Here is a 72,089-nt window from a genome sequence, read left to right as displayed (position 1 = left end):
TTAAACATCCATAATTATGATATATAATCAAATATTCTAAATTAAATAAAAAGCAATTACAATAATTTAACATTTGCCTTGATTATATTCTGACATTTTCAATAAAATCGATATAAATAGTTAACTTCCATAGTAAATACTATAATTGAGATGAACATGATTACATTATAATCCTATTTATTGTCTTATATTAGTAGTCTATGACTGACATCTGTATATAATAGATAACAATGCAAGAATCATATCGCAATACTACTGATTTGCAAAGGGATTGATAAATGCTTTCCACACCATGTGATCCTCCTCTAGTCGAGCTCAAATATTTTCTGATGAATTTCAAAATAATTTTATTTGTTCAGTGGACAAATAACTGCAACATTTTTGCTAATGAAATAATTTCATAATATTCTTTTACCTTTATCATTATTATTATCATATGTATTCCTCTTACTTTTATTATTGTTACATTATCATTTTTATGAACAAAATCATCCTCATCCTATTTGGATAATCTAACCCCATATAGTATCCCATACACATGCTTAAGCAATGTCCTGGGGCTGGGCTTTTGGGGTCATGGGTGAGCATCAGTAGACAATAGGGCATGTTAGGGTTTCTCCATGCAGACTGAAGAGCAGGGCATTTGTATTTGTATTTGCTGCCAAGGCAGCAGCTACTCCTTCTGGGATCCAGCAAAATTAAGGCAGTTCTACAATTTCAAAAACATTACAATACATTCACAGATTTCACAGCACACCGTGTGCCCTCATGCCCCTACTCCACCACTACAATACAAAATCCATGTGTACGTGTGTGTATAGTGAGTATGTTATCGTGTGTGTATGCATGTGACTGTGCCTATGGGTGTGTTGCTTCACAGTCCCCGCTGTTCCATAAGGTTAATTGTTATCCGTTTTTTAAATCAAATTTTACCGCTTGCATCAGTTACTTGATGTGGAATGGCGTTCCATGTAGTCATGGCTCTATGTAGTACTGTGCGCCTCCCATAGTCTGTTCTGGACTCGGGGACTGTGAAGAGACCTCTTGTGGCATGTCTTGTGGGGTATGCATGAGTGTCCGAGCTGTGCGCCCGTAGTTCAAACAGACAGCTCAGTGCTTTCAACATGTCAATACCTCTCACAAACACAAGTAGTTATGAAGTCAATCTCCCGTCCACTTTGAGCCAGGAGAGGTTGACATGCATATTATTAACGTTAGCTCTCTGTGTACATCCAAGCGCCATCCATGCTGCTCTGTTCTGAGCCAATTGCAATTTTCCTAAATCCCTTTTTATGGCACCTGACCACACGACTGAACAGTAGTTCAGATGCGACATAACTAGGGCAGTGATGAGGTCACTATTGAGGGATAGGAGTGCACTGTGTCTACTACACAGTATCCTACACATCTCATTCACACCTAACATATGGAGAAACCTGGCCAGCCAAAGTTCATAATCGTACAAAACATATAGCTATCGATGGCAATCGCACACAAAACATTTGGTTCTGGAAGCTGATATTAAGAAATGTCAAACGATGTCTCAAGCAGTGCCCCACCTGTTTTGAGCCACAGATCTTTAGCAAAAACGGGATCTTGCCTATTTTGCATGTTATTTTGGCATTAATACGTGTCACATATCAGTTTGCAAACAATGTAAAGATTTTTTTTTATCATTGAGTTAATAAAGCCACATGCAAACATGCAGCTACAAAATGCAACTGTTTCAGCCTAGCTCAGTGCTTACTGTGGTGGTGGGGCAAGCCAGCAGAAAATATTGAGCGTAGCGTAGCGTCGTGATTGGCTCAGTGTTCTGTCACTCATGGGGACACTTCATCATCGCCAAGTCTAAGGGTAGACCTTGAAAATTTGAGCCCTATCACGTGTCAGGTATGACCCAGATGCAGACAGTGTCGAAGAAACAATACAGGTACAGGCAAACGACAGGTCAAAGGCAGGCAGTGGTCAGTAATCCAGAGAGGGTGCAAAGAGTCCAGAACGGCAGGCAGTCTCGGGGTCAGGGCAGGCAGAAGGCTCAATAATCCAGTGAGTTGGGGCAAGGTATAGAACGGCAGGCAGGCTCAGGGCAGGCAAAACCGGGAATAACTAGGAAACAGGCGCAAGAAACAGACAGGAGCAGAGGAACAAACGCTGGTAGGTTTCACAAGAAAAATGAACTGGCAACAGACAAACAGAGAACACAGGTATAAATACGCAGGGGATAATGGGGAAGATGGGTGACACCTGGAGGGGGGTGGAGAAAAGCAGAGACAGGTGAAACAGATCTGGGTGTGACAAGCCCTTTGGGTGCTGCCATGGAGTTACATTAGAAATGCCCATCCAAGAAGGCTCAAGGCCATTGGCCACAGATACATTTACGTCAAATCACGTTATACGTACAGTAGCTTTGATTGGACTGATGACGTCAACATCATACTTTCAAAATCTTAGCTAGCAGTCATCATCATGAATCAAGTTGACAATCTACTGGCAAATCCTTTTTAATCCTTGTCATATGAAGATAAATATTGAAGAGAAATGATAGATAAAACGTATTGGTGCTCATCGGCCATAACAAGTTGGAAATTGCAAATTCAACAATGAGTGGTTTGGAAGGAATCGGTGACAGTGGTTGTTTGGTCCCAAATCTGGGTTTAAGGGGCTCTTTTCCAGGTTTAAAATGATAAACATTCAACATTGGCCATGCGGTCAATAAAGCATGATTTGTGCCGCGCCCAAAACAACTGTTAACTCGGAACTGCGAAAACTTGACTTCAGTGAGTTCAAGACAACTTGGAAGTCTTTTTTTAGAGCTACGACCTGAAGATCAATGACGTCATCATGATTCAACCTTGCTTTTTTCAGAGTTCCCAGTTGTTTTGAAAGCACCATAAATCCAGATAATGCCAGACTTTGATGACAACATTTGCCCACGAAGGACCACAGTAAATGAGGCTGAATGAACTGTTTCGCTGCCAGACAAGGCATGTTGGCCCTAACAGTTTATGGGCACCGTTTGTCACCGTTATAGTGCAATTCATGTATTGCTTAGTGTTGTATTGTGTTGTGTAGTGGCTTTCCTGGCATGCATCTGACTTTTTTTTTGTTTTTGCCCCATCAAGATTTATATGCTAAAATCGCCACTGGTGTCAAGAGAAAATAAAATATATTTTGAATGCCTGGCTTTGACTAAACTCCCACCAGTGAGAAGGGCCAAGTGGGAGACGGACTTCTCATGACCAACCATTACAGGCAGGAAATGCATCACTACTGTAGCAAGCTCAACCCTTGAAAGGAGGGTCAAGGCAGGCGGGGAGGTACTCTACACCACAATACAAGAAACGCAAAAAACTTCTTTACTACGTGTATGCACTTTTGCACTGAGACATTTTTAGGCTTTTTTTGGCAGAAATAATTTATTTTTTGAACCAGTGATCCAGCCGGTGAATGATGATGGCTTTTCTAATTCTTCATTTCAATGAAATCAATTTAGGAGGTGCCTGAAAAATGGGAAGGGCAGCGGGGTCTGCTCCTGGAAGTGTTCCTTTGGCGACCAGAAAATGTTTAATTGAAGTCTAAAAGCACTGAACGCCTTCAAGGTCTCTAGGTCTGCACATACTGTATTACTCAGCACCTCAAAGAGTTAAACATGTCACTATTTCAATTAGCTTAATAATGGAACTAGGGTTCCCTACCATATTCTCGAGTTGTCAGAAGATGACTTGACTATATACTGTCTCTTGATCACATTGACTGCGAGTATGTGTGAGTGTGCATGTATACAGTATGTGTTTGCAGTGGTGGAAAAAGTACCCAAAAGCTATACTTGATTAAAATGACTCAAGTAAAAGTGAATGTCACCGATTAGAATAATACTTGAGTAAGTCTTAAAGCACCTGATATTAAATGTACTTAAGTATCAAAAGTAATAGCTGTAAGGTAAATGTACTTGAGTATCAAAAGTAAAATTACAGATGCAAGAAGTGCTCAGATAAACAAAAAAGGTGGATTCTCAATTAGGCAACACTTCAAAATAAATATCTTACAGACAAAATATAATTATGGTTTAATTAAGGAATATAGCCAGTAAACGTAAGAATTAACCTCCTACAATAGAACCCTATATATTGAAAAATATTATGTAGATGATGAGCTCATCAAAAGTACATGTACAGATCTGCACACAACCTCACTGTAGGAATATGAGGACATCACCACAGTCATGACTTTACTATAGGGGGCAGTATTCGGGAGTTCAGATGACTGAGGTGCCCAAAGTAAACAGCCTGTTACTCAGGCCCAGAAGCTAGGATATGCATATAATAGATAGAAAACACTCTGAAGTTTCTAGAACTGTTACAATAATGTCTGTGAGTATAACAGAACTGATAAGGCAGGCGAAAACCTGAGGATCATTTTTTTGAGGTCACCACCCATTGAAATGGCTGTCTATGGGAACATCAAAGGAAATCTTCCAAGATTGCAGTTCCTATGGCTTCCACTAGATGTCAACAGTCTTTAGAAAGGGTTTCAGGCTTTTTAAATTTTTTAATGAGCTAGAATTCGTATTTTTTCGAGGTGGCTCTCATTTTTACTGTAGTCTTGTGGCGAGCGTGGGTGAGGGCGCGCACTTCGTTATTTATCTCCGGCAATGAACATACTATTCTCCATCTTAAATGTTATTGTTTATTTACATATTAGGGTACCTGAGGATTGATTAGAAAAGTTGTTTGACTTGTTTGGACAAAGTTTATTGGTAACTTTTGGGATTCCTTTGTATGCATTTTGAACGAGGGGAACAGGTGGATTACTGAATCAAGCGCGCCAACTAAACAGAGTTTTTTGGGATATATAGAAGGACTTTATCGAACAAAACAACCATTTGTTATGTAGCTGGGACCCTTGGGATTGCAAACATAGGTAGATCTTGAAAGTTAAGTGATTTATTTTATAACTATTTCTGACTTTCATGACGCCTCTGCTGGTTTGGAAAATGTTTTTAATCCTTTTGTACGCGGGGCGCTGTCCTCAGATAATCGCATGGTATGCTTTCGCCGTAAAGCCTTTTTGAAATCTGACAAAGCAGCTGGATTAAAAAGAAGTTAAGATTTTAAACGATGTGAAACACTTGTATTTTCATGAATGTTTAATATTACGATTTTTGAATTTTGAGCTCTGCAATTTCACCGGATGTTGTCGAGGTGTGCCGCTAGCGGCACGTCTAGCCCAAAGAGGTTAATTTGCTGACTGTTATTTATTTAATCCACTAACTATGTTTAAATGTTACCCAATTTAATGAATCATGTAACAACTAACTCATTAGGAATTTGGGGCACCATGGAAGAGGTTGTTTAAAGAGTTACCATCTCCCGAATTAAACTCTATAAGTTATATATCAATAAACAGTCATACATCGATAAACAGTCATCTTATTAATCATTACCTCTTATCATATCATCATTCTGAACAGTCGTAACCCAAGCACTACTCATGATTCTGTACTACACAAATTGGTTTAATTATTTTTTCACTAGCTAAATAAATAATAACAGGATAACATACACACTTAATACATGAGACAAAGGTCCCTAGCAGACTGTTACAATATGGTGGCTTTCTACACAACAACAAGGAGAGGGAGAGAGAGAGAGGGAAAAAGACACTTATCGTTGATACATTTCCGAACTATTCTTATAGTAATCATATAGTTTGCACACTAATCAGCTGTCTCAGTGATTGTCTGAGAGGGGAGTTTGTTTTCCCCATTGCGTTGGTATTCAGGATTTGGAACACGATGGACATGAGCTGCAACTTACTGTCTCTCTGGTCAAAAAGAAGGTGAGTTTATTTCTCCACTCGTGTTGAGGTTCAAAGTTCCAACCATTTCAAATGTGTAGCCCACGCTTCAAGTTTCCTGGTCTATGAGATTCAGCGTTTAAACCACTTTAGACATGGGCTGCAACTTTAATGTTAAGCTCTGTTGGTAATCCTTTTATGCACCCTGGCCAAAAAGGGACGGTTCCGTCAGTCTGACACGCTCTCTGACCTCATTCGGGGCGTGGCTACTTACTATGCACAAAGTTATGTAAAACTATTATCTCTTATGGCTCGTAAAATCATGTCCCTATCTTAACAAAAATACTTTAATCATTTTCCATATTATATGTGTAAGAGTATTTCAAAATTAAATACACAACGCAGAAGTCGAGAGGTTAATAGAGTACTAAAGGCCAAGAGGACTAAAAGTCAATAGAGTACTAACGATCAATGGAAACAGTGTTTTTTCTGTTTTTTTCTGTTTTTCTGTAGTAGGGGATTAATGATCAATGGGTCAGAGACATGGGAGGAATTTGTCTATATATTGAGCCTGAAATAGGATACTGGTTATTTGGCCATTGGCCCAGTTTTATTGCAAGGAATTCTAATTGCTCAACCACAGGCAAGAGCTGGGTTATAAAACTGCATCCTGTCCCTTTGTTCTGTGGAGAGAATCACAGGAGAGAATCACTGAGGACAGGGGAGAATGAACATCTACCTCTCAGGATAACATCTCTTTGAATAAACCTATTTTCCTCCCCCTGATTTGCTTTGGGGTCTGTGTTATTGAAGAGTAACATCAACTGCTAACACTTTGTGCCGTGATCCGGAGGAATTGGTCTTGAAAATCTCAACTGTGTGTTGATCCAGGGAAAAGAGAGGACTGAGCGCAACCCACAGGATTCAACTCTTAATCTCCTGACTGACTGCTAACATATTTCTGGGTGAGTCTAGACCGATATCCTTTAAAAGAACCAAATCAGGTAAAAATTAGTGCATGCAATGAGTGATACGTATCTGTGAAGTATAAGGTTCAAGTCCTTTGTTCTGTTATAAGGTTAAAGTCCTTTGCTTTGTTGCATGTTTGTTAAATCTCTATTATATGGGTTCAAGTCCTATATTAAAAGGTTTGAGGCCTCTGTTTTGTGAAACCTTCTTGTTGCATAGAAGTGAGTTGCTAGTTGAGTAGCAATTTTTACATGTGTGGGTAATGTAAGCCTTCAACAAGCTTTTGAAGTTGTATGGGTAACCAGGCCGTACAGAGACAAATTGTGTTCAATAGGAGGTTTGCGTCCTCAAGGGGTTATATATATATACACACACACACACACTACCGTTCAAAAATTTGGGGTCACTTAGAAATCTCCTTGTTTTTGAAAGAAAATAACATTTTTGTCCATTAAAATAACATCAAATTGATCAGAAACACAGTGTAGACATTGTTACTGTTGTAAATGACTATTGTAGCTGAAAACGGCAGATTTTTTTATGGAATATAGGCGTACAGAGGCCCATTATCAGCAACCATCACTCCTGTGTTCCAATGGCACGTTGTGTTAGCTAATCCAAGTTTAGCAGGCTAATTGATCATTAGAAAACCCTTTTGCAATTATGTTTGCACAGCTGAAAACTGTTGTTCTGATTATAGAAGCAATAAAACTGCTTACAGACAAAATATGATTATGCTTTAATGAAGGATGCTGGCCTTCATGGAAGAGTTGCAAAGAAAAAGCCATATCCCAGACTGGCCAATAAAAAGAAAAGATTAAGATGGGCAAAAGAACAGACACTGGACAGAGGAACTCTGCCTAGAAGGTCAGCATTCCGGGGTCGCCTCTTCACTGTTGACATTGAGACTGGTGTTTTGCGTGTACTATTTAATAAAGCTGCCAGTTGAGGACTTGTTATGTGTTTCTCAAACTAGACACTCCCACTCCTCTTTCTATTCTGGTTAGAGCCAGTTTGCGCTGTACTGTGAAGGGAGTAGTACACAGCATTGTACGAGATCTTCAGTTTCTTGCCAATTTCTCGCATGGAGTAGCCTTCATTTCTCAGAACAAGAATAGACCGACGAGTTTCAGAAGAAAGTGATTTGTTTCTGGCCATTTTGAGCCTGTAATCGAACACAGGAGTGATGGTTGCTGATAATGGGCCTCTGTATGTAGATATTCCATTAAAAATCAGCCGTTTCCAGCTTTCGTGTCGTCTGAGATTCCCAAAGATTGGAAAGCAGCTGCGGTCATCCCCTTCTTCAAAGGGGGGGACACTCTTGACCCAAACTGCTACAGACCTATATCTATCCTACCCTGCCTTTCTAAGGTCTTCGAAAGCAAAGACAACAAACAGATTACCGACCATTTCGAATCCCACCATACCTTCTCCGCAATGCAATCTGGTTTCAGAGCTGGTCATGGGTGCACCTCAGCCACACTCAAGGTCCTAAACGATATACTAACCGCCATCGATAAGAAATAATACTGTGCAGCCGTATTCATTGACCTGGCCAAGCCTTTCGACTCTGTCAATCACCACATCCTCATCGGCAGACTCGATAGCCTTGGTTTCTCAAATGACTGCCTCGCTTGGTTCACCAACTACTTCTCTGATAGAGTTCAGTGTGTCAAATCGGAGGGCCTGTTGTCCGGGCCGCTGGCAGTTTCTATGGGGGTGCCACAGGGTTCAATTCTTGGACCGACTCTCTTCTCAGTATACATCAATGATGTCGCTCTTGCTGCTGGTGAGTCTCTGATCCACCTCTACGCAGACGACACCATTCTGTATACTTCTGGCCCTTCTTTGGACACTGTTAACCCTCCAGACGAGCTTCAATGCCATACAACTCTCCTTCTGTGGCCTCCAATTGCTCTTAAATACAAGTAAAACTAAATGCATGCTCTTCAACCGATCGCTGCCTGCACCTGCCCGCCTGTCCAACATCACTACTCTGGACGGTTCTGACTTAGAATATGTGGACAACTACAAATACCTAGGTGTCTGGTTAGACTGTAAACTCTCCTTCCAGACTCACATCAAACATCTCCAATCCAAAGTTAAATCTAGAATTGACTTCCTATTTCGCAACAAAGCATCCTTCACTCATGCTGCCAAACATACCCTTGTAAAACTGACCATCCTACCGATCCTCGACTTCGGTGATGTCATTTACAAAATAGCCTCCAATACCCTACTCAATAAATTGGATGCAGTCTATCACAGTGCCATCCGTTTTGTCACCAAAGCCCCATATACTACCCACCACTGCGACCTGTACGCTCTCGTTGGCTGGCCCTCGCTTCATACTTGTCGCCAAACCAACTGGCTCCAGGTTATCTACAAGACCCTGCTAGGTAAAGTCTCCCCTTATCTCAGCTTGCTGGTCACCATAGCAGCACCCACCTGTAGCACGCGCTTCAGCAGGTATATCTCTCTGGTCACCCCCAAAACCAATTCTTCCTTTGGCCGCCTCTCCTTCCAGTTCTCTGCTGCCAATGACTGGAATGAACTACAAAAATCTCTGAAACTGGAAACACTTAACTCCCTCACTAGCTTTAAGCACCAGCTGTCAGAGCAGCTCACAGATTACTGCACCTGTACATAGCCCATCTATAATTTAGCCCAAACAACTACCTCTCCCCCTACTGTATTTCATTATTTTGCTCCTTTGCACCCATTATTTCTATCTCTACTTTGCACATTCTTCCACTGCAAATCTACCATTCCAGTGTTTTACTTGCTATATTGTATTTACTTCGCCACCATGGCCTTTACTTCCCTTATCTCACCTCATTTGCTCACATTGTATATAGATGTATTTTTCTACTGTATTATTGACTGTATGTTTGTTTTACTCCATGTGTAACTCTGTGTTGTTGTATATGTCGAACTGCTTTGCTTTATCTTGGCCAGGTCGCAATTGTAAATGAGAACTTGTTCTCAACTTGCCTACCTGGTTAAATAAAGGTGAAAATAAATACATAAATAAAACAATAGTAATTTACAACATTAACAATGTCTACACTGTATTTCCGATCAATTTGATGTTATTTTAAATGGACAAAAAAAGTGCTTTTCTTTCAAAAACAAGGACATTTCTAAGTGACCCCAAACTTTTGAACGGTAGTGTAAATGACAAATTATGATCATCTAACCATCAATATTTGTGCTTGATTGTAGTTAGCCACCTCTCCAAAAACTTGGCTGATGTTCCCTCAAAAAACAGCAGCACAAAATCCTGTTCAATCTGAAACAAATAAGAAAGAACAAAACATTTGTTTTTTGCAAGTCCATTTCTTTCTCATAAAACATTCAGTTTTAACCTCCAAAACAGAGTTTGAGTAAATCACCAGCCTACACATTAACTCAACTACTATTACGGAAGTGTTGTTTTTGTTTAAATTTACTGGCAAACCTCAATTGTATTCAACTTAAAAGTGTTTTTTTAAAGTCTTACCAAGCCCCTCACATCCATAAAGCGTGGAAATTTGGTGAGGATGGTGGAGCATTTACTCAGGTCGTGGGTCATCTTCTTCCTGTACTCAAAGGTCAATTTCATCTTCTGTTTGACTGTTTCTTCATCAGAAGAATGCTTCATAAGAGAAATGGCCTCTCTGCACTGGTCTTCACTCAGGGTAGCCAAAGTGGATGGACTGGATTCCCTCTCAGCAGTTGGCCCGCCATAGTATAGTTGAGTGGGCCGTTTCTCAGATGAAGCCAAATTCCTCTGAACGGTTGAGATTCTATAAGAGAGGTACACTTCTCCACTATTAGGGTCGTAATAATGTTCCTTAAGAAAATGAACATGGTTACTAATCTTGAAAGAAAAAACAAATAACCAAGTCCCATTTGCTTAGATACCATACCAGACAAATTAAACGCAGATGCCCTTTATCAGTTGTAATGTATACTTACATATTAATTTGCGGTGTAGGTATCCTTCAGGTATGGGATGCCTTGTGCAAACGTTTCTCTCACACTGCGCGATGGTAATGTCCTGACAATAATATAATGTTATGTTTAGGTGGCAATCAGAATATCCACGAGCAGCTTTGGTCCCCAGTCAGCTAAATATCAGGAGTGATTTTTTTAATCATTATCATGCCCATCGAGTTTGATATAAGAGAAATCTTCTACCAATAGCAATGTAGCTATTAGCAGTAGCCTAACCAATTATGTGACTGAGATACTGATACAGAAATCATTTTTAACATTCAGCAGATATGGGAGCAAGTAATGCTCAACAATTGTCATGATGAATCTTTCCTTTAAACTTACCGTGAGTCTGTCATCTCCAAAACAAGAATGTTGATCATCTTTCGTCTGGTGCAGTCAGTCAGGCTGTTAGTTTTGGAGTATTACTTGATGACAACCTCTCCACCAGGCTTTTTCTTCAGTATGCTCGCTATTAGCTGTATAAAAAAAACAGCAGTGAAAAATCCATTTGATGGCAAGTGAATTGAAGAATGAATTACAAACTTCCATTTTTTGCTTCGTCATCAGATCTTTGATGCTTGCGTGAGGGGCTTCCATCCTCCCTCAAAATTATTGTATCATCTGAACCACCGATCACAGAACTGGCAGAGGCAGGACTCATCAGGGAAGATGCTTAAATACACGATGACAATACAATACATGTCAAATGTATGGTTATATTGAAAGTGATGCCACAAGTAACCAAGATTTGAAAACCAGCACATACCTTTAGCATCATTGTTCAGTGTGAGATTGAAAACACCAAGATCTGGCTGTTTCACCACCTCTTCAAACACATCCCCATCAACTTCAGTTCCAGACCCATCATACAGCTTTTCCTCTGATAAACTAGTAAGTGGGGTCTCAAATTTCAGGAAAGCTGTGACAAACATTAAAACAACAACCTACAATTAGAATTGTAATCGTAATGGTAAGAGTAATCAGACAGACTTGCAAATCTATGAACACAATACATTTATTTCCAATCACAAATTAAATGTTTACCTCCAATCAAAATATTTTCAAGTGTCAGGTCATTGATCTTGACATATTTTTGTTCACCATTGAATTTCACTCTGATCAGCATGATGACTAGGTCTGAAAGCAGTTAATGGTACGAGATAAGGCCACGTTTTCACCAATACTCCTTTACTTAGAAATGCTCATTTTAAAGTATATTATGAAAATATTGGATCATGACCACAACTTGTCTGATATTACTTAAAGCAGGTCCAAAACTACAGCAAACAGACTACTCAACTCACATTCACTGTCCCGAAATATGGATGGCCTAATTAGTCCAGTAACTGGCATGAGGCTAAAAAACCTTGGTGCTGAAATGACATGCGCGCCCATGGAACCACCACGTGGAGCAGACTAACTGCACAGGACAGGGGCGAAATATGGACGGCCTAATTAGTCCAGTAAAATACACTCGTAATTCCAGCTAGTCACTATATTATGTTGTCATGTTCTAGGAGCAGTCTTACAAGACCGACAAAAGGAACTGGTGATAAAGAGAGTAGGAAACGAAGTTATCTAGACTAGCTAGCTGCCGATGCAATGGCCACAATGTTTATAAGCATCACCCACAAGTCGAAAATGCAGTTATAATTTGGCTAAATAAACAACTCACCTTAAATCAGATTAGTCCTAAACATATAGTAAGCAGCTAAAATAAAGAGAACAAACTAGCATGAGGCTAAAAAAGCTTGGTGCTGAAATGAGACACGCGCCCATGGAACCACCATGTGGAGCAGACTAACTGCACAGGACAGGGGCGAGCTAGTTAGTTAGCATGCTAGCTATCTAGCAAAGACGTGCAAAAAGTGAAACGCAAGTAACTAACATTAGCTGCACACACACAATCAAAACTGTTCCTTTTTATGTTACACTGCAGTCTGACAACCAAGTATCAAGTATTTAAATTAAAATAGCTTAATAATATTAGTGAAATAATTGTTTAAAACTCACCTTTGCGTGGAACAAATTAGGATTTTGTTGATCCAACAATGGTGTCGAGAAGAGGAAATTTGAACGCAGAAACTGAATTTATGGGCGGGGTTGTGATGATGTTTACACTTACTGAGTAAAAGTCTACACTAATAGAGTAAAATTGTATACCTTAGCAATTAACACTAATTATCAGCACTAACGTTAGCGGTGATTTGGCACTGCCAGTTGCTAAAACAACTCTATGGGAGTTCATCACTTTTGACACAGTGAATTTAACACTGGTCATTTACTGTGTAGTGTATGGCTACAATATGTGAAACAGCTATTAGTCCCAAAGCAAAGGAACAGGAAATACTGTAACAGATTTAGACAACATTCAAGACCTTAAATTATGGTAAAAGAAAACATAATCCTTACTTACATTCAAACCTCGATGTCTGTGCAGAGAACTCTGACGGCAGCCTTTCTTTGTCTTTGATGATCCACAAGAGCCTTTCTACAGTCATGAACCAGGAGTTTCACCTTGTAGCATTCGGGTGCAGCATCTGGAGGTCCCAAGCATCTTCAACCGTTTCGGCTGCAAGTGTGGATCTTCCTCACTTGTTCCAAAGTGCTTGGCACTTGCCAAATGTTGAACGGGACACTTTTTTTTGTATGCTTTCAGCTCATTGACTGTAGATACTAAGTTGAGTAGGTGTCTAACAACGCTGGTGCTTCGGCAGCTGGTACTCAAAACTATCATCTTCATTCAGGATCGTTGCCACATGAACAAACTCCACTTTTTCACTCTCCTCTTGTTCCTCCTCTTCATCATCTTCCTGTTCTCGCTGAGCTCCTTCACCATCACCACCCACTGCATTGACTGCCTCGTTACCTTCGTCTTCTTCAAAAACTTGCAAAGCTTTCAAGAAGTTAAAGCCGTTGTCTGTTGTTCTCACAATCTTACCCCGGATTTTCGAACTGAGAATTTATGTAATTTATGGCGCCTGCCAGCAAAGGTGGCAGACATATCAGTGTGGATGACGGACCACCACCTCAAGCTGAACCTCGGCAAGACGGAGCTGCTCTTCCTCCCGGGGAAGGACTGCCCGTTCCATGATCTCGCCATCACGGTTGACAACTCCATTGTGTCCTCCTCCCAGAGCGCTAAGAACCTTGGCGTGATCCTGGACAACACCCTGTCGTTCTCAACTAACATCAAGGCGGTGGCCCGTTCCTGTAGGTTCATGCTCTACAACATCCGCAGAGTACGACCCTGCCTCACACAGGAAGCGGCGCAGGTCCTAATCCAGGCACTTGTCATCTCCCGTCTGGATTACTGCAACTCGCTGTTGGCTGGGCTCCCTGCCTGTGCCATTAAACCCCTACAACTCATCCAGAACGCCGCAGCCCGTCTGGTGTTCAACCTTCCCAAGTTCTCTCACGTCACCCCGCTCCTCCGCTCTCTCCACTGGCTTCCAGTTGAAGCTCGCATCCGCTACAAGACCATGGTGCTTGCCTACGGAGCTGTGAGGGGAACGGCACCTCAGTACCTTCAGGCTCTGATCAGGCCCTACACCCAAACAAGGGCACTGCGTTCATCCACCTCTGGCCTGCTCGCCTCCCTACCACTGAGGAAGTACAGTTCCCGCTCAGCCCAGTCAAAACTGTTCGCTGCTCTGGCACCCCAATGGTGGAACAAACTCCCTCACGACGCCAGGACAGCGGAGTCAATCACCACCTTCCGGAGACACCTGAAACCCCACCTCTTCAAGGAATACCTAGGATAGGATAAAGTAATCCTTCTGACCCCCCCCCCCCCCTTAAAAGATTTAGATGCACTATTGTAAAGTGGTTGTTCCACTGGATGTCATAAGGTGAATGCACCAATTTGTAAGTCGCTCTGGATAAGAGCGTCTGCTAAATGACTTAAATGTAAATGTAAATGTAAATGTGTGCGAGCCTCTCAACCGTTTACAGGCCAGGGCTGCAGAGCATCTGTTGAGACTTTCAGGGTCTATCCAATGGGCTGTAACACCAATGAATTTCCGTCTTCTTCGAGATCAGCAGTCGGGGGTGGTGGCGATGTGGTCAACTTGTCATGGCCTCAGTCACTTTCTTCATTTTCTTGGAAGTTTCATCCTGCCTGGAGCGCAGTGAGGGTCTTGATATGATCTTTGAGTTAGGCTGCGGATCCTGGACAAACTCTCTGAACGGTTCTTGTTCTACAACAGTGAATGTTTGGAGCCCTTGGACTACATACTTCACCACAATACTTAAGGTATAGGATCCTAATTTTAAATGTAAATGTATACATTTATTTAAATGTATAAACAACATTAGTTAAGTGAGAGTTTGTGACCACCATTTAATTTTACAATGTTAATTGTAAACATGTAAAATGTAAAAAAATAAATATTGATCTAGTTGGTAGGTTATGTCAATACCTTAAGTCTACAGTAAATAGCTAGGTAAGAAGAACAAATTTATCAACTAACACAATTAATAAAATGGCTAGCTAACTGCTAAGCTAGTGGGTGTTAGCTAACATTTGAATGTTAACGTTAGCTAGCTAGCTTGACATGGAGTGTTTATAGAAAAGGTATTTGGCTATACCAGTGCTTCTCAATTATTTTCTGTTACGCCCCCCCTAGGAAGAAGTAAACATTTCGCACCCCCCAACTCTCCGCCGCGACAGTAAATAGTATCATTTGTCTATAAAATTGTTATAAGTACACCTCTGCATAACATTGTATCCTTATTAACATTAAAGAAAACAAAAAAAAATAAAAAATATATATATAGATCAACTTACAACAAAGAATAACTTTATTAACATTGTTTTTTAGTCTGTAACAGAAAAGACTTAAAGTGCATCAATTTGCCTGAAAAAAATAAATAAAAAATCAAGCCTTATTTAAACTGTATTTTTTTTGTTGACCATTTGATACTGAAAACTAAAATATAATCAATAAATAATAATAAATTCAAAGTGATCAGCAACATTAACTCAGGAGCACAATATATGAAACACTTTGACCTATAAAACAAAAATGAATAAAACAATTTGTACAGATTTTTTTTATCAAAATGAGGAAGTCAAGATTAATGGCTACAATGAGCACGTTTTGCAGAGCACAGCTTTTCGAAGCGGGGTTTGAAGCATGATACTGCAACTCTCAGCTCCTGCTCAATGTTTAGCTGGGACCTGTACTTGGTCTTCAGTGCAGCAACAGCAGAGAAGCCAGTCTCACAAAGATAAGATGTTGCAAAAGGAAGAAGAATGCCCATGGCCCTCTGCCCTAAGAGTGGATACTGCCTCTCTACACTCAGCCAGAATTCACTCAGTGTCTGTGATGTGAACCTCAGTCTCAATGTGGAGTCACACGTCATATCAATGAACTGGTCCTCCTCTGCAGAGCTGAAACCAGTTGGAGCTGGTGCATTGAAAGGATCTCTCACCCAGTCATATTGGGAACTGTTTTCAGGGAAGTACTTTTTAAAGAATCCCATCAGTGATGAAATATGCTCCTTAATATATGGAATCACTGAGGTGGCACCATAGTCAGTAGTCAACAAATTCATGCAGGTTCTCGAATGAATCAGTATTTCCTTCATCAAGTCGCCTGCCCCACATTGCAAGCTTTCGAGTGAAAGAGCTGATCTTGTCTGTGACCTGAGGGAGGTGTTTATCTTTCCCTTGAAGCTGTAGATTTAGTTCATTTAGCTTTCCAAATATGTCACTCAGGTAGGCCAGTTTTGCCAGGGAGTTCTCATCACAAAATTTTTCTGCGAGGTCATACTTGTGCTCCTGCTCGGAAAACATTCTTATCTGCTCTCTGAGCTCAAAAACTCGGAACAAGACTTTTACTCGTGACAGCCACCTTGCTTCACTGTGAAACAGCACAGCTTGATGTTCAGCTCCCATCTCCTCACAGATAGCAGAGAAGACTCCTGTTTTTAGTGGTCTGGTCTTTATAAAATTGACTACACCTACAATGTCAGTCATAACCTCACTTAATTCAGAGGAAAGGTGCCTTGATGCCAGTGCTTCTCTGTGTATAACACAGTGTGTCCACTCAGCATTAGGTGAGGCCTTCTTGATGAGTGCCCGAAGTCCTTTTCTCATCCCTGCCATGGTCTGTGCACCATCACTGCAAACACCAATGCAGTTCTCCCACTTTAGCCCATTCTCAGTCAGGAAGCAGTCCAGCATTTTGAATAGCTCTTCAGCTGTGGCTCTGTCTTTGACATATTTACAAAAAAGTAGATCCTCACACAGGGAGTTTGTCATGTCAAAACGTACATAAGCGATAAACAAACAGTCTTTGTTGCTGTCAGTTGCTTCATCGAACTGTAAGGCAAAACGTTTGTCTTTGAGTTTATCTACCAGCTGTTCTTTAAGATCGTTAGCAATGTCATTTATACGTCTGGCGACAGTGTCATTGGACAGAGGGATAGTTTTTATATTTGCAGCACTTGCGTCATCCAGCATGACAGAGACCATGTCTAATGCTGCAGGCAGTATCAGCTCCTCTGCTATGGAGTGTTTTTTTTTGCACTGAGCAATTTGGTACGCCACCTTATATGATGCTAACAGTGCTCGCTGGTTTACTGAAGTAGCATTCACAAAGCGAGACGATTGTTGGCAATATTCGGCACGTTTTCGCTGAAAAAACTCAAGCGGCTTATCAGCGTGATTGGGGTGTAATGTCTTTAAGTGACGCCTTAATTTATTTGGCTTCATGCTGTCCGCTGCCAACATTTTTAGACAGAGTAAATTACCGGTCTTTCCTCGTCTCCCACCGTAGTCACAGTGAAGCCAAGAGCTACATACGCTTCGTCATATTTCCTCGTCTTAGCTTTCGGGAGACTTACGTTTGTCTCATTATCTCCGTCTCTCTCCGCCTTTCTTTTCATCCCTGTTAAGTTTTTCCATGGTGTCTCTTAAGGGTTTGTAATCTGCACTTCATATCTCCTGCTCTGTGCTGTGTGCTCTTGTTCGGTGCAAAGAAACCCTACTCCCTGCGGCAAAAAAAAGCATGTTCCCCGGGGTCACATGCGCCCCCCCCCCCCCTGGCATCGCACCGAGCCCCCCCAGGGGGGCGCGCCCCACTATTTGAGAAGGACTGGGCTAGACTAACGTTAGCTGACTAAAATGTGCCCAGATTCGGAAACTACTACGCTAGCTAGTTAGCGAACGTTAGTTTATTTAGATTGCATTAGCTAACACAGCTTCTGAATCTGGGCACATTTTAGCCAGTTAAAGTAGGTAGCATCAACTAACACTGCTTGTTGCATTAGTAAACGTGGGCTAGCTAGCTAGGTTAGCTAACGTTAGCTAGCATGCTAACGTTATTCTAGCTAGCTGGCAAGCTAACAGTAGGCTTACCTCAATGTGTTTTTTTAGATTCGATTTTAGATTCGAAGGTGAGTTCTCGAACGCTAGTATTTCCTGAACTTTAAGTAAACATAACAAACATTTTATCCTGTAGGATGAATCCTTCATTCTGAGAAAATAAAACATTTATTTTAGATACGGCCAAGGGTGTTCGTCCTCATCAGGAGGTGGTGGTGGTAGAACGATGTCAGACCTGATTGTGCTATTTCGGACTTGCATGGGCAAAGTACTGCTGAGTGGATGACTGTTTTGAAAGTGACAGGCTCCCGGTGGGTGCATGTCGTCGAGTGCTGCCTTGCGAAACAAGTTCACCCATGGGTGCGCCATTGCTTGCTTCTTTTTTCCAACATGATTCGTTTTTTTCTTCCAGCTTCAGATTGATTTGATTTTGAAGCGAGTAACGAAGGTGTCAGGGGAAATGTATCGGAGTAAAATTATACTTTAAAAAAAATTTAGTTAATTAAGTAAGTCGACAGAAGTATAAATAATAAAGTAAAGACACCCTAGAAAACGACTTAAGTACAGTAACAAAGTATTTCTATTTTCTTACTTTACACAACTGTGGGTATGTGATGTGTGTGTGCTCGCATGCACGCATGCATGCATTCATGCACCTGCATGTATGTGTGTGTGTGTGTGCATGCGTTGGAGTGTGCATACATGTGCATGACTGTGTGTGTGTGTGTGTGTGTGCATGTGTATGTGTTTGGCCAGCCTGGCTCTATGTGCTATGGTCTACTGGCCCTGTGAGTAGACCTGTCTGGTCCAGATTCTTTCTGGCCATTTAGCTTGGCTAATGGCCACTCTGCCATGGCAAATGGCCCACCTCTCCGCTCCGCCAGCCAGCCGTCACCCTGATAGGCCCTAATGTAAATATTTGGACCAGTACTGCCTCCCCCCTAGGGGACAAAACAAGCTCTTTAATTGATATACTGTGCGTCCCCAACATCCTCTCTGTATCCCCCACCACGCCCCCCTTTGAGTTTTGGGAAGGAACTGGTGTAAGAAATGGAACAAAAGAACTAGAGCAGTGTAGGGGGGATAATGGATTAGTCTTATTCTGTGAAGAAGATGGTGTCACACTGAGTGTCCCTGGACCTTCAGATCTCAGCGGTGTGCATCTCTGGACCTGTCCTGACAAGAAGAGGAGTTTCGCTTGAGTTAATTCCTTTCAAGTCTTATCACAAGGGCGGATGTACAGACGTGAAAAAAGTGAACCATTACAAAAATGAACTTTAAACGAAAGATAAAATACTTAGCACCTTCTAGGTCTACACAGTTGTTCCGTTTAGTTCAGACAAAGTTGCAGAACAAATCTGTTCATGTGGGGACTGAAAAGGAAATCACCAGCAGTGAAATCATTTGCCGCCAATTCTGACACCGAATATCATTTGAATGATCAGCTTGTCTGTTGAGTATCTCACAGTGCTTATTACTCTGAGGAACTGAAGCATACAATATTCATTCATCTTTTCGATAACCTCTAAGCCATACACAAGCCATTATGTCAGAAACAGAGCATGGCACTATGGGGCCACTATCCACTCTCACGGCAGGTCTTTATATCAAGTCCCTCTGAAAACTTCATTAGCTACATAGAGTAAAACATTTTTTTTTTTTTATCTTCAAACAAAAAAACAGGGAGCATTGCATAGCCCAAGGGGCATATGTACAAAATCACAGAGCCCTCTTGAAAGCTTAATAAGTAGGTCACAGTGTCAGGAGACTCATTTAGGACACGTGGCTTGGGCTGGGATCACTTCACACTTCCCCACGCGCTGGCTAATTGACCGTAATTGCCAAATTTACTGGTCAGTAATCTACTTTTAATTTGTTTTTCTACTCCCCCTCCTCGTTCCCTCTCTTCACTCCAAAGAGTTGAGAAGACGGCCAGTACTGTCCTGAGTGTCATGTTCAATAACGCAGCTTAGGACGGGACCCAATTAGCATTGTGAGCTGAACCCTCAAAAAAGGCAACCTAACGACGACATATCCTGGGGACATAATTGAACGCGACACCAGCTTTAATTTGAATCTATACTGCCTACGGGCTGGGCTCTGAAATAAGTTTGTCTTAAAGGTCATGTAAACTATGGGAGCTCAGATTTCACTGCTTGTCCAATGAGAAGGAAGATTAATGAGAGTAATAATTATAATCCAATTACTTCGCTGTTGTTCCCGTAAAGAACATTAACGATAAGGTTTACTTTTTTATGTGCTCGCCACAACATTCTGATGTTTTAAGTATGTCATCTATACACATTTTGAAATTGTATTCTATTGTATTTCTTCTGGTAGGACAATCAATACAATGTCAGAATGTATATATAATGTAATGGTCTATTTCATCCTTACCATTGTGTGATTACAAATGTATGTGTTTTTTGTCTGATACGTACTGTTCAAAAGTTTGGGGTCACTTAGAAATGTCCTTGTTTTTGAAAGAAAAGCTATTTTTTTGTCCATTAAAATTACATAAAATTGATCAGAAATACAGTGTAGACATTGTTAATGTTGTAAATTACTATTGTAGCTGAAAACGGTTGATTTTTTAATGGAATATCTGCATAAGCATCCCGGAGTCACCTCTTCACTGTTGACGTTGAGACTGGTGTTTGGCGGGTAATATTTAATGAAGCTGCCAGTTGAGAACTTGTGAGGTGTCTGTTTCTCAAATTAGACACTCTAATGTACTTGTCCTCTTGCTCAGTTGTGCACCGAGGCCTCCCACTCCTCTTTCTATTCTGGTTAGAGCCAGTTTGCGCTGTTCTGTGAAGGGAGTAGTACACAGCATTGTACGAGATCTTCAGTTTCTTGGCAATTTCTTGCATGGAATAGCCTTCATTTCTCAGAACAAGAATAGACTGATGAGTTTCAGAAGAAAGGTCTTTGTTTCTGGCCATTTTGAGCCTGTAATCGAACCTACAAATGCTGATGCTCCAGATGCTCAACTAGTCTAAAGATGGCCAGTTTTATTGCTTCTTTAATCAGGACAACAGTTTTCAGCTGTGCTAACATAAATGCAAAAAGGTTTTCTAATGATCAATTAGCCTTTTAAAATGATACACTTGGATTAGCTAACACAACGTGCCACTGGAACGCAGGAGTGATGGTTGCTGATAATGGGTCTCTGTATGCCTATGTAGATATTCTATAAAAAAAATTGCAGTTTCCAGCTACAATAGTCATTCACAACATTAACAATGTCTACACTGTATTTCTGATCAATTTGATGTTATTTTAATGGACAAAAAATGTGCTTTTCTTTCCAAAAATGTCTAATTGACCCCAAACTTTTCTGTCTGTGGTACAGTTGTGTATCAGTCTTAGTCACAGATCAAAGTGAAATTGACATACAGGTAAAGAGAATCCTTGCTGCTAGAGCCATAGAGTGTCTAAAGAACGTCAAGATTTATTCCATAAGTAATTCTCTCAGACAATGAGGGAAAACACTGCTTCTCAAAGACTGTAATTAAAAAATGTCAAACATGTGGGCATCGAGATGTGATAAGAGGAACTGTATCACCCCAGCTCTTCAATTACACAGAGAGTATCCCTGAGTGGCAGGAGAGAATGAGGAGAGGCCTTGGTGGGTGGGTACTGTTGGGGTAAGGAAGATAGACTCAAGTCAAGATCAAAGATCCTGAAGTGATTCCAGAGATGAGATGAAGGATTGGTGTCAACTCTCGATTAGGTGGTTAGGGCCTATGGTTTGGGTCTCTCATGACCTACCACACCAAAGACCTGTCACAGGACACACCAATGACCTGTGCTGTATTCTCTCTTGGGAGATACAGACTGAAGAGTGTCTACTCTTCGTGTATCTCTCTCTATTTCTCCCTCTGCCTCTTCGTACCCTCCTCTCTCTCTACTAATCGCCTCTGTCTTTAATAGCATCTCTGGTAGTGATAGGAATACTCGGTGCGGACCTTCAGATCACATTACCTCAGCCCAGTCCAGATTTGAGTGGCTGAACTTGTAACCTTATGATCCTCCAGCCCAAACTTAATGGGGCACCAGAGTCCGAACCTGCCTCAACCAGCCCATCGCATTAGTACCACTCAGGGCCCTCCAGACGGACTGGCCGCAAATGTGAGGCGGCACCGCTGGGCCAGAGACCTGCCTGAGTTTACCATGGCCCCAGGTCATGTGTCCGTGACATCACTGGCCAGCCTCGTCGCCCCGGGTCACCATCATCAGATAGGGAGGACGACCCAGAAAGGGCCTGAGTGGCCGGAAAGTCTGAAGATGATGATGACATCATCATGCCCGATGGAGCTCGCCCATACAGAACAGCTGCCGGGCATCGCCCTAGACAGAGAGGGGTGGACTCTCTGATAGTGGAGCTGCTCAGCTCAGCGTAGAGAGAGAGAGAGAGGCCACTATGAGAGAGATTTGCCGGCGTGAAAGCCATTCGTTTAGAAAACGCATGTTTGGGGCCCAACAAGCCAACCACCATATTCACTGTCAACTGATTCAACAAGCACTAGGGTCACTGGGAGGCACAGAGATAACAAGAAAACACTTGGTGAAAAACATGGGCCTTACACAGAACTTACAAGGTTTAATAGACTTTCGCCACATGGACTGGATGATGGACACATCCGAAAGATCACTAAGTACAGTTAAAGTCAGAAGTTTACAAGTCGGAAGTCGGAAGTTTACATACAGTTTGGCCAACTGAAAAGTATTGCAGGATCACAAAACCTCCTGATGGAGGATCATACACTCTCTCCCATCCCAAACAGCGAGCCGGGGCTTGTAGCCTGTGTCCTTATCCTCCGTGAGGGGAAACAGAGGTGTGTCTGTTAGCCTAATCGCTAAGCCCACTTATGGAACAGCAGTCAAGTGAATTAGGCACACAACATTACAGTTCAGCGTAATGGAAGCAAACAAGTTGACAAGGTACTAGTGAATTTGTGGTGCACGCTCGGCGGCTGAAAAATCTGGATAAACTAGTCTTTTATCTGATTGGATTACTGTTACTTAGACCATACACAGTCAAGCATTAATAATGCCAACCTCTCTTTTTTTCTCTCTCTCTCACTCACTCACTCACACTCTCTCTCTGAGAGCTTGGTTGATGGGAGAGGAGATTGGAGATTCACTGACCTAATTGGAGAACATATCCAAACTGATGTATATCTATATGATAAACCTTCTATCTTAAATACTGTATATAGTATGTTTGTGAATGTAGAAGAATAAGAAACTTGTTTCTGTTCCTAAGAGTAGGCTTGGCTGAGACTGGAGCATCATGGACTGGATGATGGACACATCCAAAAGATCACTAAGTACAGTTGAAGTCGGAAATTTACATTCACCTTAAACTCAGTTTTTCACAATTCCTGACATTTAATCCTAGTAAAAATTCCCTGTCTTAGGCCAGTTAGTTTCACCACCTTATTTTAAGAATGTGAAATGTCAGAATAATAGAATAGTAGAGAGATGTCACGTTCGTCATAAGGATTGGACCAAGGTGCAGGGTGGTAGGCGTACATTTTCTTTATTTAATATGAACACCGAACAAAAGCACAAACGCAACGTGAAGCTACTGGTGTGTACACAGGCAACTATCTGTAGACAAGATCCCACGAAACACAAAGGGGAAATGGCTGCCTAAATATGATCCCCAATCAGAGACAACGATAAACAGCTGTCTCTGATTGGAAACCATACCAGGCCAACATAAACCATTAAACACCTTGATGACCCACTGTAGTCACTATCACGCCCCAACCAACAGAGAATAAACAGCTCTCTATGGTCAGGGCGTGACAGTACCCCCCCCAAAGGTGCGGACTCCGACCGCAAAAACCTGACTCAATAGGGGAGGGTCCGGGTGGGCATCTACCGTCGGGGGCGGCTCCGGTGGGGGGCGAAGTACCCACTCCGCTCGCAGATACGACGTCTTCCTCCATGGCTGCTCTGGTGCGGAGATCATCGCCGGAAGCTCCGGACCGTGGATCCTTGCCAGAGGAACCGGACCGTGGTTCTTCGCCGGAGGTACCGGACAGTGGATCGTCGCCGGAGGATTCGAACCGTAGATCGTCGCAGGAGGCTCTGGACTGAGAACCCCTGCTGAAGGCTCTGGACCACCGACCGTCGCTGGAGGCTCTGGACCGCCGACCGTCGCTGGAGGCTCTGGACCACCGACCGTCGCTGGAGGCTTTGGACTGAGAACCCCTGCTGAAGGCTCTGGACCGAGAACCCCTGCCGAAGGCTCTGGACCGCCGACCGTCTCAGGAGGTTCCGGACCCCGGGCCGTCTCAGGAGGTTCCGGACCGCGGGCCGTCGTTGGAGGTTCCGGACCGCGGGCCGTCGTTGGAGGTTCCAGACCGTGAAACGTCGCCGGAAGCTCTGGACTGGGGACTGTCGCCGGAAGCTCTGGACTGGGGACTGTCGCCGGAAGCTCTGGACTGGGGACTGTCGCCGGAAGCTCTGGACAGGGAACTGTCGCCGGAAGCTCTGGACTGGGAACTGTCGCCGAAAGCTCTGGACTGGGAACTGTCGCCGAAAGCTCTGGACTGTGGATGCGCACTGGAGACCTGATGCGTGGGACCGGTACAGGTGGCACCAGGCTGATGACACGCACCTCAGGGCGAGTGCGGGGAAGAAGCACAGGACGTACTGGACTGTGGAGGCGCACTGGAGACCTGATGCGTGGCACCGGGCTGATGACACGCACCTCAGGGCGAGTGCGGGGAAGAGGCACAGGACGTACTGGACTGTGGAAGCGCACTGGAGACCTGATGCGTGGGACCGGTACAGGTGGCACCGGGCTGATGACACGCACCTCAGGGCGAGTGCGGGGAAGAAGCACAGGACGTACTGGACTGTGGAGGCGCACTGGAGACCTGATGCGTGGCACCAGGCTGATGACACGCACCTCAGGGCGAGTGCGGGGAAGAGGCACAGGACGTACTGGACTGTGGAGGCGCACTGGAGGCCTGATGCGTGAAACAGGTGCACATGATGCCCGCTCTGCAGCGCTCTCAACGCCAGCAGCGCTCTCCGGAATCTTGCGTAGCCCCCCTACTGCCTCTCGGGCCTCCGTCGTGGTTGCGACTCCCAGAGTCGTCGTTGATCCTCCTTCGCTGCCTCTGCCTGCTTCCATTGCAGGGTCTTTTCCCCTGCCATAATCTCCTCCCTTGTCCATGATGTCCTCCACTCACTTTTCTCCCGAGCCCAGGATCCCTGTTCCTCCTGGCCACGCTGCTTGGTCCTTTGGTGGTGGGATCTTCTGTCACGTTCGTCGTAAGGATTGGACCAAGGTGCAGCGTGGTAGGCGTACATTTTCTTTATTTAATATGAACACCGAACAAAAGCACAAACGCAACGTGAAGCTACTGGTGTGCACATAGGCAACTATCTGTAGACAAGATCCCACGAGACACAAAGGGGAAATGGCTGCATAAATATGATCCCCAATCAGAGACAACAATAAACAGCTGTCTCTGATTGGAAACCATACCAGGCCAACATAAACCATTAAACACCTAGATGACCCACCCTAGTCACTATCACGCCCCAACCAACAGAGAATAAACAGCTCTCTATGGTCAGGGAGTGACAAGAGAATGATATATTTCAGCTTTTATTTCTTTCATCACATTCCCAGTGGGTCAGAAGTTTACATACACTCAATTAATATTTGGTAGCGTTGCCTTTACATTGTTTAACTCGTTCAAACATTCCGGGTTGCCTTCCACAAGCTTCCCAAAATAAGTTGGGTGAATTTTGGCCCATTCCTCCTGACAGAGCTGGTGTAACTGAGTCAGGTGTGTAGGCCTCCTTGCTCGCACACGCTTTTTCAGTTCTGCTCACAAACTTTCGATGGGATTGAGGTCAGGGCTTTGTGATGGCCACTCCAATACCTTGACTTTGTTGTCCTTAAGCCATTTTGTCACAACTTTGGAAGTATGCTTGGGGTCATTGTCCATTTGGAAGACCCATTTGCAACCTAGCTTTAACTTGCTGACTGATGTCTTGTGATGTTGCTTCAATATATCCACATCATTTTCCTCCCTCATGATGCCTTCTATTTTGTGAAGTGCACCAGTCCCTCCTGCAGCAAAGCACCCCCACAACATGATGCTGCCACCCCCGTGCTTCACAGTTGGGATGGTGTTCTTTGGCTTGCAAGCCTCCCCCTTTTTTCTCCAAACATAACGATGGTCATTATGGCCAAAAAGTTCTATTTTTGTTTCATCAGACCAGAGGACATTTCTCCAAAAAGTATGATCTTTGTCCCCATGTGCAGTTGTACATTTTAGTCTGTTTTTTATGCCGGTTTTAGAGCAGTGGCTTCTTCCTTGCTGAGCAGCCTTTCAGGTTATGTCGATATAGGACTCGTTTTACTGTGGATATAGATACTTTTGTACCTGTTTCCTCCAGCATCTTCACAAGGTCCTTGCTGTTGTTCTGGGATTGATTTGCACTTTTTGCACCAAAGTACGTTCATCTCTATGAGACAGAACACGTCTCCTTCCTGAGCGGAATGACGGCTGCGTGGTCCCATGGTGTTTATACTTGCGTACTATTGTTTGTACAGATGAACGTGGTACCTTCAGGCGTTTGGAAATTGCTCCCAAGGATGAACCAGAATTGTGGAGGTCTACAATGTTTTTTCTGAGGTCTTGGCTGATTTCTTTTGATTTTCTCATGATGTCAAGCAAAGAGGCACTGAGTTTGAAGGTAGGCCTTGAAATACATCCACAGGTACACCTCCAATTGTCTCAAGAGGGTGTCAATTATCAGAAGCTTCTAAAGCCATGACAGAATTTTGACAGAATTTTCCAAGCTGTTTAAAGGCACAGTCAACTTAGTGTATGTAAACTTCTGACCCACTGGAATTGTGATACAGTGAATTATAAGTGAAATAATCTGTCTGTAAACAATTGTGGGAAAAATTACTTGTGTCATGCACAAAGTAGATGTCCTAACTGACTTGCCAAAACTATAGTTTGTTAACAAGAAATTTGTGAAGTGGTTGAAAAACGAGTGTTAATGACTCCAACCTAAGTGTATGTAAACTTCCGACTTCAACTGTATATGTATACTATGCATTAAATAACATGATTCTTATAAGCACAATACACCAGCAGAGCAAACCCATATCATCGGCCAAAAGAGCATTGGAGTTTTTGAGTGAAAATATATGGGTTGAACTTTCATTAATTAGTACTAATGTGGGGACATAGGTTGTCTTGCATTTTAGTTGATAAATGGTTTATTACCACAGAATAGAATCCACCTTGAAAAGCAAACTTTATCACTAAAAGAAAACAACAACCTGCAAAATTCACCTGTTGAACAATACCCAGAAGAACCAACCCAGAAGACAGACAACACAGAACAAATGACATGGCTAAAGGGATCAGCATGCTTCAGTTCATGCCGAACTGAAAGAGTGTGCTCGCATAATCCTTAAAAGATCTTCGTTTGAGAAAATAGAAAAAAGCGGCAATAGTACTGTTTGTCAATTTTGAGACGCCATAGCCAGTATACACTTCCTCAAAATATTCAGAATTAATCTTAGATAACTCAAGAAATCTGTCATTCATTTTGACGTTTTTGCCGAGGAGATTTTTTTTGTTGTTGTATGAAATATGCATGAAAACGAGTCGTCTCTCGTTGAATGACATCAAAGACTACTGAAGAATCCCAACTGTTGACCAATCACAGACGATGGGGCGTAGACCTCGGCTCTGAACTTCGGCTTACCTCCAGAAAAAATGTAGTGTGCCCGAACAGCCAAAGTCCAAAATAACAAAAACGTTGTCATAATATATGCACAAACTCTACCAAACTGTTTCAGCTGGGAAGCATGCGGATAGACTACACTCCCATCTTTCATCAACAAAAATATTTTCTTCAAAACCCATTTTCCTATTCATCCCTTTCATTATTGTGAAACAGCCTGGTGATCCTGCTCTGTTTTCAATTAGGTCGCTGGTTATTTACAAGTACTGTGCTGAGGCTGTTGGACCCATGTAGGCTGCCCTTGAGGCCTTTGTGCCTGCCGACAATGGATAATGAGCTTTCTGCCCATGTGTAGCTTGCAGGTTAGAGCGGCAGACAGACAACGTGCCCGTTACCCCCCACCCAAACAAACACACACACACACATGCACACGTAAAAACAGGACAGACAATATAAATACATTTATGTTATTTGTTTGTCCCAATAGGAGAACCTTTTTGGTTCCAGGTAGAACCTTTTGGTGGTGAAAAAGGTTCTACTTAGAACATTTTAGTCTACATGGGTTCCACGTAGAACCTTGTATTATTGAAAGGGTTCCAATTGGAACCAAAAATAGCTATTTCAGATGGTTCTCCTGTGGGGACAATTGAAGAACCCTTTATGGTTCTAGGTAGCACCTTCTTTTCTAAGAGTGTACTGACCCCCGACTCCTACTTACGTCTCAGATGCTTCTCAACCAACCAACTGTCCACTTTGATGTCTAACAAACAGCAACCTCTCTTGTTTTCGCTATTTGAGATTCAGTTGGTCAGATATGGACATTGTTGCTGCCTGGACAATTAAATCTGAAGCACCAAATAATAAATGTTCCCGTGTTCAGACAGTGACTCAAAAACCCACAACCGTAGACGACAATCAGCTTCGGAGAAGTTCTAAGTGGTCTGTTAGGTGGGCAAGTCTGTTAAGTCACTGTATTGTTCAGCGTTGGGGGGTGGGAAGTGGGGGGGGGGGGGTGGGAAGTGTGGGGGGGGGGGGGGGGGTCTACGATATCACGTAGACCCTTGAGCAGGTAAGGAGATAAAATGCCAGCCGGATTTACATGCCACAAGTGATGCAGAGAAAGAGACACCTCATCCATTGCAGCCACATCAAAGGAGACCAGGTTATTAACGGGGGATGGAGAGCACTGGAGGCTATGTTACCATCACACGCTCTCCCACGCTCATTTAGAATCAACAGCGCACGCGAACACATCCGCCATTACACACAGCCACACAACCACATAAACACACACGAGTAAACATACCAACAATGTTCTATATCTTTCTGCATTATCGACATGATAACGAAACTACTCTATTGTCGGTGCCTCTCACAATTAGGCAACTTATTGAGCTCAAGATTCAATATGCATGTTAATTCTCAGGTTTGGGGGAAAATTTGAAATGCTTTGATGTTCACCAAACTTGGCAGTCAATCATCAGTGGCAAACAATTGCAGACTTAATGAAGACAGCAAAAACAATGGCTGGGGCTATTGTTTCAAATACATGCATGTTAATATGCCTCAAATACATGCATGTAAATGTGATTTGAATCAATACCTTTTAATTGGCCAGTGTCTGTATTCTTGTCCTTGATATATAGCACGTATTTAATCCTCCTGAACGGAATAACCTTTATGATTTAATAGGTAATGAAATAAGAGCAGTTTTAAATCATGTTCCCTTCATCAGCACCTCTCAGTTACAGGAACCAGACAGACTTGGATGGAACCCCGGGCAAGTCTGCAAAGGACAGTGTCAGCAGTAAGATTTAAAACTCAAGAAATATCTCACTAACGGTTGACAGACGAGGCTAGGGATGGGCATCTCGTAGGCCCGCGGATCAAAATATTATTATGATTTTTTTTAAATGTGGGAACTCAGTCCGGGTCTCAACTTACTGTTGAGATTTAGAATAGAAGAATACACAAAGTGTAATTTAGAAATGTGGTTGTGCATCAGCAGTTTTTTTCTTGTTCTTGTCTGTCATTGATTTTGATTGGTAATTAGTCTAGCCAGCTCTCTAACTTGCAGTAATCATGATCGAATTACTGACCGGGGGCCCCCATTGATTTTGTTAGTCCCTCTCACTCAGATATCACATTAAAAACTGCAAACATTTTCTCCACCTTATGGCAAAATGTGTAGAATTGCAGGAAATTGATGATCAGATTTTTCAGTTCAGATTTTTATATGGCCCCCAGCCCCATAAAAGTTGGCCATCCCTGGACTAGGCCTACTCTAGGCCTACTCACATGCACCATTTTACACTGAACAAAAATATAAACGCAACATGTAAAGTGTTGGTCCATGTTTCACGAGCAGAAATAAAAAATCCCAGAAATTGTACATACGCACACTCTCAAATTTTGTGCACACATTTGTTTACATCCCTGCTATTGAGCATTTCCCCTTTGCCAAGATAATCCATTCACCTGACAGGTGTGGCATATCAAGAAGCTGATTAAACCGTATGATCATTACACAGGTGCACCTTGTGCTGGGGACAATAAAAGGCCACTCTAAAATGTGCAGTTTTGTTACAACACAATGCCACAGATATCCCAAGTTTTTTGAGGGAGCTTGAAATTGGCATGCTGACTGCAGGAATGTCCACCAGAGCTGTTAACAGAGAATTGAATGTTAATTTCTCTACCATAAGCCACCTCCAACGTCATTTGAGAGAAATTGGCAGTACATCCAACTGGCCTCACAACCGCAGACCATCTGCATGCTCGTCGTCCACACCAGGGTCTTGACGTGACTGCAGTTCGACATCGTAACCGACTTCAGTGGGCAAATGATCACCTTCAATGGCCACTGGCACGCTGGAGAAGTTTGCTCTTCACGGATGAATCCCAGTTTCAACTGTACTGGGCAGACGGCAGGGAGCATGTATGGTGTTGTGTGGCGAGTGGTATCCTGATGTCAACATTGCGAACAGAGTGCCCCATGGTGGCGGTGGGGTTATGGTATGGGCAGGCAGGCATAAGATACGGACAACGAACACAGATACTGACTGGTTTTCTGATCCACCGCCCTAACAGATGCATATCTGTATTCCTTGTCATGTTAAATCTATACAGGGCCTAATGCATTTATTTCCATTGACCGATTTCCTTATATGAAATTAACTCAGTAAAATCTTTGAAATTGTTGCATTTTGCATTTACATTTATGTGTCCAGCCCTGGATAGCTGAAGCACTTCATCGGGCTACTCTTTATCATTTAAAAATGAACAGAGTCAATGTAGCACATTTGGCCTATATTAACATATCTGCTCACATTTGAGTAAAAGTCAGGTTGGCATAGTATAGGTGAAGGTAGGCCTATGCTTCTGTATGCTGTAGCAAATAAGTTAATTCAAGGACCAAGGTCGCTAAATATGTAAAATGCCTTGTCTGTACAGTGGAGCAGAAGTGAAGGATTGAGGTCAAATGTAAATCTGTATCTTACATGTCATATTTCCAGCAATGTGTTGGTCCATCTGGAGCTGTAGCAAGAAGTGAATAATCAGCACAAGCATGTTCAGAAAATGGTAAGGGCGGAAAAAATAGCAAGCCTCGCCATGCATTCATAGTCTACGGACACAAAATTATTCAAAATAGGCCACTTTTTCCTTAGTGTTCGTTGCCAGAAAAATGATTTAAATATTTGTATACAATTAACACTAATCGGCCAATGTAAAAAACGGAAGCTATTAGCCTATCATGTTAACATGGACCTGGCCTAGGCTGCTCAAGGGCTATCAGGCTAATCATAGGTTTCCCCTATAGTAGGGTGTCCAATCAAAAACACATATTTTGACCAATGGGTAAAATAATATGATTATTGTGTAGACAATCCAGCTAGCACATTCAGTTCCTTTTTAAACATTCTGAGAACTGAAGTAAAAAAAAAAAGTGCCTTTTCTGGGAACATTAACTTTTAGGTTGCATGGAGTTGCTGAGAACATTTTACTATGGTTCCCTGAAAATTTTCCTTGGAGGTTTTATTAACATTCTGAGAACAGAAATGATAGGAAATGTAATAACATTCTGAGAACATATTTCAATAAGACTTTGAATAACTCTGCTAGATTAGGTTAACTGTTTTGAACTCCAAGCACACATGGGAGTTCATTTACTTAGGCATTAATCACGCAAACACATCTATATTTTATTATGGCACGGCATCAGTGAGATTTGAACTTATGATCTTCTGTTCTCTACCCTAATTAGTCCACTGCCTCAACAGGATGGAGCTTGCATGGCAACTCATTAAGATCAGGTGTGGTGAATTAGTGGGCGCAGCCAACACACTTAACAAGGTAGAGGATAGAGAGAGTTTTGTTGACGCTGAGAATGTAATGTGTATGTATTTCAATAACATTCTTAGAACTTTTTCTTGTGGTTTTTATGTTAAGTTTTGTTAATGTTCTGAGAACATGACTTTAAATAGAACCACGAGGAACCCTGAAGAAAACATTATGCGGAAGTACTGAAATTCCCACAGAAGAACGTTGATTCTTAACGTTCTCTGATCAATTTGAAAAAAAGTTATTAAATAGAACCACAAGGAAACCTGTAGGAAATGTTATGCTGAAGTACTGAAATTCCTATCTAAGAAACATATGGTTCTCAGAATGTTATGGCTAGCTGGGTATCCTGCACCATTCCCAGAACATTGTGGGAAGGTTGTATGCAAAATATCTATAAGACAACCAAGCTCTAAGAAACATGTGGTTCTCAAAACGTTAGCTGTTAGCTGGGAATCCTTTAAGAAAACCCATGGTCCAAACTTCATGTCTATCACAATCCTTTAAAAATGTATTGGAGTTTTTACCCTTGTAGGATGGCCACAATTAGGGTGACTAAATCAATGGAGGCCAGCTAAAAAAAAAGTGATAAAAAATAAGGAAGATTGCACAGCATCGCCTCAGCTAGGCAGAATGCTGTAGGAGAATGAAGGATACCCGAGAGGCTCACTTTCCTGTTGAATTCGTCATCTTTCATCTATCTGCCGAGGATGCAGCGTTCAAAGAAGTCGTCTCTATTGGTTGAGCGGCCTTGATATATTGCTTATTTGTTCGTTTTTTTTGTTCTGAAGGGCTTTGAGATTTTTATCATGAAAAGTGCTATACAAGTTTAAATTAGGCCTATTATAAAACAATAGATGTAAGAAATCTCGATTGAGACATATGTAGTATTTATCTTTTAGGAGCCTATATGCTTTTCAAATTAATGCGATATTCCTATTATTTAAAAAATACATTCTCACAAAATCAAGTGAAATTAAATGTCAACGAAGCACTGAGCTTAACCAAGCGTCTTATTTTAAAAGCCTTTTACATTTAATTCAGCTCGTTATGCTAATGTAGCGTTTTGCGACCCTCAGCAGGTCGGGTCTCAACCAATAACTTAGTGTGATGTAGCAGGCTATATTTCTCTACAGTAGCCTAGGTAGAGCGCTTGCTGAGTTAAACAAAACACAAAGTAGGCTTGTCCTACCATGTCGGAGAAGGTCAAAACCATCAACAACCATTTATTTTGGCCACAGAAAGGACTGAGAGGTTTTCAGTGGGGGATTCGGGTAAGACTGTCTCATCTAAATTGAAACAAAGAATTAATTAAACGCGACTTTGGGTCGTGATCACACTTGTCATGTTCAATTCGGAGTTGAGTCACACCGGGGTGAGAAGGCTCGTCTAATTATGTAAAAGTTGTCCAGTCTTTCGGATTTGCTTGCGTGGTACCCGTCCGAGAAACAACAGGCTGTCGGAAACCTGTGCCCACCATTGCCTCACAGGCGAAAACCTGTGCGTAGGGCGGGACGCGCGAGCTGTCTGGAGAACCGAGATGTCTTGATACATTATTCACAGAATCAGTCAAGTGAATCGCAAAACAGTCAGGGGTTTTATGCGTGCCATTTTCTCTCTTACGGACTTGTAATTTTTCATGTTTGTGTCTGGGAAATGAGGTGGTCCACCAGTTAGCCTAATGTGATGAAAAATAAAAATCGACTGCACTTCTTGATTCAGCCAAAGATGATCTGTTATATTGACAAGATAGCCGAGTTTACTGCTTTAGCAATGGAAATACATGTCTTCAGTGATTGCGGGCAGGCGAGATCAGGTGGGGCCATTCTAGCCAATGAGAGGGCAGATACGTGTTTGAACAAAATGAACAACTAAATCGGTTTTCTCAAAGTTCATCCACTCATAGGCCTATCAGTACATGTGTAACAGCTTAAACATTACGAAACTTCTATTCGATTAAATAAACCTCACGTAATTCGACACTCTCATAGCTCACAGGACAGATTTTAGGGTGGAGTAAATTCTCTTTTTTCGCCTCTTCCTCTCTGATTTGGTTCATTACGAAATTCTAGTGGCCATGACTGAATTCAAACCTGAGTTGGTTTCTAGATGTGGTTTTGTGTGTGTTTGCAGGTGGGAAGAGTTAGCCAATCTTTTTTTTTTTAGCTTCAGCTAACCATGGAACCATGTGACCATGTAAAAATTGGTTTAACTTTGGATAGCCTATCTCTGGGGATAGTTAGGGACCGTCAATAAATGACACAATGTTAATGACCCAATATTTTCATGTTGCACACATTTTTGTTGTCTCATTAAATGCGCTCAATATTTGAATATGAATTTCTACAATTTATAGTTGCTTTGAGGTTTTTAAGGTCATTGAAATGTGGAGCTTTTGACCTTTTTAAATATTGTCCAGTGACCATTGTGTAATTTACTGATGGTCCCTAATTAGCCCCATAGTGATATCGAATGTCAAACCAAATTGACCATGGGCATTATAATTGATGGTGCAGCCAGCTGTGGGCATGTGGGCAGGATAAAAATTAACCCAACCCATAGAAAATTGTTATGGTACCCTTCATTCTGTGACATACAATATTTTCTAGCATCTCCAGATCTCAGTTTTGGATGAGATTGACTTTATGACCAAAATTATCCTGTTTTACACTTTGTAGTCAATAAATGTTTCTGACTAATAAATGTTTCTGACTCATGTTGATGCCATATATGGCAGTTTCAAAACAAGAGGTTGATTTTTAGGGGCAGTCGCTCTTTAAAAATGTTTTAAAGCTAATTTCCTGCAATTCTACACATTTTGCCATGGTTTATGCTATGTTAATATGATGTCTGAGTGAGAATGACTAACACAATCAATGGGGGCCCCCTGGAGGTCAGGGCCCTGGGCAAGTGCCCAACATGCTCGGTAAGTATTCGGCCATAATTACTACAAGTTTAGATAACTGGCTAAACTAACTACCAATCTAAAAATTCTTAGCTGACATGGCTAATTGAGTGACTGTCAGTGACTGACATAAGAAAAAAAACTGCCAAATGATACATAACCAAATATCAAAATTGCATCTAGTGTATTCTACTATTCTTACTCTCAATAGTAATTTAAGACCCCAGCACTGAAGATCAGTGGTAAGGTCAGGAGGTGGGTCAAATCAGCCCTGTAAAGCAAATGGTCTACTCTAGTGGCCATGACTTCACCCACACAATTGAATGGAACATTCATTTGGACTGTATCTCCATGGCTTCATCGGGAGCACTTTCAGGTTACAGTAGCAATGTAAGGCAGGGGTTTTGACATAGGCATCACACCATTCAGGACCATAGGCGAGGGCAGTGGTCAGGGCTTGACAATGGAGCACTGGTCACGGTATCACTCAGCTGTAGGTCAGGGGTCAGAGGAAATAACATTTTATTTGTCACATGCTTCGTAAACAACTGGTGTAGACTAACAGTGACATGTTTACGGGCCCTTCCCAATAATGCAGAGAAAAAGAGAAATAATAGAGAAATAATAACACAAGGAATAAATACACAATGAGTAATGATAACTTGGCTATGTACACGTTGGTCAGGTGTGGTGCCTAGTTGGAACAAAATCCTGCAGTACCTGCAATACTCCAGGAACAGGGTTGCCTATCCATGCTGTAGGTGGTCAATGAGGTGGTCAGTGACTGCAAAACAAGTGGCAACTGACACCTGACACTGTGTTGTATCTATAGAGAACCTATAATTCACTTCAACTCAATTTGCTCTATTTCATTTTGTCATTGCATCATTCTCATTTGACTGATTCAAGTCAGTGTCTTCATTTAATTGCATCACATCCGGCCGTTATTGGGATAGGGAGGCACACAATTGGCCCAGCGTCGTCTGGGTTTGGTCTGGGTAGGCCGTCATTGTAAATTAGAATTTGTTCTTAACTGACTTGCCTAGCTAAATAAAGCTTCAATAAATAGGCCCAATCCCGTTGTCTTTTTTTAAGATGTGTGTTGAAGAATTAAATAAATAATATAATTATGATTAAATGTATGGTTTACTGTAATTTACTGACATTTGGATGCCGTGTGAGGCAAGTAGACAGAACAAGTCCAACCAGTTGTGACCTCCCAACAGTTGGGAAACACTGCAGTTTGAGGAACATTGGAAAAGGGTGCCCTCTGCTGTCTATAATAATGCTAAAATAAAATAGTGTTAATAGGGATTCTGTCTTTCTTTTTCTATTTTTCTGTTTCTCTCTCACTAAAATACAAACATCAAGGTCACATGTTATTGAATTAGACAAAAAACAAGACAGCATATTTTCTATTTACAAACTGTAATAACACTCTCTCAAAAGCCTTACTAAGAAAACAACAATAACGACTTTGAACAATGGCGTCAGACTCCTACAACGTTATGGACTGTCTTTATTATTTTTTATTTGTACACATTCTGGACACATTTTACCATCATGACAAATGCAACACAATTTTTTTCCAAAACCGAGTGAAAGAGCTCCAACTCTACATTCAGTTGTGTTGCTCTGTGGCTGACCCTGTGCCTCTCAATGTGTGTTCTATTCTATTCAGATACATGAGTAGTTACATGAATGCATGGTTATCTGTTCTACCTTTGGATGATGGGGGTAGACAGACACTAGTCAGGGACAGGGTGAGCAGGGTGGGATGGGTTAGAGGAGAGGGTGTCTGGGTTCCCTATGGCAGACAGTCTTGGGACAGACAGACGCTAGGCTGCAGGGCCTCAGGGGTGCCAGTGTTACTGACAAGGTCCTGGTGTCACATGATGCCAGGATGGGGTAAACAAGGTCAAACAAAGTCAGGTTACAGGTGTCTGTCTGTCTGTCTCTCCGTCTCCCCCAGACTGGCAGACTGACTGGAACCAGGAAGGTGACTTGTGTCATTTCCAAAAGAAGGTATAAAATAAAATAAAACATACGAAGTAACTGCAATAATTATCCGGAATATGTCATCTCTTTTATATGCCGTCGTCCACTTTGTGGACTAGCACCCTTTACAAACACAGAGACCCTACATTTGAGCAGCAAGGTGCCTAAGTGCAGTGGTGGAAAAAGTACCCAATTGTCATACTTGAGTAAAAGTAAAGATACCTTAATAGAAAATGACTCAAGTAAAAGTGAAAGTCACCCAGTAAAATCTTACTTGAGTAAAAGTCTAAAAGTATTTGGTTTTAAATATAGTTAAGTATCAAAGTAAGCGTAATTACTCAAATATACTTAAGATTCAAAAGTAAAAGTATAAATCCTTTCAAATCCCTATATTAAGCAAACCAGATGGCACCATTTGCTTGTTTAAATATTTTTTTTTACGGATAGCCAGGGGCACGCTCAAACACTCAGACATAATTTACTAATGAAGCATGTGTTTAGTGAGCCCGTCAGATCAGAGGCAGTAGGGATGACCAGGAATGTTCTCTTGATAATTGTGTGAATTAGAACATTTTCCTGTCCTGCTAAGCATTCAAAATGTAACGAGTACTTTTGGGTGTCAGGGAAAATGTATGGAGTAAAAAGTACATAATTTTCTTTAGGAATGTAGTGAAGTAAAAGTTGTCAAAAATATAAATAGTAAAGTACAGATACCTGTGAGGACAGACGCTGTGAGACAAGAAGCAAGTACAGGGAGTGAACATTTAATGAATAACGGACATGAAACGAAACAAGGACAGCATTTGGACAACATAATGACAATATGCTGACACAGGGAACAGAGTGAGTCCAAATTGCACAGGTGCACGTAATGATGGTGACAGGTGTGCGTAACGAAGGGCAGCCTGGCGCCCTCGAGTGCCAGAGAGGGGGAGTGGGAGCAGGCATGACAATACCAAAAAAAACGACTTAATAAGTAGTACTTTGAAGTATTTTTACTAAGTACTTTACACCACTGCCTAAGTGCAGAGAGCAAGGTGTATAGGGAGAGATGGGGAAGAGGTAATGGGGTTGAGGCACAGAGGGGAAAGAAGAGGTTTGAGGTGTACAAAGAAATGGAAGATTTATACAGGCAATAAGTAGTATGGGAAGGGAACATTTTGAAGTAACAGTTGAAGAGAGTATAGAGAGAGAGAGTAGGAAGAAAATATAATATATTACATTGGTATAATAGTCGATTTAATAATCTGATGTTACTGGAGGAGGTGTGAGCGGAGAGTTAACGTTAATAAATGAGGTACACTGGTACTGATAACATACAAATGAATCCATGGTCGACCAATAACACAATTAAATTTAGTATGTTGAGCCCAACTAATCCAATAAGAGACTAATTGGAAACCATGGAGACAACAGGAGTGTGTTGACATTGAGACATATTGATCAATATGTCAAAGCACTCTATGCCTGAGGCAATTTTGGAGTAAAAACAGAGAGGGATTACCATAGAGAGAGAACGATAGAGGGGAGGGGTTGCACTGTAGTCTCCCCTTAGCCTTGCCGGGGGTGTGACGCTGTGCCTATCTGTCTGATCTGGTTTGCTATCGGCTTTTTATTGATCACAAGCTGGGCGAGTGTAAGGAGGAGTTGTTTGATTAGATGCCCCTGGTGGTGCTGTGTGTCTGTGGCCCGTGGTCAGTCAGTCTGTTGACTAGTAATACCGTTACATCCTGGGACCAGTTCCCAGTCCAGCCCAGTTAACACCAGACAGTACCAAAACACCCTGGACCGATCCCAGTCCAATGCTTAGCATTCAGTCTAACGGTAAAACATTTTTTATTCACTCAGCAGTCTCAGCACTGTTAGCCGTACATACAGTACAGTAGAACAGATGTTTCTGTGTGTTCAAAGTCCCACACAATACAATCAATGCACCAATTAATGATATAGCAACACTAACTATAGGTTGAAAACAAATGCCAAACTATGTGTTGATGGCAAACACTTAATGTGTTATTTGTGGTTTAGCTATACATTAAAATACACAGTGAAAGTAATGTCAGCCGAATTCAGGTAAATCCAAAATGATAGTGGATCAATCCTTGCAATATCCCAATGCTATCGTACAGTCCGTTTGAAAACCATAATAGAAAATAAATAATAACACTCTCTGATCCTGTTGAGGTGTAAATCAATCCACAATGTCAAATAAAGCAATCCTTGATCAAAAGGTAATGCTCCTGCCATAGGTAATGCCCCACGCAGTGTGCTGGGGACAGGCTGTAGTGGTGGTGGTGTGTGTGTGTGTGGGGGGGTGCGGTCGTGTGTGGGGATGCGCTTGTGTGCGTCCATGAACCCATGTGTGCGCGTGTGTGTGTGTATGTGTGTGTGCCTGCTTTGAGGACAAGACTGTCAGAAGCTGGAGTGTGGTGTACGGACCTGGGGCCCATTAGGCTCCCTCTCAACAACAGGCCTGCTGGGCGGCTTGCGGTAAGTGAGCCGGTGACGGAAGTGTCCGCTGAGCAGGATGTAGATGAAAGGGTTAATGCTGCTGGCGGCGTAGCTGAGGCACACTGACAGGTAGTAGCAGGTGTAGTAGGCCAGCGTGGGCCGCCGCACTGTTAAGTTGACCAGCTGGAGCATGTGGTAGGGCCCTACGCTCACCAGGAAAACCGCCACTAGGACCAGAACCATCTTGGTGAGGCGGATGGCTCGCTCCCGGGACTGGTTGTTAGTACTGAAGCTGAGGAGGGGAGAGGAACCATGGCTTAGTGACAATAATGACCAGCATAGAAGCATAAATCAACAAGTCCCTCCTGCATTAGATAAGTCATCCCCATATTTTTTTCTAATATTTTGGTTTACTGAGTGGATAACCTTGTCCTCAGGCTCAATTTCTACCCACAGAGAGAGAGACGGCTAATGACTAGATTACTGAGGGGAGGTCATGGTACCGTTAGTTCTCTCCAGCATAGAACTGTTTTAATGTAATTAATCTTTTAGAACACCCACCAAAACCTGTAATTTCATACCTGTGGGCATCTCTATTTCTAGTGCCTCACATTTACTGTATCCAGTACCTCTGTGTGTCTATATGTAACTATCAGCCTCTGCCACGGTTGATAACCACGACTACGTTTCTGCCACTAGAGATAATGGCCACGCTCTCTGCCACTAGAGGTACCATAGGCTCTCGCCCTGCCCAGGGTATGACGTTATCCAGCCGTGCTCTATGCACGCCCATGTGTGCCCACTGGGCAGCTGCCAGCGGGCACGACTCACCGCCGTTCCCTTTTGTTCTTCAGGTACATCCTCCAGGTATAGCACAGGATCAGCATGTAACAGGTGATGATAAGGGGCAGGGGCAGAAAGAAAGACGTGATGGTCTGATATAGGGTGTACCTGGGGAGAGAGATATATATATAAATATGAGAGAGAGATATATATATAAATATGAGAGAGAGAGAGAGAGAGAGAGAGAGAGAGAGAGAGAGAGAGAGAGAGAGAGAGAGAGAGAGAACATGTGTGTCAGCTTGCAGTAGCTAGCACCGTCCCACAGGGAAAAAAAACTAGTTGAATCAATGTTGTTTCCATTCCATATCATTTCAACCCAAAAATGTGAGGAATGTTCCATCAACGTGGAAAACTAATTGTATTTGCAGAAAGTAAAGGGCATTTCATCTGAACCTAAATGGTTACAGTTTTCGTTGAATTCACGTTAACCAAACAACTCAACCAAATGTCAATCAAAACTAGACATAGAACCGATGTCTGTGCCCAGTGGGATGTCCCACTGCAATGAATACATTTGATCATTAGATAGAATGTAGTTTACTATCTACGCATAGTCACTTTAATAACTCTACCTGCATGTACACATTACCTTGACATTGACTCTGTACCGGTACCCCCTGTATATAGCCCCGCTATTGTTATTACTGCTGCTCTTTAATTATTTGTTATTCTTATCTCTTACTTTTTTGTTGTTGGTATTTTCTTAAAACTGCATTTCACTGTCGTATTCCTGTTCTTCACAATTCTTCACATTTTCAAACAGTACATTTATATTTTCCAACGGGGCTGTACATTTGGGTGAGGTTTTTTTTCTCTCCTGAGTAGCCTTGTTTCACTGCCAAAACTGAAACCATCTAGTGTTCAGCGAAATAACAACACAATGTCAAATACAGGTAGCCTAGTCATATAATTAACATCCGATCACATTAACCATTACTCTCTCGTGGGAAACCTTCACTCTTGCGCAGTCATTTAGAAATGAAACATTACAATTTGAAAAAATAAGCCACGAGAGTTTTTTGAGCGAGAATAAAGATGACTTTCGAGTTGTAAGACATGTATAAAAGCAACAGATACCATTAATAAGAAGGGGCTAGAAGCGTCTTATATGGTGAGCTACCGAGTGGCTAGGACAGGCAAGCCACATACTATTGTGGAGGACTTAATTCTTCCTGCTGCCACGGATATGGCTAGAACAATTCTGTGAGAAAAGGCCAAAAAACTATACAGACAATGCCTTCATCAAACAACACTGTTTCACAACGCATCAGTGACATGGCAGGAGATGTTTTGAAACAATTACTGCTTCACATACAAGCCAGTGAATTATATGGGCCTGGCACAGCTCCTGGTACATATCCGTTAGGTTTATGGGGGGTCAATTAAGGAAGACATTCTCTTCTGCAAACCACTGGAAACAAGGACAACATGAGAGGATATTTTTAAAGTACTGGATAGCTTTGTGACATCAGATGGACTTTGGTGGTCAAGATGTGTTGGTATCTGTACTGATGGCGCAAAAGCCATGACAGGGAGACATAGTGGAGTGGTAATGCGCGTGCAAGCAGTTGCTCCCGACGCCACTTGGGTACACTGCAGCATCCACCGAGAGGCTCTTGCTGCCAAGGAAATGACTGACAGCTTGAAAGATATTTTGAACACTACAGTGAAAATGGTTAACTTTGTTAAAGCAAGGCCCCTGAACTCTCGTGTATTTTCTGCACTATGCAATGATATGGGCAGCGACCATGTAACGCTTTCACAACATACAGAAGTGCGCTGATTATCAAGGGGCAAAGTATTGACACATTGTTTTGTATTGAGAGACGAGCTTAAAGTTTTCTTTACTGACCATAATTTTCACTTGTCTGACCGCTTGCATGATGATGAGTTTCTCACACGACTGGCCTATCTGGGTGATGTTTTTTCTCGCCTGAATGATCTGAATCTAGGATTACAGGGACCCTCCGCAACTATATTCAATGTGCGGAACATAATTGAGGCTATGATTAAGAAGTTGGAGCTCTTTTCTGTCTGCATTAACAAGGACAACACACAGGTCTTTCCATCATTGTATGATTTTTTGTGTGCAAATGAACTCAAGATGTGATGTAGCGAAGCAGCTGAGTGAGCTGGGTGCACAATTACGCAGGTACTTTCCTGAAACGGACGACACAAAGAACTGGATTCGTTATCCTTTTCATGCCCTGCCTCCAGTCCACTTACGGATATCTGAACAAGAGAGCCTTATCAAAATTGCAACAAGCGGTTCTGTGAAAATTTAATTTTATCAGAAGCCACTGCCAGATTTCTGGACAGGGCTGCGCTCAGAAATTCAAGCACACCCTTCTCATTAACGCTGTGGTGAGTTATTCACCATTTTTGATGGACAAATAAGGTTTTATATGTAAGATGGCTAAATAAAGAGCAAAGTTATTGATTATTATTATATTATTATTTGTGCCCTGGTCCTATAAGAGCTCTTTGTCACTGCCCACGAGCCGGGTTGTGACAAAAACTCACCCTCATTCTTATGTTTAATAAATGTATCGTATAGTCTGTGTGTGGCAGGCGTACAATGACGGCAAAAAACAACATTTGAGAGTGCGCTGACCCTGGTGCTAGATGGGGTACTCAGCTGGAGGTTGAATGTTTGAAGGGGTACGAGACTATAAAAAGTTTGGGAACCGGTGGAGTAGAGTATCATGATATAGACCAGCATGACTCATCTGACCTCTGACTCCACCAGACAAATATACATTGACACCAAGTTCTATTAACATCATATCTCGTATTCATTTTAACATTGAACATTTATTTCAAGCGCAAACCAACAACATGATTTCATGGACTGGTTTACCCCATGTTGAAATCATGTTGGTCAACTCAATGAAATATCCACCCAAATTCAATGTTGATTTGATGTCATGTCAGGGTTGTGGCCTTACCAGAGCACCTCTTTGGGAGTGACCAGGTTCATGGAGCAGCTCTCCAGTCCGTCAGGGAAGCGAATGACTTTGGAGTGGACCCAGGCGGGAAGGACCATGACAAATGACACCACCCACACAAACAGGTTGATGCAGATTGTCTTAGAGCGGGTTCGGATGGTCATCAGACGGAACGGGTGCACCACCGCCAGGTACCTATGAGACAGTTGATAGATCAATGTGAGGAACTGACCAATTAAACCGTTTTAAGGGGAAATCTGACAAAACTATGGTTGTCTGTTAATGCGAAACATAACAATGAAACCTAATTTAAAAGCCAAAACGCTACATGTGAAATGCAAAAAGAGCACCAAGAGGATGTGACATGGGTTGTTAGGGAAGTGACATGACAACAGGGATGTATTATCTGTGAGTGGGAGTAGATGACTATGTATTATACCACATTATCCTGTTTCTTTTAAACATTCACACACAGACAAATGGCTCTCTGTGTTACCCATATAGTTAGAGATAACAGGATACAGGATCGAATGACTGGACTCAGGATTCAGACCTTCAAGGGTAACAGAATGGGATTTAATTGCCTGCAAGTTTAGTTTAAATTAGTCCTCATTCATTTACATGTATATTAAGTGAGTAACAATACAGTGAATTTAGATCTGGTCCTATGATAAATCTGCACCAGTACTTGAAACCAGGAAAACCAGTAAGTTTATCAATGCTCTTGTCAATGCTTTTGTCAATCAGACCAACCTCCAAATCAATCTTTTAATTGCCTAAATAAGCAAGCTGTATTACACAATATTCAGATAACAAGAACAAGAACAGCAGCAGCAGCAGTAGCAGCACGATACCATGGTCTTCATGTATGTCAGTGGTACATCATTCATAGAAACATGCTGATTTAATTATCTATAGGATGCAACAGCTGGAGTGAATGTATGGTTTCCTCTTCCAATTGTGTTATCATGAGAGCGCAAAACTGGCCCTAAATGTCAGTGACACTATATGCCACAAGCATACATCCCCATTAAATAACCTCATTTCTATCCTTGCAGACATAGACCGACAACACAACAATCTATAGAAGGGTTGGTTGTTTAGCAACAAAACCGACGCGTGCACAACTGTGGGGCAAAACAGACAAGGTTGGCTTTAGAATGTTGACAACATGTAAATGATATTTTGTCTCCATTGTTTATTGAAAACATAATACATTTGCACAATGAGCACTTGTCGCCTCTCAAATACGTTGTTAAAGTCGTTGGTTAGCTAGCTAGCGAATTTGAGCAATATTAGCATTTGACAAGAAAGCACAACAACTTACGGACTTCTGCTCCATTGAAGCGTGCACATTGTTTTTGTGACGTTGTCAGCCAACCAATCTACACAAAGTCAGGTAGGGTCACTATGTTACTATCTGTAATACAGTGCAGATGAGACTGTAGAGTGAGAGTGTGTAGAGATTGCGGGTGAGATGATTGAGTTGTCATCTTGTGCTGGCTTGGAACGAATGGAAAGGTAACTTTGATCATGAGCAGAACAGTTGGCTAGAAACGATTGTCAGTGGGTTCGGCATCCAACTGGCATATCTTTAATACCCAGGCGACACTGACTTGGAGGCCGCTACGCTATCAATTATACAACTCAAGCCATGACACCATCTGCATATCACTAGAAACAGGGCATTCAGGGTTAAAGAAAACCCATACATGATTAAACTTCCACAAATATGTTTGTTGTTCCTAATCTGAGCCAGATATCACTTTTAAGAAGTTGAGGGAAATGGATTTCCCCTCCAAGTTATGCTACTGTACCTCGTCTGGCATTTTGTATAAGAGTGAATTTAACAAAAACCAGAGTGAAACGTCTAGAAATGTCCCTGGATTGGATGGTAAATCAAGTTTAGAAAGTGTAACGGCAATTTGGAACACTAAAGGACATTATTGATTACGTACTTTAGTTTTCTATGGATGTATAAATAGGAATGCAATCACAGACGTCATGGAATGTAGAGTGTATGGTGAATGCACAGTGTTAACCTACACCACGTTCGTACCACAACGCCTGTGAAAGGAAATGTTAGGAACAGTACTGTACGTAATGCACTACAGTGGAGTGTTAGCCTGGCTAATGGGTACACCCATTTGAATTCCTATCACTTTTTGACAGCACCCCCTTTGATTTGAACGAAACCTACATATTTGCCCATTGTTGAAGTGCTCAGAAAGTGACTTTTTGGACCTGAATGCAAAAGCTTTCAAGAGATAAAGTTGCTCAAAGATAGCCTATTTTGCATACCCCACCACACCATGAGATATCCATGTCTTTCTCTATGGAAAAGACAAACAGTTGAGATTGATATCATTTAAAAGCTTAGAAATAGGGTTGTCAAACTATTTTCTAATAATTTAGTTTTTTAAAATCACTGGTGAAGCCCCCCCCCAAAAGCTATATTACATGTGTTGTGATAATTGTGTTGTTTTCACTATAACCTGTTAGTTCATATGCCTTTGCGACCGTGATATATAGGTCTAAGGCCGAGACAATAAGAAGACAGTGGCACACCTTTGTTTCATCACAAAACCAGAGAGCAACCTCTGTCCGGTGAAATCCACAAACCATATTGCATGTAACAAACAGTTACATGACCTACAGCATGTTCAAGCAAGTTAACATTTTCGGACTACTAAACAACTATTGATTTTGAACCACAGAGAGTTACATGACCTACAGCAAGTCTCAAAGAAAACAGGAGCTGCCTCCAATATTCCAGTACCATTTCAACGTCATCAAATCACCTATGCTTAGTCTAATACTGCGACAACTAAAAGATACAAAAAATGATCTACTCCACTCAGCGTGGTTCTGATTTCTGTGTGCGAGCGTGCGTGCGTGCGTTCTAGTTGAAAAAATGTTGACTCACCCTACGCCAATGTCATCCTCCTCTCTTTCATGTTGACAGTCTATAACTCTGTCACACAGTACACTTTTAGTTTTTGTTGTCATAGGCTACCTGGCTAAAGTGCTTGCTCGCTAGCCTAAGTTCCTTTCATGGGCAACAATGAACCAGCTAGTTAACTTTAACCTACTAAATCTAGCTACATATTGAACTTCCATCCTCTCAGGCCAGGGGCACAATGTATGAATTTAGGTTTGGATCAGAATCACCGTTATACTCATTGGCCAGTATGGAGAATTAAGTAAAACCACAAGTCCAAATCCCTATCTCCATCCATGGCTAATTTAGGAAAGGGTCAAGTTTAGCTAGCTAGCCACCGGAGGACAACAACACAACGAGATGCATGTTTTTTCTGTCAATTACATTTTGCTCTCGATGTGATGTGATTGGTGTGAAGCCAAATCCAAACTGGCTTCCCTTGATATTTTCTTTGGTGCCACAGGACCATTCACAGGTGAGCTCACTCAGTTTAGCTCAATGCTGATTGGTTATTAGAGATTAAAGACACATTATTTTATCTGTTTTTTTTCTTGGTCAATATTTTGGAGAACATGTTTTGGCTTCCCTCGACTCCATTATTAATACCCACCACTGCAAATGTTTTTGTTGTTGAAATTTCTACTTTCAAATGGTACCACAAAGATGGTGGAAGTCCACTCATCAGAGAATGTTGACATGAATGGGAATATCTCTTGTTTTAAATAATACTTTCAATCTTCCATAGGAAACCTAGAGAAATATAGAGAAATATAGATAATAGCATAGACATGACTATTTAAAAAAATATATTGCTTTTGTACTATTTTCACAAGTATGTGTGTAAAATTTCACAACTCTTAGTATAAAAATCAAAAGGCTGTTTTTTTCTTTACTTTAAAAACACTTTCAAATGACTAAGTACGACACACTTAATCACATAACTTTTTCACACCTAATCAATGATTCATCTAGAAATACTTTTCACAATGCAATGCTCACAATACCCTTTCATATGATTCTCAAAAAGTAATACAGCTGCACCAGAGAGCATCCTGACCGGTGGCATCAACGCCTGGTATGGCAACTGCTCGGAATTAGAACAGAAGGCGCTACAGAGGGTAGTGTGTACGTGTCAGAGGAAAGCCCTAAAAATGGTCAAAGACTCCAGTCAACCAAGTCATAGACTGTTCTCTCTGCTACCACACGGCAAGCGGAACCGGAGGACCAAGCCTAGGCCCAAAAGGCTCCTTAACAGCTTCTACCCCCAAGCCATAAGACTGCTGAACAATTAATCACATGGCCACCCGGACTATTTTTATTGACAACCCCCCCACCTAGATTTTACACTGCTGCTACTTGCTGTTTATTATCTATACATAGTCACTTTACCCCTACCTACACTACCGTTCAAAAGTTAGACATTTCTCAACGTCAACAGTGAAGCGGTGACTCAGGGACGCTCGGCTCACCCCGTGGACTCGTGTTTTGCGGGTACTATTTAATGAAGCTGCCAGTTGAGGACTTGTGAGGCGTCTGTTTTTCAAACTACACACTCTAATGTACTTGTCCTCTTTCTCAGTTGTGCACCGGGGCCTTCCACTCCTTTTTCTATTCGGGTTAGAGCCAGTTTGCGCTGTTCTGTGAAGGGAGTAGTACACAGCGTTGTACGAGATATTCAGTTTCTTGGTAATTTCTTGCATCGAATAACCTTCATTTCTCAGAACAAGAATAGACTGATGGGTTTCAGAAGAAAGGTCTTTCTTTCTGGCCATTTTGAGCCTGTAATCGGACCCACAAATGCTGATGCTCCAAATTCTCAACTAGTCTAAAGAAGGCCAGTTTTATTGCTTCTTTAATCAGAACAACATTTTTCAGCTGTGCTAACATAATTGCAAAAGGTTTTTCTAATGATCAATTAGCCTTTTAAAATTATAAACTTGGATTAGCTAACACAAAGTGCCATTGGAACACAGGAGTGATGGTTGCTGATAATGGGCCTCTGTACGCCTATGTAGATATTCCATAAAAAATCTGCCGTTTCCAGCTACAATAGTCATTTACAATGTTAACAATGTCTACACTGTATTTCTGTTGAATTTTATGTTATTTTAAATTTAAAAAAATATATTTTTTAAAACAAGGACATTTCTGTTTGACCCCAAACTTTTGGTAGTGTGTAATATATATATATATATGTGTGTGTCTGTGATTGTACAGTCATGGCCAAAAGTTGAGAATGACACAAATATACATTTTCAAAGTCTGCTGCCTCAGTTTGTATGATGGCAATTTGCATACAGTGGGGCAAAAAAGTATTTAGTCAGCCACCAATTGTGCAAGTTCTCCCACTTAAAAAGATGAGAGAGGCCTGTAATTTTCATCATAGGTACACTTCAACTATGACAGACAAAATGAGGAAAAGAAATCCAGAAAATCACATTGTAGGATTTTTTATGAATTTATTTGCAAATTATGGTGGAAAATAAGTATTTGGTCACCTACAAACAAGCAAGATTTCTGGCTCTCACAGACCTGTAACTTCTTCTTTAAGAGGCTCCTCTGTCCTCCACTCATTACCTGTATTAATGGCACCTGTTTGAACTTGTTATCAGTATAAAAGACACCTGTCCACAACCTCAAACAGTCACACTCCAAACTCCACTATGGCCAAGACCAAAGAGCTGTCAAAGGACACCAGAAACAAAATTGTAGACCTGCACCAGGCTGGGAAGACTGAATCTGCAATAGGTAAGCAGCTTGGTTTGAAGAAATCAACTGTGGGAGCAATTATTAGGAAATGGAAGACATACAAGACCACTGATAATCTCCCTCGATCTGGGGCTCCACGCAAGATCTCACCCCGTGGGGTCAAAATGATCACAAGAACGGTGAGCAAAAATCCCAGAACCACACGGGGGGGACCTAGTGAATGACCTGCAGAGAGCTGGGACCAAAGTAACAAAGCCTACCATCAGCAAGGGCATTGAAGATGAAACGTGGCTGGGTCTTTCAGCATGACAATGATCCCAAACACACCGCCCGGGAAACGAAGGAGTGGCTTCGTAAGAAGCATTTCAAGGTCCTGGAGTGGCCTAGCCAGTCTCCAGATCTCAACCCCATAGAAAATCTTTGGAGGGAGTTGAAAGTCCGTGTTGCCCAGCAACAGCCCCAAAACGTCACTGCTCTAGAGGAGATCTGCATGGAGGAATGGGCCAAAATACCAGCAACAGTGTGTGAAAACCTTGTGAAGACTTACAGAAAACGTTTGACCTCTGTCATTGGCAACAAAGGGTATATAACAAAGTATTGAGTTAAACTTTTGTTATTGACCAAATACTTATTTTCCACCATAATTTTCAAATAAATTCATAAAAAATCCTACAATGTGATTTTCTGGATTTCTTTCCCCTCATTTTGTCTGTCATAGTTGAAGTGTACCTATGATGAAAATTACAGGCCTCTCTCATCTTTTTAAGTGGGAGAACTTGCACAATTGGTGGCTGACTAAATACTTTTTTGCCCCACTGTATACACCAGAATGTTATAAAGAGTGATCAGATTAATTGTAATTTATTGCAAAGTCCCTCTTTGCCATGCAAATGAACTGAATCCCCCCCAAAATGTCCACTGCATTTCAGCCCTGCCACAAAAGGACCAGCTGACATCATGTCAGTGATTCTCTCGTTAACACAGGTGTGAGTGTTGACGAGGACAAGGCTGGAGATCACTCTGTCATGCTGATTGAGTTCGAATAACAGACTGGAAGCTTCAAAAGGAGGGTGGTGCTTGGAATCATTGCTCTTCCTCTGTCAAACATGGCTACCTGCAAGGAAACAGGTGCCGTCATCATTGCTTTGCACAAAAAGGGCTTTACAGGCAAGGAAATTGCTGCCAGTAAGATTGCACCTAAATCAACCATTTATCGGATCATCAAGAACTTCAAGGAGAGCGGTTCAATTGTTGTGAAGAAGGCTTCAGGGCGCCCAAGGAAGTCCAGCAAGTGCCAGGACCGTCTCCTAAAGTTGATTCAGTTGATTCAGACCACCAGTACAGAGCATGCTCAGGAATGGCAGCAGGCAGGTGTGAGTGCCTCTGCACGCACAGTGCAGCGAATACTTTTGGAGGATGGCCTGGTGTCAAGAAGGGCAGCAAAGAAGCCACTTCTCTCCAGGAAAAACATCAGGGACAGACTGATATTCTGCAAAAGGAACATGGATTGGACTGCTTAGGACTGGGGTAAAGTCATTTTCTCTGATGAATCCCCTTTCCGATTGTTTGGGGCATCCGGAAAAAGGCTTGTCCGGAGAAGACAAGGTGAGCGCTACCATCAGTCCTGTGTTATGCCAACAGTAAAGCATCCTGAGACCATTCATGTGTGGGGTTGCTTCTCAGCCAAGGGAGTGGACTTACTCACAATTTTGCCTAAGAACACAGCCATGAATAAAGAATGGTAACAACACATCCTCAGAGAGCAACTTCTCCCAACCATCCAGGAACAGTTTGGTGACGAACAATGCCTTTTCCAGCATGATGGAGCACCTTGCCATAAGGCAAAAGTGATAACTAAGTGGCTCGGGTAACAAAACATTGATATTTCGGGTCCATGGCCAGGAAACTCCCCAGACCTTAATCCCATTGAGAACTTGTGGTCAATCCTCAAGAGGCGGGTGGACAAACAAAAACCCACAAATTCTGACAAACTCCAAGCATTGATTATGCAAGAATGGGCTGCCATCAGTCAGGATGTGGCCCAGAAGTTAATTGACAGCATGCCAGGGGCGGATTGCAGAGGTCTTGAAAAAGAAGGGTCAACACTGCAAATATTGACTTCATGTAATTGTCAATAAAAGCCTTTGACACTTATGAAATGCTTGTAATTATACTTCAATATTCCATAGTAACATCTGACAAAAATATCTAAAGACACTGAGGCAGCAGACTTTGTGAAAATTAATATTTGTGTTATTCTCAAAACCTTTGGCCACGACTGTATATACAGTTGAAGTCGGAAGTTTACATACACCTTAGCCAAATACATTTAAACTCAGTTTCACAATTCCTGACATTTAATCCTAGTAAAAATGCCCTGTCTTAGGTCAGCCACTTCATTTTAAGAATGTGAAATGTCAGAATAATTGTAGAGAGAATAATTTATTTCAGCTTTTATTTCTTTCATCACATTCCCAGTGGGTCAGAAGGTTACATACACGCAATTAGTATTTGGTAGCATTGCCTTTACATTGTTTAACTTGGGTTCAAACGTTTTGGGTAGCCTTCCACATGCTTCCCACAATACGTTGGGTGAATTTTGGCCCATTCCTTCTGACAGAGCTGGTGTAACTGAGTCAGGTTTGTAGGCCTCCTTGCTCGCACATGCTTTTTCAGTTTTGCCCACATATTTTCTATAGGATTGAGGTCAGGGCTTTGTAATGGCCAATCGAATATCTTGACTTTGTTGTCCTTAAGCCATTTTGCCACAACTTTGGAAGTATGCTTGGGGTCATTGTCCATTTGGAAGACCCATTTGTGACCAAGCTTTAACTTCCTGACTGATGTCTTGTGATGTTGCTTCAATATATCCACATCATTGTCCTGCCTCATGATGCCATCTATTTTGTGAAGTGCTCAGACTCCCCCTTTTCCTCCAAACATAACAATGGTCATTATGGCTAAACAGTTCTAATTGTTTCATCAGACCAGAGGACATTTCTACAAAAGGTACGATCTTCGTCCCCATGTGCAGTTGCAAACCGTAGTCTGGCTTTTTTATGGCGGTTTTGGAGCAGTGGCTTCTTTCTTGATGAACGGCCTTTCAGGTTATGTCAATATAGGACTCGTTTTACTGTGGATATAGATACTTTTGTACCTGTTTCCTCCAGCATCTTCACAAGGTCCATTGCTGTTGTTCTGGGATTGATTTGCACTTTTTGCACCAAAGTACGTTCATCTCTAGGAGACAGAACGCGTCTCCTTCCTGCGCGGTATGACGGCTGCGTGGTCCCATGGTGTTTATACTTGCGTACTATTGTTTGTATAGATGAACATGGTACCTTCAGGCGTTTGGAAATTGCTCCCAAGGATGAACTAGACTTGCGGAGGTCTACAATTTTTGGGGGCTGATTTCTTTTGATTTTCCCATGATGTCAAGCAAAGAGGCACTGAGTTTTGAAGGTAGGCCTTGAAATACATCCACAGGTACACCTCCAATTGATTCAAATTATGTCAATTAGCCTATCAGAAGCTTCTATAGCCATGCCATAATTTTCTGGAATTTCCAAGCTGTTTAAAGGCAGTCAACTTAGTGTATGTAAACTTCTGACACACTGGAATTGTGATAGATTATTGAACTTAAAATTCACTCTGTCTCTAAACAATTGTTGAAAAAATGTATTGTGTCATCTAACCAACTTGCCAAAACTATAGTTTGTTGACAAGAAATTTGTGGAGTGGTTGAAAAACAAGTTTTAATGACTCCAACCTAAGTGTATGTAAACTTCCGACTTCAACCGTATATATGTATGTATGTATGTATGTATGTATATATATATATATATATATATATATATATATATACACCTGGGGAAAACTTATAGGGGGGAGAAGGAATGAGACAATTTGGAGCTGGAGATGATTAGGTGGCCACGATGGTATGATGGTCAGATTGGAAATTTAGCCAGGACACCGGGGTTAACACCCAAACTCTTCCGATAATGCAATGGGATCTTTGGTGACCACAAAGAGTGTCAGGACACAGAAAGACGGCACCCTTCATATCACCTCCACCTTACCCTGAACCCACCACAATTTTCATAACGCCCAAACAGATTCACGAATGACGCGATCACCATTGCACTGCCCACTGCCCTATCCCACCTGGACAAGAGGAATAAATCAAATCAAAGTTGTCACGTGCGACCAATACAACAGGTGTAGACCTTACAGTGAAATGCTTATCTATAGGCTATAACAGTGCAAAAAAAGGTATCAGGCGAACAATAGGTAAGTAAAGAAATAAAAACAACAGTAAAAAAGACAGTAGCGAGGCTATATACAGTAGCGAGGCTATATACAGGCACCGGTTAGTCGGGCTGATTGAGGTAGTATGTACATGTAGATATGGTTAAAGTGACTATGCATATATGATAAACAGAGAGTAGCAGTAGCGTAAAAGAGGGGCTGGCGGGTGGTGGGTGGCAGGACACAATGCAGACAGCCCGGTGAGCCAATGTGCGGGGGCACTGGTTGGTCTGGCCAATTGAGGTAGTATGTACATGAATGTATAGTTAAAGTCACTATGCATATATGATAAACAGAGAGTAGCTGCAGTGTAAAATAGGGTTTGGGGGGGGAATACCTATGTGAGAATACTGTTCATTGACTAGAGCTCAGCCTTCTAACACCATAGTGCCTTCCAAGATCACCACTAAGCACAGGACCCTGGGTCTGAACTCCTCCCTGTGCAACTGGGTCCTAAACTTCCTGACGGGCTGACCCCAGGTGGTGAAGGTAGGCAACAGCAACTCCACCATGCTGACCCTCAACACGTGGGCCCCACAGGAGTGCATGCTCAGTCCCCTCCTGTACTCCCTGTTGACCCATGACTGTGTGGCTATGCACGTCTCCAATTCAATCATCAAGTTTGCAGACAACACAACAGTGGTAGGCCTAATTACCAACAACAATGAGACAGCCAAGAGGTAGGAGGTGAGAGCCCATGCAGAGTAGTGCTAGGAAAATAACCTCTCAATCAATGTCAACAAAACGAAGGAGCTGATCGTGGACTACAGGAGACACCAGAGAACACACCCCATCCACATTTGAAGTAGCTATCAACAAAGTCAGTGCTGGTAGGGTGTTAGTTTACAAAAGACCAGTGGTGGCTGAACGGAGTACTCGGGTTGGGGTGTAGGGTTTGAGCAGAGCCTGAAGGTAGGGAGGGGCAGTTCCTACTACTGCTCTGTATGCAAGTACCATGCACTTGTAGTGGATGTGAGCTTCGACTGGAAGCCAGTGGAGTGTGCGGAGGAGTGGGGTGACATGGGAGAACTTGGGAAGATTTAACACTAGGCGTGCTGCGGCATTCTGGTTAAGTTGCCGGGGTTTGATCCTTGCCAACAGCGAATTGCAGTTGTCCAGATGGGAGATAAAAAGTGCCTGTATCAGGACCTGCGCCACTTATCATGTGAGGAAGGATCGGATTCTACAGATGTTGCAGAGCATGAACCTGAAGGAGTGAGTCACTGCTTTGATGTTTGCAGAGAATGACAGAGTGTTATCCAGGGTCACGCCAAGGTTCTTTGCCCTCCGGAAGGGGTACACTGTGGAGTCAACCATGATGGAGAGGTCTTGGAGTGAGCAGGACCTCCCCGGGAGGAAGAGCAGGTCTGTCTTGTCGAGGTTGAGGTGGTGGCCTGAGATATCTTCCTGGCACGCAGAGATGTGTGTCGCCACCTGAGTATCATCCGCAGAGCAATGATAGGAGAGACCCTGTGAGGATTTTTATTTAACTGTTATTTAACTAGGTAAGCCAGTTAAGAACAAATTCTTATTTACAATGACAGCCAATTACAATGACAGAGCCAAGTGACTTGGTGTATAGAGAGAAGAGGACAGGGCCTAGAACTGAGCCCTGAGGGACACCAGTAGTGAGAGTATGTGATGCAGGCACAGATCTTCTCCACGTCACCTGGTAGGAGCGGCCTGCCAGGACACAATCCAAGAGTGTGCAGCGCCTGAGATGGTGGAGAAGAGGATTATGTTTACATTTTATATTTTAGTCATTAAGCAAACGCTCTTATCCAGAGCGACTTACAGGAGTGAGTGCATACATTTTCATTCGTACTGGTCCCCCGTGAGAATCAAACCCACAACCCTGGCGTTGCAAGTGCCATGCTCTAACAACTGAGCCACACGGGACCATGGTTCACGGTGTCGAAGGCAGTGGATAGATCTAGGAGGATGAGAACAGAGGAGAGAGAGAGTCATGATTGGCAGTGTTTGGATTGGATTGGGCGTCTCCGTGACACAGAAGAGCAGTCTCAGTTGAATGACCCGTCTTGAAGCCTGACTGGTTAGGGTAAAGAAGATTGTTCTGAGAGAGACAGTGAGAGGGTTGGTCAGAGAAAGCACGCTCAACTGTTTTGGGAAAAAAAGGGATACCAGCCTGTAATTTTTCCGTCAGAGGGGTCAAGTGTTCGTTTCTTGAGGAAGGGAGCGACTCTGGCATTTTGCACCTCACGAGTCGCAGGATTTCATCTGGAGAGAGTAGAAAGACCTCAAGGCGTAGGGTAGTGACATGTGAGTGGGACCAGTGGACTCAATAGTCTGAGTGAATATGCTGATATATAAACTCAGCAAAGAAAGAAACTGCGTTCATTTTCAGCAAACTTAACATGTGTAAATATTTGAATGAACATAAGATTCAACAACTGAGACCTAAACTGAACAAGTTCCACAGACGTGTGACTAACAGAAATGGAACAATGTGTCCCTGAACAAAGGGAGGGGGGGGGGTCAAAATCAAAAGTAACAGTCTGTTTCTGGTGTGACCACCAGCTGCATTAAGTACTGCAGTGCATCTCCTCCTCATGGACTGCACCAGATTTGCCAGTTCTTGCTGTGAGATGTTACCCCACTCTTCCACCAAGGCACCTGCAAATTCCCGGACATTTCTGGGGGGAATGGCCCTAGCCCTCACGCTCCGATCCAACAGGTCCCAGACGTGCTCAATGGGATTGAGATCCGGGCTCTTCGCTGGCCATGGCAGAACACTGACATTCCTGTCTTGCAATAAATCACGCACAGAACGAGCAGTATGGCTGGTGGCATTGTCATGCTGGAGGGTCATGTCAGGATGAGCCTGCAGGAAGGGTACCACATGAGGGAGGAGGATGTCTTCCATGTAACGCACAGCGTTGAGATTGCCTGCAATGACAAAAAGCTCAGTCCGATGATGCTGTGACACACTGCCCCAGACCATGACGGACCCTCCACCTCCAAATCGATCCCGCGCCAGAGTACAGGCCTCGGTGTAATGCTCATTCCTTCGACGATAAACGCGAATCCGACCATCACCCCTGGTGATACAAAACCATGACTCGTCAGTGAAGAGCAGTTGTTGTTTCCATCCTGTACCTGTCCCGCAGGTGTGATGTTTGGATGTACCGATCCTGTGAAGGTGTTGTTACACGTGGTCTGCCACTGCGAGGACGATCAGCTGTCCGTCCTGTCTCCCTGTAGCGCTGTCTTAGGCGTCTCACAGTACGGACATTGCAATTTATTGCCCTGGCCACATCTGCAGTCCTCATGCCTCCTTGCAGCATGCCTAAGACACGTTCACGCAGATGAGCAGAGACCCTGGGCATCTTTCTTTTGGTGTTTTTCAGAGTCCGTAGAAAGGCCTCTTTAGTGTCCTAAGTTTTCATAACTGTGACCTTAATTGCCTACCGTCTGTAAGTGTTAGTGTCTTAACAACCGTTCCACAGGTGCGTGTTCATTATTGTTTATGGCTCATTGACCAAGCATGGGGAAACAGTGTTTAAACCCTTTACAATGAAGATCTGTGAAGTTATTCGGATTTTTACAAATTATCTTTGAAAGACAGGGTCCTGAAAAAAGGGCCATTTCTTTTTTTGCTGAGTTTATTTATATTTCGGACTCTGACATTGCTCGTTCTGATTTCTTAATTTCTTGTTTAGAAATGTTTTTCTTTTTGGATATTTTATACTAGGTATTACTGCACTGTTGAAACATAAACATTTCACTGCACCTGCGATTACATCTGCAAATCGTGTACGCCACCAATAAACTTTGATTTGAACTGACTATACACCTTTTTCCACTACTGAGACACTTAACCTTCAACAGCTTGGCAAAGTCAACTCCCCAATTATGATCAGAATCTAATGAAGTGTCTGATTACATACTCAGTGCATGGAATGCAAGGACATTCCAAATATGAAAATGTGAAGATCAGGGCTTAGGACAGAAATGGATTACTTAATTGTAATTTTGGTGTTTTTATGTGCCGGTCTCCTAGCTGTGCTCTATTGCCAACCAGGTATTGCCAACCGGCAATACAGCACAAGGCAAACTGACTCCCATATCACATTACTCACCTGTCCAGGCTGACAGCGGTCATGACGGCTGCACAGGCCACCTGATTGCAGTTGTCCAGTGAGGTGATGATGGTGCAGAGGGTGCTGCCAAACACCCAGTGCCCCCCCCGCGCCCACTGGTGGATCAGGAAGGGCATGACCGTCACATGGACCACATCAGCCACGGCCAGGTTACAGATGTATACGTCTGGAACGGTCTTCTTTGTGGTCCTGTAAAATAACACACATCTTTACACTGTTTGTACTCTGTGTTAAACACATTCGGAACGAACAATAGTGGACTGCATAACTACTGCATGCTTATCACATCTAACAACAAAGCAACAATCTGTGCTGGGGCTGGAAGCTAACAACCTGGCGGACAAAATGGCGGACGGAAGACAGGGTGGTGCGGCAGGTGCCGCTTCTCATTCGAATGCTGTAATTTTATCTAAACCATCAGGTGTACGCCGACCCCAGCTAAGTAACTCATGCAAAGAGTTAAAGCGCAATTATGTGTTTTATCTCCAGTACTCTGCCATGATTGTCAGTTATGTAGCTGCTCTACTGATAATCTCAGTGCGTCCTTGCTGGGATTACACAATCAGTCTACTACCGGAGAATATTAACACCAAACACATTGGTTCACCGTTCCACGGGAGCGGACAGTACACAGCATACCATAATGTTCTGAATAATGGCCAAGTCTACCTCGCTCCTTATTCTACTGAACCGCTTAGGCGCAACAAACACAAGTCCAACATTTATCGGAAACTGTTAAACTACCTGTTCACTACCCTCCTGCTATCCGGGGATGTGCAACTCAATCCTGGGCCCAACATCACCGAGCCAGCGATACGCACCGGAGTGGAAAGCGGTGGATGGCCTCGTCCACTGATCGTCGCCGCTGTGGAAGTGGGTGAGTGCTATGGTCCTATGGTTTCTCTCGACTCACCCGGCTCCAGGATAGATTTTGACTCTTCAAACATACCAAAGTCGCTATATGCGATCCCTGACTCTGCTTCTGGTACGCAAGCTGTTTTAATTAGTTCCCCGCATCCAGTGCAGGCGGGAGGGATTGTTAATTGCGCTACCGAACTGCCCCTAATCAAAACGAAACAAAACGGCCTAAACCCAGCCGTCAGAAAACACAGAAAATTTAACTTTTTTCAATGTGTCAATCACTCTCGAGTCATCTGGGACCCACGAGCTAAGCCCAAGGGACTACTAGGGGGGCACTTGAACATTCGTAGTGTCATTCCAAAAAGTGATCAAATTCAACATCTACTCACAGACTCCAACCTTGACTTTCTCTGCCTCTCGGAGACATGGCTCCATGGAAACTCTCCATCTGCTGCTTTGATTGTGCCTGGCTACAATGTTTTCAGGAGAGACAGGACTGAAGGAAGAGGAGGGGGTGTGATGATTTACATTAAAGAACATATCCGATGTAAACAAATTGAGTGGTCATGTGATAATGAACTAGAATGTATTGTCCTGAACATTACACTGTCTCCCCAAATGTCTTTTACCCTCATTGGAATGTATAGGCCACCTTCCACCAAAAGTGTGTTTTTTGATCAGTTTAATAACATGCTTAGGGAATGTGATTTTGGGAAAGAGGTCATCTTAATGGGAGATTTTAACATTAATTATGAAGACAAGTGTTGTAGGAAAACCCTCAAACGGATCATTAATACCTTTGACCTTACACAGCTAGTTAAAGGGCCAACCAGGGTGACTTGTTGCTCTAAAACACAGATTGATTTGGTGTTCAGTAATAAACCAGAGAGAGTGACTAAATCATTCAATATGGTTACTGGGCTATCTGATCATAATCTGACACTTATAGCCAGAAAGCTGTCTAAGAGCAGGTTTAACCTCTCTACTGTTAGAAAGCCTGATCAACTAAGAATACCTAAGAGTGAATTAAGCTATTTTGAAAACGCAATTAAGGGAATTAACTGGAATGATCTCTTGTCCTATGCAGACGTGGAAGCTGATAGTCAAGATTTTCTATCCACAATCCAGACTACATTAAATGGTTTCCTAAAGAAAATCAAATCCAAACCTGGCCAAAAGAGCACTCTTCCTTGGCTAAATGGAGAAATCTGGAAATTGATGAAAGAACGAGATTATTATCTAAAAATAGCCCTAAGATCCAAATTAGAGCATGACAGACGTAGGTTTACCATGTTGAGAAATAAGGTGATGAAAGAAATCAGACAGGCCAAGGCAAACTTTTTTATTAACATAATTGGTGAAGCAAAGGGAAATTCTAAACTGATCTGGGAGAATCTAAAAAAGTTAACAGGGAAAGACCATAGTAACACTGCAAAAAGACTAGAAATCATGGTGAATAACAATCTAACACAGGATGCAGTTGAAATAGCAATAGCCTTCAATTCCTACTTTATTGACTCTGTCAGGGTACTGACACAGAACCCCTCCACTGGTTTCTTGGGCTCAGTGCTAGTAAATTATGCTCAACCTGTCTTCATCATAAGGGAGGTTTCTGAGTCAAAGGTGGACAAGGTGATTAGCTCACTAAAGAACTCTAAAGCCAAAGATGTGTTTGGGATGGACTCTACCTTTCTTAAAAACTACAAAGAGTCACTCATTGGCCCCATTACTAAGGTCACCAACACATCTATTGGTCTCGGGGTGTTTCCAAGGGTATGGAAGTCGGCCATAATAACAGCCATCTTTAAATCAGGCGACCCTGCTGACGTGAGTAACTACAGGCCCATTAGTATATTACCTGTGGTGTCAAAGGTTGTTGAAAAGTGTGTAGCAGAACAACTGATTGCCCACCTCAACAACAGCCCCTTCACATTACATTCCATGCAGTTTGGCTTCAGAGCGAAACACTCCACAGAAACGGCCAACTGCTTTCTTCTGGAAAATGTGAAGTCCAAGATGGACAAAGGGGGCGTTGTTGGGGCTGTGTTTCTGGACCTAAGGAAGGCTTTTGATACTGTTAACCATGAGATTCTCATCACAAAATTGTCCAAGTTTAACTTTTCCCCTGATGCCTTGAGATGGATGAAATCATACCTTGAAGGCAGAACTCAGTGTGTCAGAGTGAGCAATGAGCTGTCGCCCACTCTTAGCTATGATGTGGGCGTGCCCCAAGGGTCAATACTGGGGCCCCTCCTGTTCAGCCTGTACATTAATGATCTGCCTTCTGTCTGTACTGGGTCTGAAGTTCAAATGTATGCAGATGATACAGTGATATATGTGCATGCAAAGAGCAAACAACAAGCTGCACAAGAACTCACTACTGTAATGGTCCAGGTTACAAAGTGGCTCAGTGACTCGTGTTTGCATCTCAATGTGAAAAAAACTGTTTGCATGTTCTTCACAAAGAGGGCAACAGATGCTACTGAGCCAGATGTCTATGTGTCAGGGGAGAAGCTCCAGGTGGTATCTGATTTTAAGTACCTTGGCATCATACTTGATTCCAACCTCTCTTTTAAAAAGCACGTGAAAAAGGTAATTCAAATAACCAAATTCAACCTAGCTAATTTCCGATATATTCGAAATTGTTTGACTACAGAGGTAGCAAAACTGTACTTCAAATCTATGATACTCCCCCACTTAACATACTGCTTGACTAGTTGGGCCCAAGCTTGCTGTACAACAGTAAGACCTATTCAGTCTGTCTACAAACAGGCTCTCAAAGTGCTTGATAGGAAGCCCAATAGCCATCATCACTGTCACATCCTCAGAAAGCATGAGCTCCTGAGTTGGGAAAATCTTGTGCAATACACTGATGCATGTCTTGTATTCAAGATCCTAAATGGCTTGGCTCCCCCTCCACTCAGTATTTTTGTTAAACAGAAAACCCAAACATATGGCAGCAGATCCACAAGGTCTGCCATGAGAGGTGACTGTGTAGTTCCCCTAAGGAAAAGCACCTTTAGTAAATCCGCTTTTTCTGTGAGAGCTTCCCATGTCTGGAATACACTGCCACCAGACACACATAACTGCACCACATATCACACTTTCACAAAATGCTTGAAGACATGGCTTAAGGTCAATCAGATTTGTGAACATGGTCCCTAGCTGTGTGTTGCCGCTTTCCATGTCTGTTGTCTAACTTGTGAGGTGTGGAAACACTTTGTTGCTTTTATGAATTTTGTCTTGCTGCTTTTTGTTCTATGTTGCTCTGTCTGTATGCTACGTCTTGCTTGTCCTATGTTGCTATGTCTGTATGCTATGTCTTGTTCTATGTTGCTATTGTCCATATTGTAATTTGTTTTTAATAACCTGCCCAGGGACTGCGGTTGAAAATTAGCCGGCTGGCTAAAACCGGCACTTTTACTGAAACGTTGATTAATGTGCACTGTCCCTGTAAAAATAAAATAAACTTAAACTAAACTTGTTCAATTTTGTTTTTAGGGCTGTTCTGCCTCAAAGGGCAGAAAGAATGGTAGGTAGGTTGGTGGTGGTGCGTCACATTTTCATACACAAGCATGCTTGTTCGCAACCCAACCCTTCCCGACAGTACACTTAACCAATCAAATGTCTTAATCTTAGCCCAACCCCTAACCCAAACCTCAACCAATTGGAATTACTTGCCTAAACTCCAGCAATCACATTTCTTTCCTTAACATAGCTAATTGTATTAGTTTATGTTCTCAAGGCAGAGCTGCCCTTAAGAAGTTGAAGTAAGGAACTCCAATCGGCATAATGCATAAGGTCACATTGTAGGACTGTGTTTTGAGATGATTCCTTCACAACCTTTATTTTATAGTTAACAAACCACAGTGGAGCAAGATTTGAAATAAAGTTATCAAAAGAGTAATAATTGTGCCATCTGTCCTCTAGTGGCTCCTGAACATCACCTTTCAACTTGTTTTATCACGTGGCCTGAGGTCCTCACTCTACTCTTTGGTTCCCTGCATGGGAACATCCCATGATGCACTGCATTTGATTTTACTGACTGGTAAAATCAAAGGCCTTGCTTCAAAGACTCTCTGTATGGAAATGGAAAGGACATCTACAATCAGTGTACACACAGCCCGGTAATGGGATCTTTAGGATTGCTTTTCAAGTGAATTGTTCCACCTTAAGCAGTGTTTCCCAACTCCAGTCCTTGAGAACCCCAACAGCACACATTTTTGATGTAGACCTGGACAAACTCACCTGATTCAACACATTGAAGGCTTGGTGATTAGTTGACTATTTGAAATCAGTTGTGCTGGTCCGGGGCTACAACAGAAATGTGCACTGTTATGGGTACTCGAGGACTGGAGTTGGGAAACACTGACCTAAAGGACCTGCTGACACCAACTTTAATTTAACCTTTATTTAACATGGAGAAAATACAGTGAGAACACATCCAATTTGTGCTGCAGTGGTACACGTACAGTGCGGTGGAGTGAAATCCCCCGGAGAAGGCCTTTAATGTTTGATTGTTCCATGTTACTACTGTCACTCTCCACTGAGTCCCATATCTCTGACTTTCTGTAGCTGTAAGCCGGGAAGGGCAACTCCAGGCCCCGCGGCCCTGATTGGTGACACACTTTTGCCCCAGCTAACACACCTGACTCCAATAATCAACTAATCATGGTCTTCAGTTTAGAATGCAGTTATACTGAAGAAAACTACAAACACAACAGGTAAAGTGTTGGTACAATGCTTCATGAGCTGAAATAAAATGTCCCAGAAATGTTCCACACACACAAAAAGCTTATTTCTCTCAAATTTTGGGCACAAATTTGTTTAATTCCCTTTTAGTGAGCGTTTCTCCTTTTGCAAAGATAATCCATCCACCTGACAGGTGTGCCATATCAATAATCTGATTAAACAGCATGATCATTATACAGGTGAGGACAATAAAAGGCCATTCTAAAATGTGCAGTTTTGTCAAACAACACAATGCCACAGATGTTTTAAGTTTTGAGGGAGAGTGCAATTGGCATGCTGACTGCAGTCCACCAGAAAGTTGATTTCTCTACCATAATGCAACCTGGTCTCAGAGAATTTCATATTATTCTGTACGGATATCCAAGACACTCCATTTAGTATGATATGTTACGTTTCGCATGGTATGTATTCATCTGTGAAAGTCCATCACCCATTTCGTATGATATGTTACGAATTACAATTTTGATTATATGTTACGAATTTGCAAAATGTACAATATTTTAGAATTTGCTAAACGTATATGTTAGAAATTCTGGCTAGTTTGCTAATGTTAGCTAGATCGCTAATTTTAGCTAGGCTAGGTGTTACAGTTAAGTTTCAGAGTAAGGTTAAGGTTAGGGGCAGGGTTAACTAAAAGTGTTAAGGTTAGGGGAAGGGTTAGCTAACATGCTAAGTATTTGCAAGGTAGCTAAAAAGTAGTGACAAGTTGCTAAAATATTAAAGTTGCCCATATTGAGATTTGAACTCACAACCTTTGGGTTGCTAGACGTTCGTGTTATAACCCTCTATCTTATGTAACCATACCAAACGTAACATATCATACTAATTTGAGTGTCCTGGATTTAAATGTACTATGTTATGCCGAGTCTGAGACCAGGCTGCATAACATCCACATAATTTTAGAGAATTTGGCAGTACATCCAACCGGCCTCACAACCGCAGATGCCATGTAATCACTCCAGCCCAGGACCTCCACATCTGGCTTTTTCACCTGCGGGATCATCTGAAACCAGCCACCCAGACGGCTGATGAAACTGTGGGTTTGCACAATTAAGAATTTCTGCACAAACTGTCAGAAACCGTCTTAGGGAAGCCAATCTGTGTGCTTGTTGTCCTCACTAGTCTTGACCTGACTGCAGTTCGGCATCGTAACAGACTTCAGTGGACAACGGTCACCTTCGATGGCCAATGGCAGACGTGTGCTCTTCACGGATTAATCCTGGTTTCAATTGTACCGGGCAGACGGCATGTATGGTGTCATGTGGGTGAGTGGTTTGCTGATGTCAACGTTGTGACCGGAGTGCCCCATGTTGGCGTTGGGGTTACGGTAAAGGGCAGGCATAAGCGAAGGACAACGAACACAATTGCATTTTATCAACGTCAATTTGAATGCACAGAGATGCCGTGATGAGATCCTGAGGCCTATTATCATTCATTCATCCGCCGCCATCACATAATGTTTCAACATTATAGTGCACGGCCCAATGTTACAAGGATCTGTACACAATTTCTTGAAGCTGAAAATGTCCCAGTTCTTCCATGGCCTGCATACTTGCATACTTACCAGACATGTCACCCATTGAGTTATCAGCTGACCTCATTCTCTTGTTTGGAAAATTCTAGAAAGGACAGAAGAGAGCACACTATTCAATCTCTCTAAAACTGACTGAATAGTAGCACTACACTGATTTATTTACTTGTGGGTAATAACATTCAAGCTGGATAATAACCCCAAAAAACATATAAGGCTAGAGAAATGTATTGATAAATATTACGAACGCAGTCAAGGCCAAAAGATGTCAGAGAGGATCCAGGGAAAATAATTGAGAACCAAACATCAAGAGAAGCTACGAGATTCCTCGACAGACCCAGATGATTTATGATTTTCACTTGTAAGTAAAGGATATGAAGGCGAGGCTAGGAATGAGTGACAAAAAAGCTGTGACAGTGGAGAAAGAAACAAATAAGCCAAAAGGTACAGGCAATACTATTGAAACGGCTGTTAAAGAACTTAAAAAGGAGAACATGTTTCTGAGAGAAGCCTTACTTGAAATAAAGACGAGATCCATGCGAGAAAAAATCTAGTACTTACTGGTATCATAGAAAATGAGGGTGAAGATCCTGAATGTGTAGTGAAAGAATTCCATCTTAAACCGCTACAGAACCTAGGCGACACTGTCAACAAAATCAAACTCGAATGTGTACACAATTTCAGATAGAGGACAGCGATACGAGTGTACAACCGTTGCCAAATTATATATATATATATATTTTTTTAAAGATAAAATAATGGACAAAAGCCAGAGCAAAAGACTTGCTGGCACAAGAATGAGAAATTATCATACCCTAGACATCTACCAGAGTGATATCTCAGATGTATTCTACGGTTATCCTCAATCCATCAGTGGGACCAAACAATCCATTGAGGGGCTTGTCCGCTCCCCTCTGTTCTCGTGGCGACGTTTACAACTTGATTTGTTTCCTGATCGGGCGGCCTACAGTGTTGCACCCCACCCACTGGCCTCAACAAGGCTCATCATGGGTCTGGGCTTGTATTTCCCCCTTTGTCTCGGGACCCACCCACCAGTGGTTGGTGTCCGAGGCACAAACAAAAAGTTTGTGCCCTTTGTACGAGTTGTCAGAAAGCAGCTTTGTTAGTAGATTGGCCGTAACCTTTAAACCAAATCTCCTGGTGTTTGTGCTTCAAAAAGCTCAGTGGCTGTCTTGGCCTGCCATTCACCACAGCGTCTGTGTGTGGTAACCGTTTCAGTACCTGCGAACTGAGACAAGGATATCTTTCGGTGACGTCACACAGTGTTTCACCAGTTGGCGTCACAAGATCGGTGGCGGGACTGATACCGTTAGTGTCATTGTACGGGGTTTCTGTCCCCCTCAAAGCGAAAAATGTATCATCGGAAGCAGTGTCCGCTCTGAACGTTGATGCTTTGTTTTGGCCGCGGTGCTTGCGGAAGTGTCTGAAGGACAAGTAAAGTTCATCTTAGCTGCAGTATTGCATGACTCTGAGGAGTTAAGTTGCTCACTCAGAGTTCTGGCTCGAAATCATGAAAATAATATTCTCAGGTTTGTTGATTGAATGTGACGAGATATCGTAATATCCGAGTCAGATTCTGCACCAAGAGGTGTCGCGACCTCTTTTTCCCAAGGGGTCCTTTTGACAGACAATCCTTGTAGATGACTGTGCTGTAGCCAGCGTTAAGAGAAGACGGCGTAGTCAGTAGAGATGGCACGGTTACTTGTTACCACCATTTTCCCCCCCCTCCAATCCATCAGTGGGACCAAACGATCCATCAAGTCTGCTCCGAGTAGCAGGTGTTCCGTTTCGAGTCTGGTAACATACACAGGGTGAACAAGCTATATGTTTTGGAAGTGTAGTTTCAGCATGAGTCACATTGTGCGAGGCGAGGTAGTCCGAGTGAAACCTCGAAGTTTAGTTTTGCATCGTTCTGTTTTTGACTGACGGTTAGCTGGGTTCACAGTCCTTTTGAGATCATTTAACAACGATTGCGATACGAGCGATATTGTCGAGCCAGACTCATTTAGCTTATGGGTTAAGCAGTCCTCCAGAACCGTTTCCAGGTAGCGATTTTCAAAGTGTAGTGTTTGTTCAACAACGTGATGTAATGTGTGTTCATGGTGAAAACAGATCGACTTATTGGCGTTTGTGTAGAATTGGCTATTGTGATGTGGTTTACCTTGTGCATCGCGACATTTGTATCTGAGTCTATAGTCAAAGCCTGTGGGCTTGCTTCTTGATCGAGCGGGCCCTGGATAGGGTTTCGAGTGAGAGCAGGGTTAGATTACACCTCTAATTGCAGCCCAAAAAAGTTCAAGTAACAGATCCATCTCAACGTCAACTGTTCAGAGGAGACTGCGTGAATCTGGCCTTCATGGTCAAATTGCTGCAAAGAAACCATACCAAAGGACACCAATAAGAAGTGACCTGCTTGGGCCAAGAAACACGAGCAATGGACATTTCTGGTGGAAATCTGTTTCCAACCACTGTCTTTGTGCGATGCCGAGTAAGTGAACTACTGATCTACGCATTTGTGGTTCCCACCGTAAAGCATGGAGGAGGTGGTGTGGGGGTGCTTGCTGGTGACAGTCTGTGATTTATTTAGAATTCAAGGCACACTTAACCAGCATGGCTACCACAGCTTTCTGCAGCGATATGCCACCCCATCTGGTTTGAGCTTAGTGGGACTATCATTTGTTTTTCAACAGGACAATGACCCAAAACACACCTCCAGGCTGTGTAAGGGCTATTTGACCAAGAAGGAGAGTGATGGAGTGTTACATCAGATGACCTGACCTCCACAATGACCCGACCTCAACCCAATTGAGATGATTTGGGATGTGTTGGACCGCAGAGCGAAGTAAAAGGGGTAAAATCATGGATATATTGGAACTAGTGGCTTTACGGAGGCTTAAATATCCTGACCTAGTGAGTGAGATATCCATGGCGGAGGCTCAATCAAGCAAGTCGTCTTGACTACTTTCTTATGTCATCTTCGCTGGCACCAAAAGTTTAAAGTACAAGTGGAATTTATATTTAAATGCCTGGAATATTTCAATTTTGGAGAATCTCTTAAACAATGGTTTAAAGTTATGTATAGTAACCCTAGGTGTAAAGTAGTAAATGGCTACTTCTCAAAGTATTAAACTGTTGAGTAAAACAAGGTTGTCCACTATCAGCAAATCTATTCATTATGGCCATCGAAATGTTGGCTATTAAAATCAGATCCAACAATATCAATAAATATAAATGGGGGATTGGAAGTGATTACAAACTACAATCTATCTGCAATATTAAAGCTGATCCCCAATGGACTTGGGAGAGGCGAAGGTCGAGTCATGCGTCCTCCGAAACATGACCCGCCAAACAATCTGCAAAATAACGCTATTTTTAAAACAAGCCATAGAAAGTGGGTTACAATTTCAGTTTAATCCACCAGAACTCAAATATACTAATCGATCAAAAAAAATTTGAAAAAAAGTTAAACGGTATAACCTTTTGTGAATTATATCATAAATAGGACTGGTGGTGTTATGTCACATGCAGCTAACAAACGTATATGGAAATGTATGCTCTACTCAAAATTAAACTAATTACCGCAAAAATGTAAGCGGTAAGTGGAAGGGAAAGTTAAAAACTTGTCTGTCGGCCCTGCATTGAAGAACTGATAAAGGTTCATATAAGGACCAAAGAAGGGACAGCTGTGCCATATAGATAGGAAAATAGTTGAAGAGATTTCCATGGCACATGGTTTATTTACTGATATTTAAAACAGTTTTTCAACAAAAAGTGTTGCAACCATTAGACAGCTCTGCAGATTTTGCTGCAAAGAGACATTTTTTACATTTAAGTCATTTAGCAGACGCTCTTATCCAGAGCGACTTACAAATTGGTGCATTCACCTTATGATATCCAGTGGAACAACCACTTTACAATAGTGCATCTAACTCTTTTAAGGGGGGGGGGTTAGAAGGATTACTTTATCCTATCCTAGGTATTCCTTAAAGAGGTGGGGTTTCAGGTGTCTCCGGAAGGTGGTGATTGACTCCGCTGACCTGGCGTCGTGAGGGAGTTTGTTCCACCATTGGGGTGCCAGAGCAGCGAACAGTTTTGACTGGGCTGAGCGGGAACTGTACTTCCTCAGAGGTAGGGAGGCGAGCAGGCCAGAGGTGGATGAACGCAGTGCCCTTGTTTGGGTGTAGGGCCTGATCAGAGCCTGAAGGTACGGAGGTGCCGTTCCCCTCACAGCTCCGTAGGCAAGCACCATGGTCTTGTAGCGGATGCGAGCTTCAACTGGAAGCCAGTGGAGAGAGCGGAGGAGCGGGGTGACGTGAGAGAACTTGGGAAAGTTGAACACCAGACGGGCTGCGGCGTTCTGGATGAGTTGTAGGGGTTTAATGGCACAGGCAGGGAGCCCAGCCAACAGCGAGTTGCAGTAATCCAGACGGGAGATGACAAGTGCCTGGATTAGGACCTGCGCCGCTTCCTGCGTGAGGCAGGGTCGTACTCTGCGAATGTTGTAGAGCATGAACCTACAGGAACGGGTCACCGCCTTGATGTTAGTTGAGAACGACAGGGTGTTGTCCAGGATCACGCCAAGGTTCTTAGCACTCTGGGAGGAGGACACAATGGAGTTGTCAACCGTGATGGCGAGATCATGGAACGGGCAGTCCTTCCCCGGGAGGAAGAGCAGCTCCGTCTTGCCGAGGTTCAGCTTGAGGTGGTGATCCGTCATCCACACTGATATGTCTGCCAGACATGCAGAGATGCGATTCACCACCTGGTTATCAGAGGGGGGAAAGGAGAAGATTAATTGTGTGTCGTCTGCATAGCAATGATAGGAGAGACCATGTGAGGATATGACAGAGCCAAGTGACTTGGTGTATAGCGAGAATAGGAGAGGGCCTAGAACAGAGCCCTGGGGGACACCAGTGGTGAGAGCACATGGTGCGGAGACAGATTCTCGCCACGCCACCTGGTAGGAGCGACCTGTCAGGTAGGACGCAATCCAAGCGTGGGCCGCGCCGGAGATGCCCAGCTCGGAGAGGGTGGAGAGGAGGATCTGATGGTTCACAGTATCAAAGGCAGCCGATAGGTCTAGAAGGATGAGAGCAGAGGACATAATCATTAGATAATTTGTTTCGTACTCTCCATATGTAGCTTATTTCTGGTCGCAGGTTCTGAAAATAGCACTGCTGGGTGATATAAAAAGTCGTAGTCAATCGATCAATAACAATCTTAGCAACAATGTTTCTTTAATTTACAATGTAGAAACTATGAGAATAGAAAGGTTCAAAACTTTTGTAACTGCACAGTTGGAAAAATATATGGCAAATAGAAATAAAAGCTGGAGGGTCTTCAGAGATGGATGGGAGGAGTTGAGGGTAGCTGAAGGACAGGACTAAAAACAAAGGATAACTTGTAAAATATACTGTGTCTGTAAAATGTATGAATAAGCTGGAAGTAGACGCCTGTCACGCTCGTCGTAACTTTGAAGAGAGGAGGACCAAGGCGCAGCGTGATAACAATACATCTTCCTTTTAATTATAACGAAGACGAAACGAAGAACACTGACAAACTATACAAAACAACAAACGACCGTGAAGCTATAAAACGAAAGTGCAGACACAAGCAACTAACGTAAAGACATAGACAATCACCCACGAACTACCTAATGAATATGGCTGCCTAAATATGGTTCCCAATCAGAGACAACGATAGACAGCTGTCTCTGAGAACCAATCTAGGCAACCATAGACATACATACACCTAGACTGAACACTGCCCCATAAACATACAAAAACCCCTAGACAATACAAAACACATACATTCCCCATGTCACACCCTGACCTAACTAAAATAATAAAGAAAACAAAGATAACTAAGGCCAGGGTGTGACAACACCCTTGTCCATTAGTTTACTCCAATTAGGGGAGGGGTGGTAGGGTTAGGGGAAAATAATAAAGGCAAATATATATTTTATATACAGTTGAAGTCAGACGTTTACATACACTTAGGTTGGAGTCATTAAAACTCGTTTTTCAACCACTCCACACATTTCTTGTTAAGTATAGTTTTGGCAAGTCGGGTTAGGACATCTAATTTGTGCATGACACAAGTAATTTTTCCAACAATTGTTTATAGACAGATTAATTTACTGTATCACAATTCCAGTTGGTCAGAAGTTTACATACACTAAGTTGACTGTGCCTTTAAACAGCTTGGCAAATTCCAGAAAATGATAGCATGGCTTTAGAAGCTTCTGATAGGCTAATTGAGATAATTTGAGTCAATTGGAGGTGTGGCTGTATTTCAAGGCCTACCTTCAAACTCAGTGCCTCTTTGCTTGACATCATGGAGAAATCAGCCAAGACCTCAGGAAAAAAATTATAGCACCACAAGTCTGGTTCATCCTTGGGAGCAATTTCCAAACGCCTGAAGGTACCACGTTCATCTGTACACACAATAGTACGCAAGTATAAACACCATAGGACCACGCAGCCATCATACCACTCAGGAAGGAGACACGTTCTGTCTCCTAGAGATGAACGTACTTTGGTGCGAAAAGTGCAAATCAATCCCAGAACAACAGCAAAGGACCTTGCGAAGATGCTGGTGGAAACCGGTACAAAAGTATTTATATCCACAGTAAAACGAGTCCTATATCGACATAACCTGAAAGGCCGCTCAGCAAGGAAGAAGCCACTGCTCCAAAAACCGCCATTAAAAAAAGCCAGACTACAGTTTGCAACTGCACATGGGGACAAATATCGTACTTTTTGGAGAAATGTCCTCTGGTCTGATGAAACAAAAATAGAACTGTTTGGCCATAATGACCATCGTTATGTTTGGAGGAAAAAGGGGGATGCTTGCAAGCTGAAGAACACCATCCCGACCGTGAAGCACGGGGGTGGCAGCATCATGTTGTGGGGGTGCTTTGCTGCAGGAGGGACTGGTGCACTTCACAAAATAGATGGCATCATGAGGCAAGAAAATGATGTGGATATATTGAAGCAACATCTCAAGACATCAGTCAGGAAGTTAAACCCCAAGCATACTTACAAAGTTGTGGCAAAATGGCAACAAAGTCAAGGTATTGGAGTTGCCATAACAGAGCCCTGACCTCAATCCCATAGAAAATGTGTGGGCATAACTGAAAAAGCGTGTGTGAGCAAGGAGGCCTACAAACCTGACTCAGTTACACCAGCTCTGTCAGGAGGAATGGGCCAAAATTCACCCAACTTATTGTGGGAAGCTTGTGGAAGGCTACACAAAATGTTTGACCGAAGTTAAACAATTTAATGGCAATGCTACCAAACACTCAATTAGTATATGTAAACGTCTGACCCACTGGGAATGTGATGAAAGAAATAAAAGCTGAAATAAATCACTCTACTATTATTCTGACATTTCACATTCTTAAAATGAAGTGGTGATCCTAACTGACCCAAGACAGGGAATTTGTACTATGATTTAATTGTTAGGTATTGTGAAACTGAGTTTAAATGTATGTAAACTTCAACTGTACACGTTTACAAAAAAAACAATATG

General features: G+C 42.5%; 1 protein-coding gene across 1 annotated transcript; it reads right to left on the bottom strand.

Moving 5' to 3' along the window:
- Window positions 1-38,892: 38,892 nt before the first annotated feature.
- LOC139564385 (melanin-concentrating hormone receptor 2-like) lies at window positions 38,893-58,772 on the bottom strand. The gene is made up of 5 exons (XM_071383867.1): window positions 58,642-58,772; window positions 57,371-57,580; window positions 43,313-43,507; window positions 40,353-40,472; window positions 38,893-39,813 (listed from the first exon to the last, which is right to left on the bottom strand). Exons 1-5 carry the CDS (start codon window positions 58,698-58,700, stop codon window positions 39,483-39,485), a joined length of 915 nt encoding a protein of 304 aa, XP_071239968.1. The 5' UTR covers window positions 58,701-58,772; the 3' UTR covers window positions 38,893-39,482.
- Between the last annotated feature and the right edge of the window lie 13,317 nt (window positions 58,773-72,089).

The sequence above is a fragment of the Salvelinus alpinus genome, chromosome 35, assembly GCF_045679555.1.
Source record: "Salvelinus alpinus chromosome 35, SLU_Salpinus.1, whole genome shotgun sequence".
In the NCBI taxonomy this organism is placed as follows: domain Eukaryota; kingdom Metazoa; phylum Chordata; class Actinopteri; order Salmoniformes; family Salmonidae; genus Salvelinus; species Salvelinus alpinus.
Note: the sequence above shows the minus strand (reverse complement) of the source record. Positions and strands in the feature narration are given on the sequence as shown.

What these genes read in the sequence shown, in the direction of transcription:
- LOC139564385 (XM_071383867.1), bottom strand. Translation starts at nt 58,700, where the DNA reads ATGGAGAGTTTCCATGGAGCCATGTCTCCGAGAGGCAGAGAAAGTCAA. An exon ending in GAAAGTCAAGGTTGGAGTCT is followed by an intron (nt 57,581 to 58,641) that starts GTGAGTAGATGT and finishes GTTATTTTACAG; the next exon opens with GACCACAAAGAAGACCGTTC. An exon ending in ACTCCCAAAGAGGTGCTCTG is followed by an intron (nt 40,473 to 43,312) that starts GTAAGGCCACAA and finishes CTCTCTCCCCAG; the next exon opens with GTACACCCTATATCAGACCA.